Source organism: Empidonax traillii, unplaced genomic scaffold, assembly GCF_003031625.1.
Source record: "Empidonax traillii isolate 1590-97213 ecotype Southwest subspecies unplaced genomic scaffold, ASM303162v1 scaffold41:size1892772, whole genome shotgun sequence".
Taxonomy (NCBI): domain Eukaryota; kingdom Metazoa; phylum Chordata; class Aves; order Passeriformes; family Tyrannidae; genus Empidonax; species Empidonax traillii.
Genome location: NW_020955234.1, coordinates 9,864 through 79,743, shown reverse-complemented (window position 1 = coordinate 79,743; position 69,880 = coordinate 9,864). Strand labels below are relative to the sequence as shown.

Below are 69,880 nucleotides of genomic sequence, written 5' to 3'. Positions count from 1 at the left end.
GATGTGGTCCTGAAAGAGGAATTCAGAGGCACGATTGTCAAACAAGGATGTTTGCTGAAACAGGTCAGTGTTGCCTGTGTTCCATCCTGTCGCTAGGATGATGCTATGTGGGTACAAGATTACTCTTTTACACTTAAAAGCTTTAAGAACTACTCTATGTCATCCCCACACTTGACAAGTTTCATCTCTGTCCCTCCTGCCTTTGCACTAACAACACTTGCTGTAGCATGGCAGCAGCAGCCTTGCCCAGCATTGCAAGGTTTATTGCACGAAATAAAACAGTTGACAGTTTTAATTAGGAAAGAGTGCTAATGCAGGAGAAGTGACAAGTCATTGGTACAATGAGTAAAAAGGGGTACAATGGGTAAAAAGGCTGCCACTTCTCTGTCCCTCTGGATACATGAATGGATTCAGCTGCCAGTTTTCACGGGCTTTTTCATCATACCTTAGCAAAGGAGTCCTTTCCATGACTTACATTTGATGTGTAAGACCGAAGATAACTGTACACCTTCCTTTCCAGCAAAACATTAAGCAATCAGTGAATGTCATGGTAAGTGTCTTACTTTCCGAGGCCATTGCAAGCAGATATTAGTGAACTGAGGGCAAAACCAGGATTCTTCAGTGAATGGAATGGTTCATGTGGAAGTGACTCTACAACAATCATCTGCTCCAAATGCCTGACCACTTCAGGACTGACCTGACTTACTGCACTCTTTGAGGGTGTTGCACCACTCTCTCTCTAAAAAAATATCTCCTGATATTGCATCTGAACCTTCACTGTTAAAATAGTCCTCGAGGGCTTAACAACCTTTTGGTGCTGCTCACATGTATTTCTCTTGCTCAATCAGATTACTCAAAAAGCAATGGAAGAAATTAGACCCACGTCTTGCTGTTCTTTTACCCTGTCACATTCACATCTTCCTAGTTAGCAAGAGCTTCACAGCTAATGGAGAAACGGGTATTTTGAAATGCCAAGAGGAAGTGATTCATGGCAATCTTCCACCAGTGTTAGTCTGCCTTTGGTCACCCTCAGTGGGTTGTGGGTCACTGCTTCTGCTGAGAATGGTTTCAGCAGATCTAGACTTTCCACATCCATCCTTTCAGTCTTAAAAAACAGGTAAGGAGGCACCACATCCACTGTAGAGAGTGGTGTTTTTTCTGCTTGAGCTTCTCAGCCATGAGCCCACCAGGGTGCTTAAGCCAGATAAGCATGTTTTTTGTTGTTATCTATGCAGGGAGAGAAGGACTTTCAGCTCATTCTTGTCAATAGTTCAAGGTACCTTCCTGCAAGGCCCTTTGCAGCTGTGTTTTCTGGCAAGCATTTAAACCCATTTCTCACAGACCTCATGTGAATGTCATAACTACCAGATTGTATCATGTGTTTAGGGGAATCTCCCATGTTGAAGCTCTTCTGCTTTGTCCAAAAAAAAAAAAAAGATAACAGTGTGAGAGTCCAGCTGTTGTGCAAAACATTGGAACGTAGAAAAACCAGGTTCAAGTGTTAGTCCAGTGAGTCTTTCCTGTCCAAAATATTCAGCTTTTTTTCCCTTTTGTATTTGCATGTTCTCTCATGTGTGGGTAAGCTCTGTGTGCAGGCAGTGCAGTTAATGACATTCCTGTTTTGGAATTTTCCTAGGGACATCGGAGGAAGAACTGGAAAGTGAGAAAGTTTGTTTTAAGAGATGATCCTGCATATCTTCACTACTATGATCCTGCTGGAGTAAGAGATATTTGGTTTATCTCCCTATTTGTTTTAAAGCCAGTGCCCTGTAGAAATATCCAAATGGAGTATCTATGTGGGAATGTGTGACAGGGAAGACCAGGCAGGACAGTGGGATTGTCTGTGCTCATATGGGCTAGCCATCTAGAGTGAAGGATGGTTTCTGGGCTTCCAAGTCAGTGCAGCAAGTGCCACCCAGACCTGGGGACAAGTAATATTGAACTGTACTCTCACCTCTTATCTGTGATAAATTAGAATTAATGTGTGCTCTCACTTGATCAAAACGAACTCAGTGCAAATGACCTCAATACAGTAATTTTGCAGTTTATATTTGAGCAAATACGCTGTGTCAGGCAGAGACAGGGCATTCCATTCCTTGAGTAATTCTAATGGGCCAAACCCTGCCCTAAGAAAGGAAGAAGCAGTGCCATGGGCAAAGAGTGCCCCTCAAAAACGCATTTGAGTTGATTCAGCCCACAAGTTTTATCTCATCCTGCATTGCTGCAGCAGCAGTGCTGTTGGGGGTTACAGATACTTTATGCTGTGCTGTCCTCCTTGGTAAAGGCAGCCTAGACACACTGGAGAATCAACAGTGAGGAGTGTCTGACTTTCCTGTTCCCATGCTAAATACTCTGCAGATCCTGAATTCTAAATCCCAGAAGTGATTCCCTATTTATTTGCAAGTCTTCCCCCTACCACACCCCTCACCCTCTGTGTCACACACAGACTGAGAACCTGCTGGTTTCCCGGGCAACATATTAATTAAAATGGTTTTGTTTCTGTTCTGGAACTGTACCCAGATATGAACATATGAACAGTTTCAGAAGTGTTGTATTTCATTTTGATTTCATGTCCTCCCCAGGGAGAAGAACCACTGGGAGCAATTCACTTGAGAGGCTGTGTGGTGACAGCAGTGGAAGATATGCCAGACAGTAAGGAACCACAGCAAATGAGCTTTGTAATAAGTTTTGGGTACATTCTTTCGATCTGCCTGAAAGCACAAGTGTTTTTTACTCAAAAACAATATATGCATAATGATTTGGTAATTCTAATAAGTGGTGTCTCTCTTCTGTCTGAATTACTGGGGTGGGATACTGTGGTAAAGGCAGCAACAGGGAATTTTGTGTTTTGTCAATTCTTTGGGGAAGGCTGGTCAAAAGGCAGAAGCCATCCCTGTGATAAGTGGCCTTTAGACAAAGTAAGCTGAGCTTGATCATGGTAGGGGAATGTGACTTGTCTGCAGGATTGCAGATTCTGCCATGATTTGAAATGAGCTAACCAGAGACTCCTGAAGTTGAAATGTGCAGGATTCATGGGTGGTTTCTCTGAGAGAGATAGAGAACTATCTCTTGGACCCAATCTTTGTGAAGGCCTGATCAGGCTCAGCTGCAGAAAGGAAGGAGATCCCCTCACAGTGTGTAAAGGAGGAAACATTGTAAGTACAAGACTTGATTCTCTCATAGCTGACTTCTTTATTTCTTCCTTGTAGCCAAGAAGTATGATGTTGACAACATCCTCTTCGAAATCATCACAGCAAATGAAATCCACTATTACTTGCAAGCAGCCTCATCCACAGAGCGTTCAGAGTGGATCAAAGCAATCCAGACAGTTGCTAGGACTGGAAAATGAAGATGATCTGCCAGTGAGAACACAGAAAACTGAAAGTAGTTACTCAAAAGAGAACAGGAACTTTAGCATTTCACTGAGAGAAAGCAATGTCATCCAGAGAGGTGTTCTAAGGCTTGTGGGTTGGGGGTGAGGACAGGTAGCAATTTCCAATTCTTTAGAGGGCACTAACAAACTAACATTTTTCCACTTGTGTTATGGTAATATTTTACTAAATCATAAAAAAAGAACATGCCTTATTAGTGTGTGCTGCTTAATCAGTCTACCTTGAGAAGGTTGTACTTTACATCTTTCCCTGCTGCCACAGCTGAGAGTGATAATTTCACCAATGACAGGGGACAGAGTCCTGTCACTGCCTCTCAGGAGCTCAACTAGTCATCCTCCATTCAGCCTGTATTGTGTTTCAGGATTTTCATGTATTTCAAATTCTTCCCCAGACAAGCTTTACACTTTCTTCCTTACCAGATCTTTTTACTGCTTATTTACCTCTACAAGTAATGCCATAGATTTAATAAAAGAAATCAACTCACTTGGACACCTGATCCACTCCTTTAAAATATGTCAGTGTTGAGGGAGGGAAGAATACAGACAACTACGGAATCACCAGGAGGAAAGCAAATACAACCCAATGACAGTACTATGAGGAAAAGTCTCTTCTCACAATATTCCAAACACGAAGCAATTTCACTTCATCACCCAGCTTTGACCTTTGTTAAATTTCTCCACAAGAACCTGCAGTAGCACCATTATTTCCCATTGTTTAGGTCTCCAAAGCAGGTTGCCAAGTTGCTATGTACTGTACTATATTTGAATTAAGAATCTTCCAGGAAAAGGGAAACGATCCATGGACTGGTTACTTGAACTACTGATTGAAGTGGGTTTGACCAGCATTTTATTTTTTTAACCTCCAGCAACATACTCAGTCCTTGATTCTGTGCCTTAAGAGGAACCTTGTGCTTGCTGTAACTGAAATAAATGTTATTATTTAATAGGATCAGTTTACCTGATCTGTCTTGTATTCTTGTCTGACTGTATATCAAAGAGAGTTCTAAATCTTAACCTACAGGCAGTTGAAAGTCAGTGTCAATTTTGCATGTAGACTGTTCCAAGTGCAACTTCAAAACTTCTAAACCTCCGTTTGTAGACCTAATAAGGTACCTTATCCTTAAAAATTCTTATTTGGATCCCTCCAGTCTAATAATAAACCTGGAGCTAAAGTTTCCCTTTAATTCTGCTTTAATCATACCTGTAGCTGAGCTAATGAGCCTGAAGCTCTGTTGCCTTGTGTTATTTATCCCAAAGAAAACACAGCCTTGCAGAGATAGCAGGCTGGGAGACAGTGGATCATCATGTCCATCTGAGACAGCCAGTGGAAATCAGCTTCTGGCAGGGATTTCCTGTTGCTTATGCAAGTTGACAGGGTTGCTGAAGCCTGGTATGTCCTCCTGAGGAAGGAAGACTCATGGTAAAAAGATACACTGTTTGCCCAGCCTGCTTTCTTGATAATTGCTGCTTGTCACTGCCTATTTCTGCTTTCAGAGCCCACTAATCTAAAAATACCCACGGGCACAGGAAAATAGAAAAAAACACACCCCTCACAAGCAAACAACAGAAACTTGTCTAGCTTACCAAAGGGAAGATGTGACTGCCTCTTTTTAATAAAACTAAAATGTTTTAATGGTCTATGTCCTTGTCCTTTTTCCTCGTTCTTTGCCCACCTGTGAACGGTGTTTTCTCAGGCAGAGGATGCTCATGAGTGTATTTATGAGAGAGCTGTGATGCTGGTACCAGACTATGTTGATAGGGTCTCTAATCTCAGGGGCAGCGCTTCTGAACAAGGGCTTGCAAGTGCTTCTGTTTTTTGGCAGCAGGGGGAAGATTCTTGTTCAAAGGAATTCAGTATTAAAAAGCACCTACAAGTCTGTCAGAGGTGATGAGCCCAGGGAAGAGGCACATATCCTGAATACCAGCACAAGAGATGAGAGAGCAGGCCTAGTGCAAGGAACTACTGATCAAAAGGAGAAAAACAGAAGAGCAGACCTGTATGTGTCATGCTTCCTCTAACTTTCACCCCCTAACTATTTAAATCACACTTTTACTACGCCCTCAGCAATTACTACAGCAACATCAGTTTCATTTTTACTTACCCTATGAATTAAGCCTTCTTTTCATAGAGAACAGCAAAATAAACCATTGTGGATGATTTATAATTATACTTATAATTATATTTATAATCTTCACTTACTGAAAGACTTGTATGATATAATCCTCTATAAATATCGTCTTAAATTCATGTTTAACTTGTCACATCCTGCATGGAGCAGCTTTCCCTCTCCTGGAATACCAACTACGTGCTTGCTGCAGTTAGGGTCAGGTTTTTGGGAACCTTTATCAACCACACACCAATAAAAACACCCACGTAGACACAGCATTCCTACTTCCACGGTTTAAAAGAAAACAAGACAAAGCAAACCATGCACACATGCACTGAAAAAATAACAACCGTGGGGACTGCAGCAGCCCATCAAGCTTTCAGCCACAGGTGTTACTGCTTCTTATAATCCAGCAAACACCACATATGGAGGTAGTTCTGCTTTAATATGTCTCTGGCAGAGGTTTTTCAAGAGCTGTGTACTTTCCCTGCCCTGCAGCTTTCTTCTGAAGAGTAAGGCCAGTATTATTTTGCTGCTAAATGTAGTTATTTTGGTGCTGTTCTTTGCAGTTTGAAAGAATAGTTAACAGTGTTAAAGGTCTACTAAAATTATATTTCAATAATAGAACAATTTATTGAGTAATATTTAATCAAAGTTTGTTCATAAAGAGGAAACAACTAGCTAAGGCCTCTGAGGTGACCTAATGTTTATTGTCAAACTTGTCTTTTAGACAAAGTTGTTTTCATTTCTTCTTGCAATATTGCAGATAACTCTTCGGTGCAGTAGTACTGCTTGTCTTTGTCTTAGAGGTTACTTTATTACAAATGTTAAATGCCAATTATTTCTTCCTCCCCTCCCCCTAATTTGTTCTCAAATACTTGACAAGTTGTTTTAAGTTTAAAAAATTTGTTCCACAGGGCTCTTAATAAGTGCTTTTCGTTGTTTATTATGTGCCTCTATTTGTTCTGAATTCAGGCTCGGGTAGCATTAAAATTCCAGAAAGATTTCCTTAAATAACCTTTTTGGTGGTGCCAGAAATATTTTAGTAGGATGGGAGTTTTTTGGGGAGGGCAGTGGGGTGAGGGTGAGTTGGGGTTTTTTGTTGTTCTTTTTCAGCTTGTACCTTTTAAAACTGTAGGAGACCACAGGAGGAACTTTAAAAAGCAAAATGAGTAGATAACAGTCTTCTGCAGGTTGTTGGTATTTATGTGTGTGACTTCTGTTTGGGTTTTGGAAAGTGCACATATTTTTGCTTGTGAATTGTGGTCTTCTCATTGATGTATAGAGATTTTTCTGTGCTCACTGTGTACTCTGACTGAAAACAAGGTTCTTCTTTTGTTATTACTCATGGGACTTCTTGAAATAGCGCTTCTCATTTGTCTTCAAAATAAGGTTGGGTTTTTTTTCTGGATTAGAACACAGACTTCCTGCTTTGCATTTAGAACCAAAACTGTGGCTTTCCCCGCTTTGTTTCTGGCCCTTCTAGATTGGTGAAAGGGAGAGTAAGTCTGTCTGAAAGCCCAGAAAAATGCTGGGTTTTTTATTTCATTGGACTTCCACTGTAACTATAATGGGCTACAGTAAAACTCTTCACTCCCCTGCGTGGACTCTGCCTTTCTTTTAAGATGGCAATACCTTTCCCTCCGTTTCATCCACTTGCTCAAGATGGCTGAGCAGGAAGGAGGAAAAGAATCAAATGGAAATGTTGATGAAACTGATGGAATTTTGCTTCTAGCAGTTGAAAGGGACAGAGATTATGTTAGTTGTTTTAAAATTTGCATTCCCTGTGTCTTTCACTAAAACCTTCAATATTGATAAACCAGAGTGGTGGAGGAGGAACTGGGGATTGACGAGGTTAAGTGAAAAACCTCAACAACTAGACACCTCAATCTTCCTATGTCCTCAGACTCAGCTGTAAAAAGGACATTGAAAACTTTTGTAGTGTTGCCAATTAGCCCCTTTCTAGTATCAAATATACTAGAACAACCTATTGCAGACTGATAGAGTATCAATTATATAAATCAATGTATTATCAGTCTTTTCATGTACCTTCTTCCACATAAGAAGGAAAAGCATGAAAATCCTTCCTTAAGCACCAAAGCATATCAAAAGAAAACCAAGAAACCACTGTTGTCCTTCACTGCTTCTGCTGTACCTGTATGTAGGTGTCCTGCTTTTGAAGGCTTAAGTTGCTGTGTCTCCCAAGTATGTGATGGCTGAAGTACAGTAACAAAATCAACATTGTGAGATATTTTTGAATAACAGGAAGAGTTGTTTATATCAGACTCTCAACACTCTTATGCAGTTTTCTGATTCATAAAGGGAACTATTTCATAATTTTGATACATGAGTTGTAAAATAAGGTTGGTTTGTGGTTCGTTTGGGTTTTTTTAAATTAATATTTTTGCTTAAAGGAAGGCTTTCTTTCCCAAGTTACACCTTCAATTTCCCCTTTCTCCTCTTTCCCCACACTGTATTTTCTTTCTTAAAACTATTTCGACCTAAACATCCTAAAAGAGAGTTTGTGTGTCTGCTTATTAGGCATCATAAAGCAGATCTCAGAAAAGTAAACATAAATGCCTAGTGACATTTTAGAATTGCTACAACATACTGTGTGATCTTTAGTCACTCCCTTAGAATAGCAAAAACCTCTTCTCATGTCCTCATGCTTACATGTGTGGCTCCTTTATGTGTATTGGGTGTCGTTATAATCTCCCTGTTTGGGCAGTCCCCAGTGTTGTTATCTCTAAGTACATATGTTGACTAGCTGCATGTTGAAATGACTTTAAAAAGCAGTATAATTTAGTGGTAAAATTGTCTACAGACCAGGATGTTCAAAAATAAAGGTTCATTAGAAAAGCTGATTTAATTTGGTCAGCCACGCTACAGGAAACTTGAGGTACATTTATATTATTGGCTATGCTGTTAAATAGTACATATTTCACACTTGGTGAAATGTAGGTGTTAGGATCTCCTAGTTAAATTTGTTCAGTGCTCTTGTTCTCTAGCATTTTGATAGAAAAGTAATAGAAGTTATTGAAAATATTCCCTCATTTGAACAGATGAGTACAAGTTCTCATGGAATATTGCTATATCTCACCAGCTGTAAGATACTGCTGCAAAAAATCATTTTGCCTTTTTCAACTTATCTTTTTTCCCCCCATAAGGATTAAAGGCTGCTCTGTTTGCTTGAAGTTTTCTCTCTGTTCCCAACTTGCTCAACCTACACCTTCAATTCTGTCTTCAAGTTGAATCCTCCCATACGTAGCTGGCAGCATTTTAGGGTCTTTTGTTTTTCATTTCTGACACCATTGAGATGTTTAAAAGCAATGCTTAGTGCTATGGCTGATACATTATTTCATGGCCACTGGTGTCCTGTGGCATCTGGAGAAGCCTTTGTGTACAGCTTGAAGTGCCTGGTGTCTCAGCAACAAATCAGCCTGTGCAGCTACACTCTGTATTGGCACACAGCAGGTCCTCTGCCTGGTAAGGTTTTTAAGGAAATCAAAACGAGCATGTGCTGTTGTTCTCAACGTTTTTTAATTGTGGGTCCAAAAAAGCTGATGCTGTACCTAATTTGCATGCTCTAGCAGGCTGGTTTTTATTCCTGTCTGGCTTTGTATAAATCCACAGGTGCTGGACATGGGTGGCAGTGCTGGACAGGGTGATTCTGAGAGTTAGGGGAGGCTGCAGCTCACTGTGGCCATACATAGAATTGTCCTCTTGGGTTTCATCCTGGTAGGTCCTGGGGATCTCTGAGTTTGCTGACCACTGCCTCTCTCCTTCTTCCCTCTCTACTCACAGTTGTAGCTTGGGATTTTTGGTTTACCAATATAGCAGAAGTAGGTCTTGTCCTTAGCACTGAGGCCTGAACCTGCCCCCAACCCCTAATTCTTAGTTTTGTGCTGGTCAGAAGCTGCTGCTGACTTGGGGTATGAAGTGCAGCGGGTGATTTCTCCTGTGGTTTTTGAGACAGACTTTTGTGAACGAGCGATATGGTGGAAAAACAACTGCAAATTGTCAGCGTGCTCTTGGGAATCTGATGTGCCTCAACCAAAGTTCATTTGGAGAGAAAATAAAAAAACCTTCCCCACCACTCAAATCTTCCCAGCTGTATGCTTTTCTTGCCTTTCTGTCAGCCCTGGTGGGCTGAAGCAGCTGATCCCAGTTCTGAGCCCAACTGTTCTGTCTTGGGTTGGGATAACTTTGTCACTCAGAACCTTCCAAAGATGACCAGGATAGAGATGTACCTATCTGCCTATTGGCACGAACACCCGGCAAAATTACCCTTGAAATTTGAGTGGTCTAATGAAGAAAAGCCTGTGTTGATTAAATATCTCATGCTTGCTTTTTCATTTAGTTTTTAATGGCAGTGGCCCAAAGCCACATCCTGCACCATGATGAAATAAAGCCACACTGTCGGCTCCCTGTTTCAGAAAGAGAGCGCTGCAATATTGAGTAGCTGCAAGGAAGGTTATAACACCACAGGTGGTTTTGGAGGTGCAGAAATAAAATACTGACCTCATGTTGAATTTCAGAGCTGGTCTTTTTGATGCCCAGCTGCATGCAGCAGCTCAGGACATTCTGTGCAGCAGGGAAACCTATTTTCCCCACAGAAGCCTGGCTGGTTGTTCAAGCTCATGTTGCACAGTTGGGCTGTGTGGGAAGAGGACATTTGCTATTTGTTCTGCACCACACAAGCCTCGTGTGCTTTCTCCAAAGGGCCTGTCTGTCCTAGGAAAGCTGGGGAAGCAGGAAGGTCGGGGTGGCTGATGGGAAGCCAGGGCAATGGATGCCTTTGGGGAGCCTTCCTGCAGCTGACAGTGTCTGAGTGGGAGTGTAGAAATTGTGTGTCAATGCAGTGGGAAGGTCGGTGGGGGTTTGCTAAAGTAGAAATTTCCACTTCCTCAAAAACATGTGGGTAAGAGGTGGGCACTGGAGCGGAAAAAAGGTTTCACCAGCCACCGAGGTGTGAGGGCAGCTGGTGTGTGCCCTGGTGCGCAGGTGGGGTGAGGACACTCTCTAGGGAAGGACATCCACATGTGAGTGCTAATTTCAGTGCTGGTACCATCTTCCTATTGCTGGCATTTCATTGGCTGGTGTTGGCAGGTAGAAAGGGAAAGAGCTGAGCCCAAACCAGCTGGTGCAGGGAGTGCCGCTGTCTGGAGCAATGGATGCTGCTGGGGTGTCTTTAAAAGGAAGAGGACACATCCATCCTGCAGAGGAGCAGGGAGGCTGAGTAGGTGGTGCAGGGGTAGAGAGGAGTAGAACAGGTAACCAGAATTGATGCAATAACATCTCCAGGGGGAATTAAAACCCTTACAGCAAAGAGTAAGAGCGGGGAGGGGAAGCAACCTTTGTTTTTATGAGAACTTACACTTAAATACTTGCAGGGTTTTTTTTTCAGTAATAGATTTTTTCACGGGAATCTTACTGTTACCGCAGGTTTAAGATCCAGGTCATGTCTAATTCCTTGTGTTTAAAGAGGCACAGCCACCTGATCTGACCAGAGGTAAAGGTACAACAGATACTGGGGATTCCTATGCTTATATGAGAAAAGAAAGCTACTGCTAAGTGCACAGTGAAATAACTGTGTTAGGATTTATGCCAGAATAATTATTCTATTTGAAAACTGCATCCCGAGCGGATATATATGGGAACTGACAGCTGAGGAGCATCAAAGAAGCAGGAATAGGGGATAAATGTCTGGGAGTTAGAGACTGAAGGCAACAGAGGAGGCTGAGTCAGAAGGGTGAGGGACTAAATCTATTATTATGTACTTTCCCTATACTGTGATTAAAAAAATCAGGTACTTTTGAGGTGGTGAAAATGTACCGCTAGTGCTGTTTACTTTATTAATTCATATGCACTTTTTTCGCTTCAAGCTCTCTTAAAGTTGGGGTGATAAATGCTGTGAGCAGGGAGCGAGGCAGCAGCTTTGGTGGAAAAACTGATGTGCCTGGGTGTGAATTTTCGTGTGTTTTTTTCTTTTTTAATTTGAGCTAACTAGATATAACCTTTGAGCAGAACAGCTAATAATAGAGGAAGCAGTGTTTGCATCACACCTACACTTAGCAATGGTTCTTTGAGCTATGCTTCAGTCATGTTTGGTGGCAGGGTGATAACGAAAGCTTCAGTGAATTTTGGGTACCACATCCATTTTGGCTAATGCAGTAACTGTTCCACAAGAACAGCATCAACTCTTTTGAAACTAAAAGGAGATCTTTAAAACCTAGTGCAATGGAGTCCTGCTCTTGGAACACTTATCTACACAGAAAAGATTGTAAAAGATGCATAAAAGTCATTATCCAATAGTAGTATGTTATGCACTGCTGTTGATGAGAAAGCTCTCAGTTAAATATGTTACTCATGATTCAGAAAAGGTACCAGTGTTTATTGACTGAACAGCTGTTCTAATGGGGAACATGCAGGAGGCCGAGGGATGTGGATCAGTTTTGAGGAAATCTGCTGAATGCTCTAAACTAGAAAAAGGATCAAGCAACGTTCTGTTCTTGGAAGCATTTTAGAGCTACCTGTTATGTTTATTCCTTGGTTTGCGGATACAGGCACCTACAACAAACAGCCTGTGAGCCCAGACACCTGCAATAAAGGGGAGTAAACATACCAGATATTTTCACCAGATATTGTGTAAGGGTTAAATAACCAAGTTTCATAATCATGGTAGAAGTCTTATAGAAAATTGGCGCCAGATTGGTGACTGAATTTTGCAGGAATACCATGAGCCACAGAGACCTTCCCAGCATTTACCCCAGTTACTTTAGCGCAAAGAAGGTAGGGAAAGGTGATATTCAATTTATTTGTAATAAATTGCATTTGTGGTCACTTTTACGTTAGATAACGTGACAGGTGCATCCTCTTTTACTAGCAGCAGTTTTTCAAGTTGGTGCCAAAAACTGAGGTGCCAGTTCAGAGATCCTTCTGAGGACTTTGTCCCTTGAGATGGACACTGGAAATGCTCAGCTGATACTGAGGTGGCCACCTTGTCATCTTCTTTTCTTTCCAGTGCCTGTACTTGTCCCTAACCCAGCTTTCCTTTGTGGGCTCTCATGTGCTGCTGGTAGGATGCACTTCAAGTCAAACATATCTTTCTTTTTTTTAAAATAAAAGTCATCTCTTCCAAAAGAAAAAGTGCAAATTGAAAATATAATCAACATATTTTTGACAATACAGCAGAGCATTAAATTTATAAATATAAATTACAACTGAATAGCCTAAATAGTCTTATTTAGAATTTTACATAAAATTAATATGATAAAGTGCAAATAAAAAAAAGACATCTGTAACTTTGAGAAACTTTCATCATCAGTTCAAAATCAGTTAAAAATCACTCGAAATCAGTCTGACAACTGCCAAACAGTTTTTGTGTCATTGGCAAAAGGTTTTTGAGCTGCAAGAATCAGCACTGGTTTCTTATCTTTCAAGTTCTGCTTCCAAAATTTCTCCCCATGTGTCGACGTCCATGGGATACATGCTTTTCTCTGGCAAGCTGTGTTGTGAAGGAATGTTGCTGTATTTCCCACTCAGCCATTCTTGCTTCACTTTGCTTTTCCAGTAGTTTCTCAGTAACGTGATCTGGTGGAAAAACAAATCGCTCAGATCTTGGAAATGAAACAATTTAAGCAGCATCCAATACAACTAAGTTTTGCCTTGGAAGAGTAAGGCTAGAGAAAGGATTTGGAATGTGCCTTTGGATCTCTAGACACTAAGCCCAGGAAGGTGCAGTGCTGCTGAGAAGCAGGCCTTGGTCTGCTTCCAACTTTTCTGCTCAAAGTTGGGTGGAAAACCAATACCTGCCTCAATTCTTTGATGCTCAAGATGAAAAATGTAAACCAGGAACTCATCTTACTCTTTAAAAGAGGCACCTTTCACTTTCTCTTCCTGTTTAGTTTATCTGTGACCTTTAACTCTGGAGGCTGGGTGGATTCTTCTCCTCTGCCAACATTTTATTGCAAGAAAATGCTGACTTGGTGTGTTTGTTGCTTCTATTTTAAATCCCCTCCAGATAAAACAATCAGTGTAGGTAGTCCTAGAAATTTCTGAGTAAGAGCATCAAGATCTGTACACCAAAAGGGCAACACTACCTCACAGTGCAGCAACTCTACTGAAACACCAGAGCCCAGAACTGTGGCTTCCTTGGTTTCTTTTGCTGCTGCTTCTCTCTCTTTTTCACCCTTCCACTGCCCTCCTGCTCTTAAACACACCAGCTCAATTGAGGGTGGGGGAATCACCTGGCCTGGATTAACCTGTGGAACTTCTTACCAGATTCTTTCCTGATCTACCTCAGCTTCCAGGCTGGATTCTGGAGCTGAACCTGCCCCTAACTCCTCAGACCACCTGTAACTGGGACTGTGTTAGGGGAGATTGTTCAAAACAGCCTTTAAAAGCTCCTGCTTGTTTCCTTCTCTATACCCCAATTTATTTTTCTCCTGGGTGCGTGTCACTCAAGGCGCATCGGGGCAGAGCTATCCAAGGATAATTTTCCAGCAAGCCGTTCCCAACCAGCACGCCTATTCCCACGAAATACAGCCAGAGAGCACACACTGCCTAGCCAGGGTTATGTTATCTTCTCCCTCCCAGCCCTGTCTACGTGGGCTTTGTCCCATGTTAGGGCTTCGCTGGGACGAAGGTCAGAGCAGGGTGAGGAATAACCGAGGTGTTACAGGTGTGGTCCTGGGCAAGAGAAAGGACAGCCTGGGCAGCAAAAAGGTTGAGTAGGAGAAAGGAGACAGCCTTGCTTTCCGTTCTCAGCGCATTTCACCAGCTGTCCGGCTACCGAGCCGCGCTGCCCCCATAAACCCCGGGATGGGGCGAGACGCGGCGGTGTCATCTCCTTCCCACGTTCCCACCGCCCCCGTCCTGGAAGCTCCGCCGTGCCCCCGCGGCGGGACTCACCTTCCAGGAGTAGCCGTTCCCGCGGTCGCAGTCGATCTCCCACCGGCAGACGGCCCGCACGGCCAGGCAGTGGTGCCGCCACAGCCGCTCGTTGCCCTCGATGGCGCGGTGCCAGCCCTTGCACGCCGCGGACGCGCTGCACAGGCTCTCCACATCCAGGCCGCCGAAAATCCGGGAGCTCACCTCGGGAGGGAGGGCGGAAACCAAGTCCCCCTGTCCTCCTCCTCCTCCTCCTCCTCCCCCTCCTGCTCCCGCAACGCCGTCACGGCCACCGGCGCTCTCCGCGTCCATCCCCGGGGCGGGGCGGGGCGGGGCGGCGTCACCGCGGTCGCTGCCGCGGTGCTCCGGGGCGCCCGTGGGCGGCAGTGCCCGGGGCTGGATGCCCGCTTGCCATGCCCCTGCTGTCCGCGTTGGGGAGGGTATGGGCTCGCCTCTTTTGGGGCGAATCTCCGCCGCTCCGGGCCCGCCGGGGCGCTGCCCCGCCGCGTCACGGGGAGGCCGCGCGTCATCAGGAAGCGGCGGTGGCGGCTCCTGCCGGGATCGGCATCGGCCCCTTTCCCGTTCCCATTCCCGTCCCGGGCCCGAGGGAGCGACACTCCCTCGCAGGGCGGGGGTGAGTCGTGTCCGCAGGGGTTTAGAGGGGCCTCATCGCAGCCCCGTGTCTGGGCTCGGGGCACCGCCGGGTCCGTGGCGGGGATGGGGAGGAGCTCGGCACCGGCGGAGGGCAGCGAGGATGACCGGGGGAATGGAGCATCTCTCTTAGGAGGAAAGGATGAGGGAGCTGGGGCTGTTCAGCCTCGGGAATTGACGGCTGAGAGGGGACGTCATTAATGTGTATAAATATTTGGGAGGGGCGTGCTAAGAGGATGGGGCCAGGCTCTGCTCGGTGGCGCAGAGCAGTGGTACAGGAGGCAACAGGCAGAAACTGATGCGCAGGAAGTTACACCTGAAAGTGAGGAAAAACTCGCTGTGTGAGTTCTTCTTTACTCTGTAAGTGGAACAGGTTGGCCCAGAGAGATTGTGGAGTATCCCTCACTGGAGATATTCCAGAACTGCCTGGATGCAGTCTTGTGCCATGTGCCCATCATCTGGGATGACACTGCTTGAGCCGGGGGGGGATTGGACGCACTGTGGTCCCTTCCAGATCCGTTCGGTGATTGTGTAAGCCTCTAAAGAGCCAAAACCTCCTGAGCAGCACCTGGAGGGGCCTTTTTGGGCAGAGCCTGGCCTCTCTTCTCTTGGCCTCTCATGCTTCTCTTTGTGAGGCAATGAAGGGGAAGTTCAGCTGGTCATCATGAGCCTTCCCGGGAGTGCACAGAGCTTAGGAACAGGTGGCAGTGATTCCCCAGTGGAGCTATGCAGGGAATACAGCAGCAATTAGACTTGTTTTTCCCTAATGTTTTGTGAATTGAGTAGTGGAAGGGCAAAGTCTTGAAGGAAAAACCACTGCAGTTTGAGTGCATTTTTGCAGCTTAAAAAGCATTTTGGATGTGGTGGCTCTGAACTGGGCTTTTGAAACCAGCACCTGAGTAGGTGGTGGCACCTGAGAGCTGCAGACTTGTAGCCTGTAGTGAGAACTTGCTAGAAAGTGCTGGATTGATTGAGCACCTGACCCTGAAAACCGTATCTTAAAATCATTGCCTGACATTTAACGTAGAACCAGATTTTGGGGAGTTGTGCGGATTTACAGTAGAGCAAATTCTGAGATGTAATTTCAGCTTTCTGGAAGTTTTGTTGTGTCAGTGATCAGTGTAAATTCTGTACTTAAAACCCAAAACACCACAGCAGTGGGGCCAGCAGTGATCAGAGTCTTTTGTTCAAAATACTTTAGGTGTGAGATAAAAGAAAAGCGTGTTTATTTCCTCTATAAGTTGGTGTAATAGAATGTTGATGTTCAGTTTCAAAGTGTATTTATTAGTGACAAACATACAGACCAACTTTTGTATTTGAGTCAAAAGTGCGTGTTTATATTTGTGATGTGTGAGTAGCTAAAATAGATTTTGCTTTGTCAGAAAAAACTTAGGAGGCTAATACAGAAGAAGCACCAACTGTTCATGCTTTTGAGATGTCCTGTACTCCACTGCTAATGGAACCAGCACATTCCAGCTCTGAGGTACAGGGAGCTGCAAAAATGAGAAATAACGATGCTGCCTCTAGACGTCTGGTGGGTACTGAATTTTTTGATGAAATTCATTATTTGCATGTGTTGAAAATTACAAAGGTGTTGTGCTTTCTATACCTTTGTTTTTCCCAGAGAGGTAAATTTTTTGCAGTCAAAATTGAGCACTCAAAATTTGTTGCTTTATTGATTGGGACTGAGTGCTGTGGAAGTACATAAATGTGTTACAGGAGTGGTTTGGACTCACAGTGCAGGAACTGAGTACTAAAGAACAAAGTCCAGTTCTGGTCTCTGGTCCGTATCAGTAACTGCCCCTGAGTACCTGTGAAGGCTTGGGGGAATGAATGACTGTTCCAACCAGCCCAAAAGCCTCTGAAAAAAGAGAGAAGAGAGCCTGGAGTTGGACTGTGGGTGTCTTGGGCTGGCTGTGAGTAATAGATGTTTGTAATGTCCTGGCAGCCTGTTTCATTTGGATCGTCAGGTGGGATAAAGTTGTGTTGTCAAGATCCATACAAACACATGGAAAAACAGCTGCCCAGTTTTTCCCTGGCTGTCCAGTAAAATAGAGTTTTCAAAGTGAGCATCTTTTGCCTTTTTTTTTAACGCTGCTAAGTCCAGTGGCCTTCCAGTCTGAAAAATAGTGTGGGGAGCTGGTGGGATTTTTCTTAAACACCTTCTGTTGTGTATCCAGTACTAAAGTGACACATTGGTCAATATTGGGGTACAGTAGGTAACAACTGCACACAACAAATGAAATGTCAGCCTTTTCTGTAGCTGAGATCCCTAGGGTGGACACTTACCTGTCAGTAAGCGGAGATTCAAAGTGACAATGCTGCTTTCAGTAAATAATGAATGCGATTTTGTGAGTTTTTTGTTTGTATTGTTTGGGTTTTTTGTGGACAAAGAGGCATTTGTTAAACCTGCTTTTTCTGTTATGGCTGTGTATGGAATCTCTAGAGCTAGATCCTGGTGAAGCTCTTCTATGAAACTTTCAGTTTGTAGCCTTTTAGATGTTTATTCCAAAGGTCTAAGGAGAGAGTTTTTTTCCTGCTGCATGAAGGTTTCTATAGACTTTGTTTTTCTGAGTGAGTGGGAACTATAAAACAAAAAAAGTAAGTGGTCACCCAGGCTGCAACTGTGTACAAATTGTGATCTCTTTTCCTCCTATCTTTTGTAATTAGATAAAGGTACTAAACCGTAGCTTTTAAATATTAAAGGTAAATATTGTTTCAGGTTCCTCTTTCTGACGATAATGAAAGCAGGCAGTCAAAATCTGTTCAAAGAAAGAGAATGCTTCCATCTTGGATGCTGGAAGGAGATCTCCTGGTGCAGAGCGTGTCTGAGCCTGTAACGACAGCAGGTAGGCTTGCATTGTGGTACAATTGCATTCCAATATGCACTTGTGTGCTTGGATGTAATTTTTGATGACAGTTGAAAGTGTTAATGTGTTACTTCTCTTTCCATCCTTCGTGCAGGGCAGCTGATGGAGAGTGACTTATCTTGTCTCCTTTGTCATCAGTCCTATGGGTGTGATAGACCTCTTTCTCATCATTTGATTTTCTGTGTTTTTTTGGTTGGTTGGTTGGTTTTGGTGTGGTTGTTTTTTTTGTTGTTGTTGTTGTTTTTTTTTTTTTTTAATGCCAGATAATAAACTCCCTTTGGACATCTGAGCATTGCATATTCTGGAGCCCTTTCCTATAAACTTGTCTATTTCATGTGTAAATTCTGGGTAATTTCTGTAGCTTAAATTCCAGTCCTTCTCCACACTTAAGTCAGTGATGTTTTGCCCTTCTAAATTTAGATTCTAGTTTCGCAGATTTTTTTTAAAGTAGGGGTTTTTTTCGGGTTGCTGCTGGGTGTTAGTTTTTTAACCATGAATGAATCAAACTTGATCATTTAGCCCAAAGTTACTTGCTAGGAGGAGCAGTTGTTCACAGTATAATACCAACATGAGGCTAAAATACTGTTGCATTCCTTCCTGTTTTTCCAGGAAAAGGAAATTACCGAACTGCTGCTGCTGTGTTCAGTCACTGTCAGCAGGACACACAAGGGCGCTGCATTGGCACAACCTCAACAAAATTTTATAGCTTGTCCAGCTTTGGACAGCTTAAGCTGCCATTAGATAGACTTACTGCACAGCAACATTTATTGCCCTGCTGACTTTAATTGGTGGGAGTGGAGGACTGAAGAAGAAGAGGAGGAAAACGACTTAGCAAAGCTCCTCTGGCATTTCTGTCCTTCTCTGTGCTGGAGGCATCATACCCCACCCACCCTACTTGCCCTTCTGTGGGGAGGTGTGAGATGATTTGGGTGTGAACAGCTGAGTTTCCTTTGTTAATCAGTCCAAAGTTATGACCTGTGGCTGATGAGTGTGTTTCCCACTCCTCTGTGTGCAGCAGCTCTCTGCTTTAGTGTCTCTCTCTCCCGCTGCTGTTTCTGCTGAGATTCTGTGATGGATTTGGTTCTTGATGCCCAAGCAGCCCAATGGGAGTGTTTCATGCAGTGTTTGACTAGTGGTTTCTTCTCTCCTGTAGTAAATACAGGTGTCTGTGTGCATTGATCTGGGCAACTGTGGCTTTAAACATATAAAAATTGCATGTACCAGAGGACTTCAGCTGGTTATGTTGAGTCCTGTTCTGGTGCGATTGTTTTCTTATGTTTGTGGTTTTGTTTTGTATTTTTGGGGGAGTGGAGTTTGTTTTTTTTCTCTACAAGCACTAAAACATTTGTTATATGTGTGAATATAATGTTTGTTACAAAGACTGGATGCTGTGATTGTGCTGGTATTGAGATTTGGAGCTGTGTGGGTGAGAGGTATCTGAAGGCCTGACCTAGAGGGAGCTGGGGTTACATGCAAACTCTGTTGGAGCTGTTAAAAAAGTTATAACATCAGCTGTTTCCAGCTTTGAATGGGATGCTTTAACAAAACAGCCAATCTCTTCTGCAAATCAAAAATATTTTCTTAAAACTGTGAAATGGTTTGCATCTTTTTAGGGGGCTGTTGCATGGGAATGTAGAAACGTAGAGAGTAATTCCAAGAAGCTGCCCTCATGTGCCTGTCTTCGAGCTAGAAAGGTAGCACTGATCTATTTGAAATCAGACTTTAAAATTTGGGAAAGTTCCTTGCTTCATATACATCACTCTGGCACAGTTTTCTGAAGGAAGAGAGTTTTTGGAGTATTTTAAAAATGGCATCAGGTATCTCCCAGCTGCTTCAGTGCAGAGATATTGAGGTTTCCTGAGATGTGAACGTTTTTTAGAGAGACAGAACTTAATTTCACCGTCTTTGTCTGTGTTGGTTTTTGGCACATGGAAGGATCAACCACAATGTGGTGGCCCAGGAAAATGGGCTCACTGGTTTTGCTATACCTTAATTAATGTTGTACCATTTGCCCTGTGTCCTGCTTTGATGTAGCTGTAGATTTCTAATGTCGTCAGGATTTCACTGAAAAAGTTGCATTCCAAAAGTACCCCTTTATTTATTTATTTATTTTAGGTCACAGAAAGAAAAAAGGCCACGGAAGGGGAGAAAGTGACATGGAGTCATTGAAATCAGAAGTAAATGTGCAACAGAAAAAAAGATTAGCTTCTGGAGGAAGTGCAGAGGATTTTGAAGGTGAAGAGCAAGATCAAGGGAAAAGGAGCTGCCTTTCCATCCCTATTTCTTCATCTCAGGTAACTTTTTGGCTCAGGGAACAACCATGGTATTGCCAAAAAAAAAAAAAAAAAGGGAGAATGTAGTTGGCAATGTCATGTTGAAGGTTGGGTCTGTAACATCACTGTGTGTTCTGCTTGTGGTTTGTTGTTTTGAAATACCAGTCCATTGGGCAGCTCTGTAGCAAGCATCATGGCAACCTTCAGTGACTTGGTTTTCTGCATGCCCTCCTCAGAATCACACCTGAAATGTTTCACAGAAACACCAGACTGAGCTTTGCAGCAAGAGGCAGGAAGACATGGGCCAAAGCTCAGGTCCTGGGAGTGGCTTGGTGTGTGTGGTTTCTTTTCTAGTAGGTGAAGTTTTATGGTCAGATAATGGTGGTGTGTGGCTCAGCAGCTGCTGTGTTTCAAAGGAAGGTTAGCACGGAGTGTACTTATGCCACTGTCTCAAAATATTGGAGTCAAAAAAAGGAAAGGGAAAAAAAAAAAAAAAAAAAAAAAAAAAAAAAAAAAAAAAAAAAAAAAAAAAAAGAAGTAACCTGAAATCCCAAACAATTTGTGGCAACGAGTGAACAGACCCTGCAGTCCAGCTGGTCACTGTGTGTGTGACCTCACACAGCAGTTTACAGGCAGGCAAATCCTTACTGACAACACCTTTCAAGTGAGAAAAAGAGATGGATCGTTGCCAAAGAAAAACAAAACGTGCTGGTGAGAGCAAACTGAGGCTCTCACTTTTATCCTCTAAGTGAACAACCTGGGAAAGTGTTTTTAAATGTCTGGCATTAGAATTGCCTGGATCTGTTCCAGGATCTGATAAAACAACTTAAAGTGGTATTATTTGGTATGATTTTGACACTGAGAGCTATTGGGGATTCGATTTTGGTTTTTTAATTGAATCTTAAAGTTAATTGAAATGAACTGCTCATGGAGAGCAAACCCTTCGGAGTAGTTTTGGTGTAACAGTGGTTAATGTGGAAAAATGTTCCAAGTGGTGAGCTTTGCTGTTCATTAGGGGCATTAATAACAACTGCTGTTCTGTTTTCTCTTTGTCAGGTTATAAGGTGAGTGACTAAATAATGAATTATTCTATTTTGCGATTTTTGAGTGGGAAGCCTTAGTTATTTTCACCTAGTAATTTCAAAAATCATTTCAGTCCCAAGCGCAGTGTAAGAAGTTGCCTTCGTGACTTTGCAGGAGAACTAATGCGTTAGGGTAAACGAAATTAATAATCACAGAGAGCTCTGAAAGACTGTAGTTTTGATATCAAAGCCCAAATCACGGTCCTGCTGTCGCGTTTAAGGCGATTGAGAAAAGGTTCCGTAGGGAAGGAGGCAAAAATAATCTGAATTGTTGTAAGCGGCAGCGGCCGCCAGAGAGCGCTGAGGGTTTGTCCGTGTTATCCCAGTGCTGGAGCGCGGGTGGCTTTTTTTTCCCTGGATCGCAGCCTGATATGTAGCTGATCCTAATGAGTGAGAGTGTTTAATCTCATTAAGTACAATACAGGCAATGGATGGGTAGAGAGTCACTGGTGCGAGCAGCAAATTGGGGTAATTTGTGCCTCCCTTTGCAAAGGAAGGCAGTTTTCTTACGCTGCAGTTGTTTGCTGAATCTTATTTTGGGAGCTGTCTTTGTCTCTGAGTTGAGTTACGAAATGTGCTGCAGTCAGGATCATCTGATATTAATGCTGACTTTGTCCTCTCTTAGTCACGTTGCTGCTCAAATGTAATTGTCTCTGGTTTTGGATAAAATTTTATGAGGTTTGCATTGAAAGGAACAAAATCAAACAGGAGACCACTGTCTGCTTTTCAAGCTCTGCCAAACACATCTGTGTAAACTAAATATAAATTCACTGGAGGGGAAACTTGGATAATAACCTGTAGAGAGCAGAGACCATGTAATAGTTCTGTGGTGTATCACAATAGTTCAACCTTCAGTGCAGATATGCTTCCAGGTCATGTCTCAGTTGTCAGGACAGTGTTCTTGTCTTGGTTATGTATCTTGTATTTTTTTTTCTAAACAACACATCTCTCATTTTAAATGTACATTTGTTCCAGAATTTAAAATGCAGCATGTGTCAAAGCTGAACTCTTTGTCTGATGGTATCTATGACAGACTGTTTTACGATTTAGTCACTATCCAAAGCATTTAAGGTATATCAGGATGGGTTTAAACTCAAGGTGTGTATCATGCATTCCCATATACCTTTTATATATAGATAAATTTATATATGTTCCATATATCTTCGTACTCAACAGATTAAAATTGATTCTACTGTAGGAGTGTATATTTTTCTAGAGTCTACTATATCTTCATCTATAATGCCCATTATTTTTTTCAAGAGGAGTACTTTTGATTGGAAGTTAATTTATATTAAAGTCCTTGGACTGTTCACAAACTTGAGGTGGTGAGAGAGGAGCTCGTGTTGTGAGGGAACTGAGGCCAAGAATGGGAACTTTAGGATAAGTTTTTTTTAAAGTGTGTTGTGTGTTATTTTCTCAACTCCAGCCTTTCATTCAGCAGTGAAATTGAGCTTGGAAAGTGGATTAGAAGATTTTAAAGGCTGGGCTAGATGATCTTCCAAGGTTCTTTCCAACCTGGGCTGTTCTATGGTTCTCTGATTTTTGAAAGGGGGAATGATGAGGCACAGTGTGACTTTTAAAGCTTTGAATTCTGGAGCGTAAACTTTCAGGTTCTTCAAAATGTAACCTTGTTCCACAGAATACATCTGGATTTCCTCTTGAGAATACCACGAGAGATATGGAAGAAGGAAATGGCAAGACTGGAACAAAAAACCCCCTGGAAAAAAATGATAGGCAGCTGCATAGCAAATGTTCTAAAAGAGCAGGTCAGACCTCGAGTAAAGACAATAGAATTGAGGAAACAGAAAACAAAGAGCAGAGTACTGGTTCTGCAAGCCAACAAGCTCAATGGGGCAGGACCTCCCAATATTGTGGTGCCCAGGAAGGGATTCTTGAGCCTGATGCAAATATGGATTGCGGGACTGAGATTTCTGATTCAACCAGAAGTGCAGATGCTTCAGAAAGCTCCAGAAAGATCCAGCATAAGAGGACACCTTGCATGTATGGAAGTGCCTGTTACAGGTAAAGCAAAATTAAAACTAGCTGGGGCTAGCTTGCTATTTAGAAGTAATGTATTAGCTATGGGAGAGAAGACTGTAAAGTCATTAGAAGTTTTTTCCTTTTTCCCTCTTTTTCTCTCGCACTCTTATCCTCTTAATTCACAGTGGAAGATTTGTCATACAAATGTTCCAGCAAATTCCAGAACCCCAGTGCTGGGTACCTGGCCTCCTACTAGTTATTTCTGCCCAGAAAAGATGTGTGGTGTGTTGTGTTGTTACACTGAAGGGAAGATGTAAATCTAGAGGTACTCTTGAGACTAGAAAATGCCCAGTGACCTGAGAACTACATTTAGGAGAAGATTTTGAGCTCTAGATAAACTCGTGTATTGTAAACACACAAGATGAGGCGAATCCAGGAAACAGGGAGACCTGTGACTTTTTTCCCTTTCCCCGAAGGGACTTCAGCAATAAGAAAAACTGTGAGTTTGAGTAGAAAACAACTAAACACAAGTGACTCTGTGTTTGGTGGGTCTAATGCTGAGATAACTCTGTATATTGAAACCATAAAGCTGTTGTGTTCGTGAGATCATCATGCTTCAGTTTTCATATATCTCGTTTTTCCCCTTAATGATTATGAGGCAAACATGTTTTTTTACACAGTTCAGTTGACCCAGTACTACAAATGCAGCCTCTGTTTTGCTCCAACTACTTGTAATTTTGCTCAGACAAGTTTTCCCCTGTATGGGTATTAAAGTGATTTAATGCTCTGACATGCTGAAATATTCCTAATCTTTAGGAAGGCAAATCTTAAGAACAGGTAATAGGGAGTAGGAGTCTACATGTGCTTGTTTCTTCTTGGTTTCTTCTCTTAATTGCAAAACACTTGGCAGCGATACTTTTGGAAAGTGTTGCTTTATAAGAAAAAAAGAATGTTCTGAAATAACACATATTAATCCTACTTAGTCAAAGTAATTTGTAAATAGAGAGTATCAAAAATATCAGCTTTGATCTGCAGGAAATGTCATGAGACTGAACCTACCTGTTTGCAGCAATAGAAATGTGCTTTGTAGTGTGTCTTTGTATTTGTTTTTAATTCAAGGCCCCCAAGTAGCTGTTTCTGCATTGGGGCAGAGCTGTGTTAGAGCACAGATTACATATTAAACCTATTAATTGGATTAGATATCTCTTACACCTGTCTGAAACAATTAGGAAATGACTTTGTAACCCGTAGTTCGGTTTCTTCATTTATGAATTTGAAATCACTGGTTTTGACAGAACCAAGCTCGATGGAACCTCTCACCCAGGGAATCTTCTTGCCACCTCCCTGCAGTGTCATATTCTCTTTCTGAGGTGGCCTGAAGCTTTACCAAATTGAAAGGAACTGCTGTTACCACTGAGGGAGAAAGTGCTCTGTATGTGTTGTAGCTGCCTGTATTTGTTGTCAAGGAACTCGCCCTCTGAATGCTGTTGTGTGCTCTTTTTCTTGTCTGTTGCTTGCTTTTCTGAAGTTAGAAGAATAGGAAATTAAAAATAAAAGTAAATCCACCACTACTCTCCTTTTCAAAGGCCGCATAGAAGGGGTAGAGGAGACCTGAACTTTGTTCTCACGTTGGAACTCACGAATTTTGTCCACAACTGAATCCTTTTGCCATAGACTGCAATGCAGTTCTCTGCTGAATGGGGGTGTGTAAATCTCTTCTGTTTACCTGTCAAAGCAGGAGATGCTCAACCAACCTTTGGATTTGTCTCTTCTTCTATGTATTTGTTTATAGAAGTATTTTTCCCTTCACCCTAAGCTTGTAAGTCTGGCAGCTGAAGACCTGCATCTGTTTTGGTTGGTTTTTTGTTTGTTTGTTTTGGGGTTTTGTTTGTTTTTTGGGGGGGAGGTTGTGGTTTGTTTGTTGTTTTTTTGTTTTTTTGTTTTTTTTTTCCCTGAGTCCTGTTTTCTAGTAAGACTCAAAATTTAGAAATTAGAAATATCTCATGTGTAGTTGTGGCATAGCAGCAGGCTTGAATCCTACAGCGTTATAGGTAATTAATTACATTTTCACTACCAGTTTTTTCCAGTAGCTGAGAAAATAAGCCCTTGAGATGACCATGATTCTGCATGGGATTGTGAGAAGTCAGGAATTCTGAAGTGGTCAGTTAAAATTGCTTTAGAGAAAACTTTTAAAGTTGCTTTAGGTGGCTGCATAGATGAATAGCTGTCTTAAATATTCCGCTGAGCGATACTTCCCAAATTCTGTTTGAGTTGACTGCACTGATGCTGAAGAACTTTTTATTTGCATAGTTTTTGTTTGCTTAGTTTCCTGCATCATGAAGTGTGAGGATACAAATTCAGAGCTTGGGTGAAAGCAAAGCTGCAGCAACTGTGTCAGTATGTTTATATGAAGGCAATAGTCATAAAACCTTATTCTTAAAATAGATCTTTAATTGGTTGCTTTTTGTGCAACTAAGGCATAATGATTTTGATTTGATTAAATGAATAACAAATCCCTGTGTAGTGAGGCTTTGTTATGAAACTGAATTTTGGAGTGCAGCTTACAGTGTGATGATGTGCTCTTGTAACTCAAATATCTTATGTCTAAAAATAAATGATAAAAAAAACCTCAAACAGAACTTTTAAGGAAGAAGCCTTAGGGTTTTTTTTTGCAAGAAAGGAAAATATTTGCTTAATATTACCTATGCATTTTCTGCTTCCAATTTTTTTTGCTGGGTTTTGTTGTGCTGCGCAGAGAAGTAGAATAAGTACAAATTATCGAGGTAAAGGTAAGATAAAATATGATGCTTCTACTAGTCCTGATCCTCTGCGGTGGGACATGTTCAAGGTGCTTCACAGAAAATGTGTAATTTGAGGAGCACCATCCACTGACCCAAAGTCTCCTGAAGCCTGATGATGAGGTCTTGTGCATCACAACCCTTTTGTTGATCGTCCCTTACTTTTTTTTTTTTTCTTCTCCAATAAGGGCTGTTTGGTGTAGGTCTTGAAGCAAATTTTTGAAAGGAAAATAATATCTTCTAAAATAAAATAAATTGGCTGATGATAGCTACAAGGCCTGCTTTCCTTGGAGACTGTGATGCTACATGTATCTTGTTGTAGGAATACAGATTAAAATTATTCCAAAGAACATTAGTTGCTGCTGTATCCTTTGGAGAAGATGAATTGTGTTTCAAATGACTGAGAATTCTTGCTGTTACTGCTAGTTTGTTAGCTCTGTTCATTGAGAAAACAAAGCAAATGGTTTCTAAAATGACTTGGTTTCATCCCATTTATTTTTAAATGGGAAAATAAGTAGGCAACCACTCCGAATTTGGCATAGGAAGTAATGTTTCATGAGACCTTGTGGAATAAAAGACTGGTAAATGCAACCTAGACTTTTAGTGAAGCATTATTTTATTTACCCTACAGTTTGCAGAAATAACAGAAAAGACTAGGACAAGAAACCTGTCAGCTATGGAAGTAGATCTAAGGGAAACTGGATCTTTGATAAGTGCACAAACACACTATGGATTATGTACTCTGGGAATAATTTTGGTAATCGCTGAAGTGTTTTGTGGATTTCTTTTGGAAAACAAATTATTAAAATGTCTCACATTTCTTGCTTTTAAATCTTTTGCTTGGGAAAAAAAGCATCTCTAAAAGAAATCATGGGGAAAAGGTAGATTTGCTTTTGGTACCAGTATGTTCATTTTGATGTAATTTTTTGTGGTGTGTTTTGATCTGTCACACGAATTTCTCCTGAAGTTATAACATGTTTTTCTTTGTTCTTTTTAACGTCGCTTACAGCACTTCTATGAAAGAAACTCTTCTATAAGTGATGCTGTTTATGGCTGCCTTGTCTTGTGTGGTGTGTGGAAATTTACTGCATAGAAACAGCAGAAATGTTCTGTCAGTGATGCATATATTTGTGTCCCCTACTTGCTCACCTGGGATTCAGGTGCTGCAGAGCAGGAAATCGTGGATGCTGATCATGTGCTCTCATCACTAACATTGGTGTGGCTCAACTACATGTGCGGTTGTTACATCTTATGGTGATTTGTTCAAATAAAACCTACTCTGTATATGCTGGAGGTTTGAAACTTAAAGCTGATGGCAAACAAAAACGTTCTTATTTTGACCTCTGTTGCAACTGAGGCAAAACTTTTCCTCTGTTATCCTGAAAGTAGGTCTGATGTCCTGCATCAGGTTAAACATTAAGAGCTCCTCCTCACATAGCCACAGAAAAAGGAGCTGTCGCTGATTCAGTAACACCTTTCTTGTCCGGGCTTCTTGTGTTGAAACAGAACAGTGAGGTTTTGGTGTGTATTTGTCTTTTGCAGGAAGAATCCCATTCACTTCCAGCAGTTCAGTCACCCTAATGATGACGACTATCACGACATGGAGATGATATCTCAGGATAATGACGACAACCGGCCCGAGTGCCCGTATGGAACAGCTTGTTATAGGTGAGAAACACTGTACAAAGTGGCTCTTCTTGTTTACAGGTTAACGTGTTCTCCCCTGCAGTTGCAAAATGACAGTAGAATAACGAGAATAATTCTTGATGTTAAACCTTGACTGTAGCCTTCTGAAATGTACTGGAATATCAGACTGCTACCTTTAAAGCACCTGAGTCTGTGCATATTTTGCACAGTGACACAGTAAAAATCACTACTTTGTCGGTAATTTCAGCTGGCAAATGAAAACTTGGCTTTTGGAACCTGTTCAGTGACTTGAAGATCAACACTTCTCTCTTCATCATTCAGTAAACTGTTCTTTTATATAAATGTATTGTTCATACATCATTTACTGTTACGTGTTGTTCCTGATATGTAACTTTTAGTTTAAATTTTGACAAAGTGTTTTTTTGAGATTCTGTACAAAAGCTATTTTAGTCGGTATTTGAGTTGTTAGAAAGCATAGTTGAGGTAACAATAAAAAGCAGTTTATGGCTGACTGCTGTTTTCTTTTAGGCACTGTTGATTCCTCTCAAAATATTGTTTTATTCCATTTGTCCTTCAGTGTCTGGGTTTTACACTTTTATTTAGGAGAGCTTAACTGCTGTGGAATTGCCACAATGGATAAAAAAATTTATTTTGAGGCAACAAGACTTCTGTGGGGCCGTGTTGAAACTAAGGACTGCTTTTAGTAAAGGTTGTTCCTGCGCAGAAACCTTTTCTCCTGGAAAGCGTGGTGGTCCTAAAGAGCACGTTCTCCATGAAATGTAAAAAAATGAGGGCAGCTTTAAAGAGAAAGCCATGGTTGTATTCAGCTAATGCAGAAAAGGTGTTTCTCTTATAAACTTCTATGAGATGAACTTTTCATCTCAGGCTGAGCAATGTAGATGTACATCAGTAATGAAATTGCCAATTTCAGGAGTACAAGGGATGCTTTATCTGAACCCCAAACTATCTCTCCTTCCAGACAGGACTGTGCTGTATTAGTTGGTAATTTCTTAATATTTGCTTCATTCTTTGGATGTAGATGAAAAGAGGCATCCATGAAACAGTGATAATTCTTTTGATAAAGCAACAGATATAATTTGATGGTTTTTCATGTTATTTTTGTTGTCCTCCTCTGTTGGCCACTACTTGAAGGGAGCGTAATCAACTGATCTAAATGCTATGCCTTGAAAATTATCCATAAAATACCAGGGAATTCTGGACTTGTTAAGTGTGGAACAAGGTGATGAATCAAGCTTTTACTATTTTCTTTGCAGGAAGAACCCACAGCATAAGCTGGAATACAAGCACACTGCACCTCCAGGTAAGCCAACTTGTTCAGTACTGCTCAGTGTGGGGAAAAAACCCCCAAACTCAGTGATGGATACCCAAAACTTGTGATAAAATGCTTTAACCTACTTTGAGAATAAAACTTACATCTTACTCTGTTATTTGGGTTATTTTTTTTTTTTCTGGGATCTGTTTTCTTGTGGTAAGTTACAATTTTAAAATTTTTTGATGCTCTAAAAATGAAACATTGCAACCATATCTGTTATCTTTCTGTGTTTTTTTGGGGGGAAGGGGACCAGGGATTTTCTTACTGTGAAAACTAATTTTTTCATGTCTGTTCTTCCGAGGCCTAAAACTGAATTTGAGTTCCTGTTCTAAGGCTTTGTAGTCTTTTTATATCCCAGCAACTTGACTTGTTGAAAAAAACGGGGGAATGTACTTTTTGTCTGTTCTTAAAGAATTGAAAGAGATACTTCACATTTTTTTTGGCTGCTTTTTCTGGATTATTGAATCTGGGTGGTTTTTTTCCACATCAAATCCCAACGCAATAAATAGTAATTTAGAGCAGAACACTTATGGAATTGTAACAATAATGTATTTTACTGTAAAGACTCGGGATTGTGACGTTACTAAGGAAGGAACTGCAGTTATGGAAACAATAGCATGAAATATATAAATACTTTCAAATACTCCAGTCGTCTTCTTAAAACCCCCCAACCTTTGTTGATGACATTTGTCTACAGATGGCAGGGGTCATAACATTGAGAACAGGTCGTCTGGATAATCTCTTCGGAATGAATCAAGACAAAAAAAGGTGGTTTTGGGTAGCAGGGTAGCTTTTATACTTGTAAGTGCAGCACAACCGTTGCAGGATTTGTTTAATGGCATAACCCTTATATCAGGGTTCACTCTGTCCTGACTAACAACTTCCCTTTCTTAGGAACTGAAAGAAGAACCCGACAAAGAGCTTCAAGAAATGGTGAGTGTGTCCTAAAAGTTCTGAATGGGCATATCAGCACAGGGCACAGCTGATCTGCTGTGGGGTTTTTGGCATTTAATATTACTATGGCTGCTTGCTAATACTCACCTAAGGAGAAAGTAGTTGTTATTTTAGTAAAACCCTTCTTGTTTTTTCACAAGTAATACTGCTTCAATTGAATTAGTGCCAGGCTTTCTGGATAATCCTGTCTGTACTTCCCTGGAAGCAGGCAAGAAAACAAACAAGTTTTTTTGAGGAGAGAGACACGTGGCTAAATCAATTCTTCCTTCCTTACACAGGGACCACAGTAGGATGAAAAGAATCCAATATTTCATACAAAACTAGTTAAGGTTGCCCCGTGAAGATTGATTGCGCCTGAAATATGTAGATATTCCTCCTGCTTTCCATTGACCTTGAAATAACTTTCAGGCAATAATCTGTGCATGCAAACATGAACTTTTCTTACATTTTCAATTAGGTAATGATATTTCAGGGTAAATACTGGCGTGTTAGGACTAAAGTGCAAGAAGTTTATATGTTGTGGCTGCATAGACACTAGTTTTAAATGTGCTTTCCAGGATTCTTTTGTATCTCAGCTTCTAAATGTGAAGCGTCTTATTCTTTCTAAAATAAATTAAAAGTGAGCTTTAAAGAGCAGTCTGAAAGTGTGATGCTATGCAGTCTTTGCTTTCACTGGCCTGAACAAGACAGGAAGGTGTGGAACTGCTGCGTGTTGAGTGGGAGTGGGAATTGGCTTGTCTTACCTTGAGATCACCAAGGTGTGGCTGGGCATTTCCTAAAGAATTCCTCAAATGAGATCTGCCTTCTAGAGAAAATAAATAAAAGTGCAAATAGTTGTGGTTAGTTTGCTAGGCAAGGTGGTTTGGCCTTCATTTCTGTTGTGGGTGGGTGCAGGAGGTTATTTTAAACTTCCTGCTGAAAAATTTCTTTCCCATACCAATTCCTTATCAAACATGTGTGCACTTTGGCTCTCACCAAATGCTTGCTGTGGTTGTATCTGTGCACCAGAGTACTCTGAGGTGTATTTGTTACCTGTGTGCTTTGGTGCCTCCTGTGGTACAAGTACCAGCCCCATCTTGATCAGAAGTCCCTTGTAAAGATGTGTTACAGAGGAGTCGGAGCTGCTGGCAGCAGTGTAAGAGCAGTAAGTGGTGAAGATTTTGGAATGAAACAGGCTGGGCTGTGTTCATATCTAAAAGTGTAAATCTATCTAATTCAAATCTCGTTACTAAGTAAGAACTGGGGAACTATCAATATTCCATGCACAGGGGAAAGAAGGGAATTAATTCATTAAAGTGCTGTTCATATTTACTGGGTTTTTAAATTATTTTTCTTTTTAATACCTTGTTGTCTGGCTTACTTAGCTCTCTTGAGGGCAAAGCTTGTAAAAGGTAGTGCTCAGCAGGTTCACACCTGAGGCAGTTGTACCAAGCAGGGTCACACAAGCAGTCAGGGCTTCATTAAGCTTTATTTTGTGCTGTTTGGCACAATTGCACCATTAAGCACAGCAGGATTAATTTCCCTATGTGTGTATTTAAACTCCACCAGCCTAGAGAAGAGGCTCTACGTGACATTTGACATGTTTGTTTTTTTAACATTTTTATTCTAATTACTACCAGAGGGTTTATGAATTGCCTACAGAGAATGTTCTAAAAAATAGTCTGAGGCAAATTACTGGGGGAGCAGTTGCGAGGGAGGAAGAAAAAAAAAAAAGTCAAGAGTTATGTTGTCATTAAATTGTCACAACTGAATGACCTCACTGTGTTGTTGCTACTGAGATGAATGACCTGCTGTGACCATGGAATATGAAGGATTCTCCTACACACTTTTTTTGTAGGTTTTCTAGCAAGCTGATCAACTCACTTCCAAATAGAACTCTTTGGGAGGAGTGGTCAGCAAGCTTTTTCTCCTCCACATGATGGAGATACTTTCAGAGAAAGTTTAAAGGTCATCTTTATAAATACAGTACTGGGAAAGGGGCAGAATTGAGCGTAATGAGCAGTGTTGGGGTCTGTGGTGCTGAATTAAACTACAATGGAAAGAGGTGGATGGGGAAGACGTGGAAGGGAGTGCATCATTCCCTGCTGAAGTCTAAAAGCATAGGTGTACAGGGAGGGAGAATGTACTATGCTAGTCCTGCATTTGTAGGAAAAATACAGAAGTCGTAAGTATTGTGCCAGAATTCCTGCTTCTCTTGTAAAATGCCATCCACAGTGGTGTGAAAGTGAAGAACTTTTCCTTGCTAAGCAGCTCTTGGTTTTATTATTCTCGTAAGCTTAGTCTGAGTAGTGTGATTTTGTTCTTACTGTATTCAGCAGCTTTATTTTGGCCCCTCCTCTCCAAACCATAACTCATTCTGCAGAACCATAGTCTGTGATGAATCTTACAAGAAGCTCTTCTGGTATGGGCTAACCTGACCATGATTAATTTCCACTGAAGTCTCTTAAACAATAAGCTAGCAAGCATATAAAGGAAGATAATTCTGGAACAGTAACATTCCCAGTAACTGATAGAGGCTGTGGTCTGACTACACAAGGTACCAGTGGTGGTGGTTGTTCACCACACGCAGCTTGAGTACCTGGAACTCTGACCTAAAGCTTTAAGAGTTTGCTGGAAAGTGCTTATGGTTAATATAAAGGTGAGGATTTGGACTGGGGTCTGTTGCTTAGAAAAAAATACATGTTTATAGTTTCATATGAAAGCTGATGAAAACTGCTCAACTGATAAGTTATCTGTCCCTATATCATTGAGAGATTATCTCTAGATAAGAGTGCAAAAATTGGAGGCTTGAACTCAGAGGTGTGACTTAATGGCAGAATAAGACTTGATTGGAATATTAACAGGCCATGGCTGGTTGGGAATTGTGGACATGCAAGAAAAAGGGAGATGTCATAGGCTTACAGAGAAAAGGTTACTCATATCCACCAAAATGCAGTGAAAGTTACCTTGTTGAAGGTGCTCACTACTGATAAATAAAAGAAGGCAACACTGCCATGGCAGCAGCTGTGTACAAATACCTACCTATGGATACCTATGAAGTCAGATGTGTAAAGCTTCTTCAAACAGCAGGATTACCCCACCTCTGGGAATCAATTTAAATGTGCCAACACGTTCAAGCAGTGCAAAGACCGCTGCAAGACAAACTATAAAAAAAGTTTTGGAGCGTGCTGTGAATGGCATCCATTTCTTCTAAGGAGAGGTTTCCAAGTATGATTCCTGCCAATAAAGGCTGTTGTGAAATGCTGTGAAGGCAGAAGGCAATTTGACAACAAAATGTAAGTTGTGAAGCAGGAGGATGGGAAGCAGATTGGAAAGCAGTGCGGTATAGCAGACTGAACTGGGACACAGGTAGGCTGCCCCCAGCTCAGGAAAGTGTTCAGCACTTGCTGTTTCCTTTCTCCATGTTCAGAAAGGAAGCACAGACTATCCAGCGTGGATCCAAATGGAGAACGTAGGAAGCAAGTGATATAGACTCCCTTCTCTCACCTGAAGCTTGGGAAAGAAGTGAGTAGGAATTAAAAACCATGTCAGACTCCAAAGACTGAAAGTATGAAATAGCCCTAAGTGTATGTGGATGGATGAAGAGGTCGTCTTTGATTTAGGATCAAAGTAACCATGGAAGTAAATCAGGAAATAGATGTGTTTAGCTGATTCCTTCTCCTCTCAAGGAGAGAGACTTAACTTGGTGGGCTCTGGGAGGGCTTTTGAGTTCTGCATTTATGATTCAGGAACAGATGCCATTTTTGTCCCTACAGGAAAAAGGGCTGTGGAGAAAGACAATGCCAATGATGGTGAAGCCAATGAGTATGACCTCAATGACAGCTTTATAGACGATGAGGAAGAGGAGTGTGAACCTACTGATGAGGACTCGGACTGGGAACCAAGTTCAGAAGAAAAGGACAACGAGGATGTTGAAACACTTGTGCAAGAGGCAGGTAGATTTGTTAAGACCAAAAAATAGCTGCTTGGAACAGCGCTATGAGCGTCCAATGTGGTTCTGTTAAAACACGGTTGCACAGAGGAGAGGAATTGTTTGAAAACTCTTTCTCAGTGATGTAGGAGCTACAGGAAGATTTTAATGGGGCCAGGGGATTCAGCAATGCCTTTCTTGTCCATATGTATTATTTTGGGAGTAGTATGGAGCTTTTTTTATTAAGTGGTGGACCCACAGGATGGAGCTCTGAAAGTTTTGGTTGGTTTTTCTTTTTTCTTTTCTCATCTATTTGTTTTACAACGCCGTTGGTGTCTATTATTTTGAAGTACAATTTTAAAGGTTGTTAAAACTTCATCTCCCTGTGCTTGAAAGAAATACCGGCATTAGGAAAGCCTAAACCATTTTTTAATGTTCCTTTGAGTTAGTGCAGTTGTAAACTTCGTTATTCTGCTCTCAGCTTTCCTTTTAGGTATCATTTTGTTGGTTCTCTTGAGGTACAGTAATTAAATGCAGGTTGTCTAAATCACTTGAGAACGGTATCTTGAGTGTATTGAACCACTTGGTTGGCTCAAAAACAGTTATGTTGTATTTGCTCCAATTACAGCAATACCTCTTTCCATGCCTGTATATCACTGGGATTGTGTTCAGTTCTTAGCAAAGCTGGTCTTGATGGCTGACTGTATTTTTGCACAAATAAACTTGTAACATACAGTAGGAAAGATGTGTTAACTGTCTCTGTGATTCCTAAAGACATCGTTGGAATATCTTGCCTTCAGTGTGTTCACTCCTGAACCTCCTAGAAAGTAAGTTTAAAAGTTTTAGTGTGTTTTGGGACAGCTGTGACTGGAGTCATGTGAATTTAGCACTTTTTTGGACACAGTCCTAAAGTTCAGCAGGGGAATCATTCTCGTGTGGCTGCGAATAGGTATCCAAGTACACTCCAGCTGTTTTTATGGACTTTCCAGGAGGACTTTGTGGATGTGGTGTACTCTACAATACCCATGCTGGGTTTTTTGACTCAGGCTCACACACCCCTCTTGTTGTGAAGAGGCTCCTCTTGGAGAAAAAAACTGCCAAGGGAAACCAAATCCAGTGGTGCCAGGACCTTGCCATTCCTGCACTGAGCTGTGTGTGGCCTCAGCCCCTCCCTACAACCCTGAGCCCTCCTGCTCCCACCATGCTGGGGCTGTGTTGGGTGGGGATGATATTGCCCTCAGGGCCAGGAGGCAGGTGAGCCAGTGTGGAAGCCATGGGCCAGACCTGCTGGACCACTTTGTTGTTGCTCCTGACCACCTTAGGAGGCAGCTCCTTACCTCTTGGACCCTCTGGAGCCCTTCACATCGCCCACCCTGAGCAGCTGCCCCACAAAAGTCTTTCACTGTGCCACCCCTGAAGAGTTTTACACTGTGCTATGCTGCGCCTTCTGGAGCCCTTTGCCACAAGGTCCAGCTCTTTTTGGAATCTCGTATTATGTTGGTTTCCTTCACCTTACTGCCCAACTTTTATTGGAGTCGTTCCTCACAGAGGAGTTCTTCACTGCCTTTCTTTTAGCACATTGCTCACTGGTTCTGTTGTTTTATTCCTCATCTGATATTTTTTGAAGTGAAGCACCATGTGGTCCTGGAGGAGTCCTTCAGACCTGTTTGTTTTATTTCTTTGGCTTTGCAGAGGCTTCCACCTCTTTTTGAGGTGTTTCACCCTGTGGCTTTTCACTACTTCTGCAGTGACTGGTGTGTGTAGGAGCACTTTATAGAGCTATTCTGGAGCAATGCTTCACCCCTGGCTTTTTCGGAGCGCTGCATGACCAGATTTTATTGCTGTGCTTTCCTGCTTCCTGTGACGTTTTCCATGTGTTAACTTCCACATTTTTTTCTTCTGGAACCAGCAGATGAGCAGGTACAGAGGTTTACGTGGGGTCTTGATGATCCTTTTTATCTTGGGCATGTCTTTCTCCAGGGAATGTTGCTATCTTAGCATGTCTTCTGTCACTTACCAAGTCTTGGTTTTGAGGAAGGTGACTTTGTGCTTTGAGGAACTATGTGTTTGGTGTTGTTTCTTACTATTCGTGATTATTGGTGGGTTTACATTGGGGTTTGTTCCATGTTTTTGTTCTGCATGGTATAACGAAGGTCACTTTGGGACCTGCAGAGATCCCTGCTTCATCAGTGATTTTGGGGTGCAGCTGAGGGAACCAGGGATGTTTAGCCTGGAGAAAAGGAGGCTCAGGGGTGATTTTATCATTCTCTAGAGCTACCTGAAAGGAGGTCGTAGCTGGGTGAGTTTCTGCTCAATGTATGTGTTTTTGCACCCATATGGCATGGAATGTTTGGAAGAGAGCAGCCCAAGCACAAGTCACAGCCCTGCTGACACAGGGAGCGAAGGAGAATGCAGACACCACAAGCACCAGGTAAGTACCTGGGCACCCAAATGACGAAAGCTGAAACATGTTTTGCCACTTGTTGGAATCTTGGGAATATCTGCAGGGAGGGATTCCCAAGGGGTTTGGTGTGAGCTGATGCAGTTTTCAGTGACCCTGTGCTGCAGAGGCAGCAGCTGGAGGGTGCTGTTGCCACAGGAAAGGCTGGCAGGCTCCAAGAAGAAGGAGCACTGCCAAGTCTGAGGTTCTGAGTGAGTCAGTCTAGGGAAAATTTACCATGCTGGCTATTTTGACCTGCCCTGGAGGTCTGGAGGTCGTCCCCCTTTAGTAAAGGGACAATTGCTTTAATAACATGCAGCCTTTGTTTTCTTAGTGCTTGTTTCTGAGAATGAAAGTTTTTCCTTCTCTTAATCCTCTCTTAGTTTTTCGGGGTCCCCATTTTAGCTTTCAGTTGCACCTGGGTTTTTGTTTTTCCTTGTGAAGGAGCAGAGACTGGATTTTACCCTCAGTTATCCCTGGAGAAGGTGCTGTAGTAGGAAGTGAGCCTATGGTTTTAGAGCTGTGCCACAGAAGGACAGCTGAGCAGGAATCTGGTGTGGTAGCACCACAGTTTTGCTTTTGGCAATAAAAATTGGGGCTAGCTACTGATACCTTGGAGTTTTGATGTTTTGATTTTTTTAATACCCGTACGGGCCACCAAAACTGTTGCCTAAATGGCTGTGAGGAAAAAAAGACTCCAAGCCAAATTAGGTAGGAGATAAGATAAGGATACAAAGGTTTTAATGAGCCCCCAGGCTTTCTGGAATATCCCAACGCGCTCCCAAAATCGAGATGTTCACAATTTTTATAAAGATTTTTGCCCAATCTCCATCCTACCACCACCCAGGTTCTGCCCCCACCATGCCTCTTGGAAATTGGGTCTGGGGGCGTTTTGGGACCCGCTCATCTTCATCTTCCTCAGAGCACGTAATGTCCTTGGAGGCCTTCCAGAACTCTAGGCCTGAAGGTTGTTGGGTCTATGTCTATATCTTCTTGCACAGGGTTAGGATGTTCTGCCTTGAAAAAAAGACTAAACATGCTAAGGAATTTAGGGAATTGATATGGGAATGGGTAACAGGGGTTTGAGCTCGTGTGTTAAGGGTAAAGGGATAATAGTGCTGCTACTCTAAAATCTACATAACTACTTCTAAAATCTACAAAAATTAAAAAAAATCAAAACATCAAAACTCCAAGGTATCCCTACAACCAACACAGGGTGGTATCTGGTTGATTCGCTGCATGGTTATCTGAACCCTGTTAAGGACTCTCAGGAGGATACCTCATCCATGACACATCCCACACTTCCTGCATGATGAAGCCATTATTGCATCTGTGTTCCTAGAGCTAATAATGGGCAGCTGGCGGCCACAGGGGTCTCGCTGCAGTTTTTCCTGCCTTCCAGGAGGCAGGAGTTCTGCAGGAAAGGCCTACTTCTCCTCTGGAACAGGTGCTGCCTTCCTCAAAGCTTGTGCTGCTTGTCATTCTCTGTTTAAGCACGGCTCTTGCAAGCAGAGCTCCATGTAGGTGCAGTCCATATTCAGTTCCCTCTCTAACTACCCTTCAGTGTAGATGAGAAAGTGTTTCTGCAGGGAGTGGCCAGGCAGGAGGCAGCAGGGTGTCCCCTACCTGACAGGGAGCTGTGGTGCTGGCACCCACCTTCCCTTAGCCTGAGTTGTAAGAGTAAAAAAACCCTCCCTTCTGTTCTTTTTTTTCCCTGCATGGCTCATCTAAGCTCAAGGAGTGTGGGGTTTGGCCCCCTACCTTGGACCGTGGCCTACCTGCTCCCCCCTGCCTGAGGGAGCTACTCAGGTCGTGGCCTGCCCCTGCGGCCTTCACATTTATGGAGTTTTCTCAGGAGTTTTTAAGCGACTTTCTGTCTGCATGCAAGGCCCTGAGCCCCTGCTTGCTGGAGCTCAGTTTAGGAGCAAATGTCTCTGAAAGTAGGACCTGTTTTGAGCTGTTTGGAATTGGTGCAGACACAGGCTAAGAAGGGCGACGTGAGTGCTTGGTGCTCTGACAAGGGGACAGGGGACCATCTCCCTTCCTCATGGGAAACCCCCTCTCTCGGGTTGTTGCTTGCAGTTGAGGGCAAAGCAAAGCTTATTGTCCTGCCCTGTCCAGAGGTCCAGGCTGAAATGCCACTTTGCTGCTGGGAAGACCTCAAAGTGTCAAAAACGTGGCAATGTTACAAAGACTCCAAAACCTGGGCCTGCAGTGGCAGCTGCTGCTTTGCTACCCTGGGCAGGGGCAGGGATGAGAACCACAGGCAGGCTGAACCCAAAGAGCTCTCTTGGAGCTCTCAGAGTGATTTCCATAATTTTAAAGCAATTCTTCCCCCCAGTTTTTGCTTAGTTCTATACTGCTTGGTGGGGGTTGAGGGATTTTCTAATAACTCAGCCAGAGATGGGTTTCCAGGTGTGGAAAATTGCCAGTTGTTTGACTTTTGCACCAAAAATGTGTAGGGAAAACAGGTGGAAGGAGTATCAGGACACTCTAATAACGGGTAGTATTCCTTGCTAATCCCCAACAACCAGTGCAGGTTTTAGGAGATACATATGGGAGCATAGTTTCAGAAGGAACCATGAGATTTCAGGAGAGATTAAAAGCCTTTTGATGGTGAAATACAGCAGCTCTCTGGTCCCTTAAGTTTCTTTGGCAAGCTGGGAATTGAATGGATTTAGTACTTAGCCCTGTTTAAAACTGTCATTTTGAAGGATGATTTCAGTAATTGTTTTTGCCTAACAGCACATGATGACGTCCTCTCCAATGTATATTTAAGAGCAGCTAATGATGAGAGGATTTGAGCACTTTAATGGATTTGAATATCCTTTTGCCCTTAAATTTAATTGGTCAATTTTTCTTTAACAGAAACGGGGTTGTTCACATTAGTCAGTTGGGTAGGAAAGTGACAGCTAAGGGAAAAAGATAAAAAATAATTCAGAATGGTGATATTGAGGCCATATTTACTGTTTTATTGGCAGGATTTGCTGCTCACTTAAATTCACAAATAGACAAGAGTTATTTACAAAAGCCATTTACTCCAAAAGTAGGCACAGCCACATACTTTAAAACAGGAAGCATTTGTCATCGTGACAGAAAATATTTGATTTCAGTACACAAAAGTCTACGATGTCTTGTGTGCAGTTGAAATGAGTAGGTATTACTGCTGCTGTCACCTGCTTTGTCACGATTATCAGTTAAAAACACCCAAACTGGATTCACACAAAATCAGAACAGTAAAAGGAGCACTGGGGGAGGCAATGCAGAATTCATCTGGAGCTGGTGCCTCACGTTTGAGCTGACCATGAGCTATTCAGCTCAACCAGAGACTGGCTTGCTGAAGCCTGTCTTGCTCCTGGGAGTACAGGTCATCTTGGGATCTCCTTGGTGTTTTGGCCCCCCTTGTACTTCCCAGTGATGGTGCACACAGACTTGGTAAGGTGTCTGGGCCTGGTTCAGCAAGCTGGATTTTTCCCACTAACGTGTTTTCTATGGGTCCCACTGACAGACAGGCTGAAACACGTGAAATTCCATCTGAACGTTAGAAAGCACTTCACTGTTGAACACTGGGGGCTGTTGAACACTGACACTGGTGGTCCAGGGAGGCTGTGGAGTCCCCTTCCCTCGAGTCAGTCAAAACCCAGCTGGACACAATCCTGGGCAACCTGTTCTAGCTGAACCTGCTTGAGCAGAGGGGTGGGCTAGACAATGTGGAGATGTTATTCCCCACCTGTACAGTTTTGTGATGGATTCTGTGGTGACCTCAGTATCTCAATGCAGCAAAAGCTGGTCATAGGGTGCCTGGAGGTGAGGGAAGGGAACAGTTCCCTTCTATATGTATCTTTGCCATTACCAAATGCATGACAGAGTTACATTCTCCATAACACTACAGAGTGGAATGGTGATAAAACATTCTTAAACAAGGTGTCACAGGAAGAGATTTGAGGTTTTCACTAGACTGTGAAGCAGATTTCAGCTTTGTAGAGCATGTGCCTTTCATAAGAGCATGCTGCACGTTGGAGAATAGGAAGCTGGTGGTCTGTAGACTTCAAGGAGCTTTGTGATGAGGGGTAAATTGAGAGGTTAAAGAATGACAAATGGGCTTTTTTTACCATCCTTCCTCTCCTGAGCAGAAGGAAAAGGACACCTAATAGCTTAAAGGTACAAGTGATAAGATCAAAGGGTTTAAGAGGTTTCTCTTAAGAAAGAGGCAGGCATCACTGCTGGGATCAGCACTCAACTCTTCCATTGTTGTAATATGGTCTGATGCATTCATAGACTTTTTTGTTCTTCTTAAACAACTCTAAAATGAGTGTCTACATTGCAAATTTACAGATGGGTGACCTGAAGCACAGCATCAGTCTGAGTTAGGAGTATTATCCAGCAGTCCACTAAGAAGAGTTCTGGTGGAAATGCAGGCTGCTTTTTGAGGGATCTCACCAATAGTGAGTGTTCCCACAGACAAGGGAGAAGCTTCTGAGGAGACATTATTTCTTCTTTACCCCCTCTCCAAAACAGATGAGATTAGAACCGCAGAAAATTTATTTCAGTTTTATGCAGTCTACCTCCTCTGTGACTGGCATTGCACTTGTTCTCAGGTCCAAATCAGTGCTGGATTTGCTTCCACTATACGTTGATCTCCATCTGAGCAACATGATCTTCTTGAAGTACTTCATGGTGTTGTTTTTCACAGTTACAAAACACATGGTGTTTATCATGCTGTTACTCATGGCAATGCACTCAACTATGTAAAAGGCAGTGAGATAATGCTTCTCTTTCACGAAGATGGTGGGGAAGAAGTCCCGGACAATTGTGAAGCCATAGTAAGGTGCCCAGCAGAGAACATAGGCAGTCAGGATGCACATCAGGACCATAACAGTTTTCCTTCTGCATCGAAGCCTTTTTCGGATCTGTTCTGTCTGGAATCCTGGGACGGCTTTGAACCAAAGCTCCTGAGAGATCCTGGCATAACACAAGGTCATCGTGATCACAGGTGCCACGAATTCAATGCCAAAGATGAAGAGGAAGTACGATTTGTAATATATCTGCTTATCAACCGGCCAAATTTGGCCACAGAAAATCTTCTCCTGGTTTTTCACTATAAACAACACCGTTTCGGTAGCAAAGTATGCGGATGGGATAGCTACAAGTATGGAAACAATCCAGACCAAGGCGATGAGGAGGGTTGCTGTTTGGTAATTCATGCGTGGTTTCAGTGGGTGAACAATGGCCAGATACCTAGAATAGACAAATACATTCAAAAATGAAACCTGAAAACACTGTTAGTCAGAACGCACTTCAAAATACGAAGGGACAGAACTGGACAAGAGGAAATTGCTGTCATTCCTAAGGGGAGAGGCTGAACATACTCGTCTGCAAGAACAGCTTACAAGTCTGAAGTAACAGCCTGGAGCTGAGCTACAGTTTTGCATCACATCTTTTCCTTTTTAATAGGAGTGAGAGTTTGAAATGTGAAGTAATATACACCTAGTCAGGTGCAGTGAAGAAAAGCATGTAGAAGCAGGAAAATGTTTTCCTTAGGCACAGAGCTACTTAAATATGCCTTTTTTTACAAAGAAGTCATATATACATTATGGTGTTTTTCTTATTTCCTTGGTTATTCCATGGGGTGCAAAGACCTGAAGGTGATGTTAATGAGTGGCTACAGGTGAGCATGATTTCAAGCCAGCAACAAAGGCTAGTGTATCTGTTTTCTGCCCATGCAAATCTTTTTTGCGTGTGTGCTTTTTGGAGGTTAATAATCTTAAATGTACTGTGTTAAGTAATATGGCAAAGCAGAAAACTTGAGTTAGATGTTTTCACTCCTTATGTCTGTACAGCTGCAAGTTTGGGGTATTCCTACTAGAAGGAGATGTTTGAGGCACACCAGAGCACCCAATACAACTGTATTTAACCCAAAGGATTGCTCCAAAAACCAGAATTTCTCATTCCTGCGGAGTCTTTTCCATCTGTATATATTCTATACAAAGATAGCATCCACGGGATAAAATTAATTCTGAAGTAAAATTGAAAGTCAGCAATGCTTTTCACCAGCCCCAGATCCTGGAAGCAGATGAATTGTTCATGGCTCTTAATAGTGCAGGGTAGGTGTCAGGGGCCAGCAGATTTAGTCAGCCTCATTGTGGAGCTGATAAATGAATATTTTTAGCTCGATTCCTGAGGAAGCAGGTTGTGGGATGATGCATGTGTGTATGTGTTCATGAATATGCATATCTGCTCAGCAGAACATTTGGCTCGGTGGGGTCAGTCTGTCCGAGAGTCAGGACGGAGCTCTTGTGGTGGATTTCGTGATTGTCATTGCTTACCACACTTGGGCTGTTACTGTGGAGTGGTCCTGCAGCACGTGAACTGAATTCAGATGAAACTGCCCTGGAAGATGCGCTCCAAAAGTGTAAGTAAAACACACCAAGTGCCCATGGGCGCTCAGCCCAGGGGACACAGCTAAAGCTACCTGTCCCCTTCACCCCCAGATATTTACAGTGGACTCTTATCACATGCTCTTGCTCTTCAGATCCTCTCCTTTTACACTATATTATTTTTTAGTGCAGGTGTGGCCTTAAATATGTGAAATTCCTGCGTGTCATATGAACAGAAATCAGTGAAGATGGAGAGCCCTACCCGAGGGAAATCCTGTGGGACAAACTCACCCTCTTTACACAGGTGATTCCTTCTGAATGATCTAAACATGAGAAGATTTTTATGGGAGCCTGTTCTTTTTTAGAGACTGAAGTCAACAACCCACTTGACATAACCAACATGGAATGGGTGATGTTAAACAAACGAGGTTTCTCTCTGTTTACTAAGTCAAAAAAGAAAAAAAAGGCAGTGAAACAAAAAACAATGTGTTCTTAGAACAGGCCTCAGTGATTAATCTTTTCCAGAGTTGTTTTTAAAGATGTGTAGGGAGATATGCTAGAAATCTGATTTCTTAGCAGACATAAGGGCTCCATGACCCACGTTACTTCATCAACCTGGGATGTACTAGCAGAGGGTTCCAAGAAAATTTTATAGAGGTTGAAAAAGTGATAGCGAATGGTAATACATACATGATACTTTTTAGGAGCTTTACCCTGAGTCCTCAGGTGCTGTTGAGAGGTTATTTTGTTAGATGGTTGTTAAGGATTTGTTTCATGGGAGTTGATTGTCCCCTCACCCACATCAGGCAAAACATCTCTAAACTTCCCCAGAGTCTTTCCACAGAGTTCTGTTGACATCAGGAACAGCTGAATCAGCCACAAACGAGCTCTATCTGTGCAGCCATCATCAGGGCTAACTGCTCCTGAGCTGTCTTTTGGATCAGGTACCAAAAATCATGCAGAATTTGATTAGAGCATGAAATGGCACACATGAGAAACTGGGGACAAAAGAGAAGGAAGGGTGGGAATCATGCAGTGTGTCTATGTATATTGTGTTTGTACACAAGAGAGGACTTGTGGTGATGGCCTTTCTATAAAGAGTTTACTGAGTGGGTCGCTATCTTTCTGTGAGTCAGTTGTGCCAGACTTATGTCAGCATGAGGCTGATCCTCAGAGCCTGGATCTGTCAGAGTCCACAGTGCACAAGGCTGAGAGAAGAGGAATCATAAGAAAGAATTATATTATGACTATATTATATTATGACTTTATTATATTGTTAAAATTCCTGGAGTAAGAGGCGGGCAGTCTCTCAGCACTGCAACGTAGTTGGGGAAAAATTTCTTCGCTGAAAGGGTGGTTAGGCACTGTGAATTCCCTGCCCAGGGAATAGTTAAAAAACCCACATGGATGTGGCACTCGAGGATGTGGTTTAGTGGTGAATGTGTCTCAGAAGCTCTGGCCACCTCCTTGTGCAGTCAGAGCACCCCACTTACCTGTCAACAGCTATAGCCAGGAGGGCATTGGTGGAAACATAAAGGGAGACAGTCCGCAGGTAGTTGACGGAGGCACAGAGGACGTGGCCGTGCTCCCAGGACAGCTGCCGCACCACGTAATAGTCCATCTCGAAGGGGCAGCACACGATGGCCACGATGAAGTCCGAGATGGCCAGGTTGGCGATCAGCAGGTTGGTGAGGTTCCGCAGCTTCTTGTAGCGGGCGAGGGCGGCGATGAAGACGAAGTTGCCGATGCCGCAGACCAGCATGATGCCGACCAGGGCCACCCCGACCACGATCTTGGCCGCAAAGAAGGTGCGGGTTTTGGTCACGTCGTCTTCGCTGTCCAAGGGCAGGTCGTAGTCGATGTAAGTGTAGTTGAAAGGGAGGGAGAAATTCCGCAAGGAGGGGAGATCCCCATCATGGAGATTGTAGATTGCAGCAAAGCTGAGGTGGGTGGTGGCGTTTGGGTTACGTTCGGCTCGCTCTGTGGCCATGTCTGTTTTCTTGTGACACGCGTGGCCTGGCTGGCCCTTCGTGTCGTGTTGGAGTTACCCACTGTGGCAGGGCATGAGACCTCACCCAAGGTTTCCTTCTGAGCAGTGAGTCACCTTGTCTTTGTCCCTGGAAGACTATTGAGCGACAGCCTCATTCATCTCCTCCTGTGGGAACAAAAGGAGGAAAATGTTTCCTGAAAGGAAGTGACAGCAAAAATGCTGAGCTTGAAGGAAAGCAACAGCCTCCTTGCTGCCCCACAGCTCTATTGGTGCCTGTGCATGGTGGGAAGAAATACCCTGTGAAGGGATGCTTTTGTTCTCATAAAACAAATGCCTCGAGTTGCATCATACACTGGTTGTTACAGCAGCAGTTTTATTTACCAACAATGAAATTTTCAGCACAAAGTGAAATGACAACATAGGGGGAGTGTAAAATCCAGTTTAAACCTCCGCCAGCCTTCAAGCTTATGGTGCTGTCATCCCTGTGCAACATAAAAGAAACTAAAATGAAATCTCAGTATACTGAAAAGCATATGATGTGCCTTTTGGACAAAGTTTGTGTGCTATTCTAGATGCCTCAAAGAGATGTGGTAGGTGAGAACAAAAAAAAAGAACTGATGTCCTGGCTTCTAAATACATTCCTTAATTAAGAAGGAGTTGCAAAGACCCAGGAAAATAGTGAAGCCAGCACTTTCCTTTTGGCAGCCGTTAACTGAGTATGGGGACCAGATTTTCAGCCAGCATCATCCATTATTGCTTCTGTCAAACAGGTGAAGCTCTGCCAATTTGCAGAGGCAAGATTTTGTTCAGTGAATCAGCTTGTAGGGCTTCACTGTGAAGGCAAATCTGCCTTTCACAGGGGGAGTGCTCCCACAAACTGGCTCTTGAGGTGAAAGGGAAAATCTTCCTTAAGCGAGACAGTGTCTTGAATTTTTGATGCTGGGGAGGAGCAGGCTCCCCTCCTTGTACTGCTGGTTGTACCAAATATTAAAAAATTATTTATTTTTCCACACAGAGGGGAAAAAAAATCCCTTCATTTACCCCCCAATTTTGCCTTTCTGTATCAAAATGCTTAGAGGGCTATCTTCTTGCATCTTCTCATGTCCCATCTAGGAATCCTCACACCAGACTCTCAGCTGTCAGGACAGTCCTACCCCATCCCAGCAGAGGACTGGGGGGAATTGCTGCTTTTTCTGCACTCAGGCAGGTCTCGAGGGTGTTAAATGGTATTGAACAATAGCGATTGTGGCTACAAAGGACAGTCGCTGTAGTGGAGCTCTTTCTCCCTTTCCCTGGAACCACCCTCAGCCCCTGATGTACCAGCACTTAAAAAAATTTCCGAGAGAAACTCTCTTGTACAACTTTGGTCTCCACATTGCTCTTCTAACTGATGGTTGCAGAAGAAGAGAATAACAGAAAGCCAAAGCCTGAAACTAAAGAACAGTTCTGACCCGGGACTGCTTTAGGTAATGTGAATATTCACTTAAGAGAAATACTAAACAAACACTGGGACGCAAAATCTGTCAAAGCAAGGAGCATTATCTGTTTCAGACAGGTTTTGCCGCAAAATACCAAGAGAGCTATACAATAAGTACAGGCAACACAACCGTCTGTCATAACACAACAACTGACATAACACCACCAGGAAAGTGTACCTGCAGTTGCTCTCATCTTCTTGGAGGTCTCAGGCGCCCTGGGGAGAGCCTCCAGGTTTCTCCCCTGCACGTGTGCCGCTGTCACTGGAGCAGAGAAAGGATCGCTGGAAGCAGCCCGAGGACTCTGCTGAGTGCTCATTTCTCTCCCAGGCAGGTTTGCCCTGTGCTCAGGGGAGGGTGACTCCTCTGCCTCTGAGCCTGCATCCAAAGCCTTTGCTCAGTGGGAGGCACCTTGAAGCTGTCCGTGCATTTCTGATTTTAAAGAGGCAGCGCGATCCGCAGACAATAGAGCTCAGCCTTAAACCCCTTGAATGCGTGGAATTGGCGTGGAATTGCTTTGTTAGCCCTCCTGAGAAGGGAAGGTGTAAATCCCAATCTGCACTTGCTCTTTGGGTTTTGCCAGTGCCGGGCAGCAGCTGCCTGCACCTGATGTGGCACAGAGGCAAAACACAAACCTTCCAGTGGAGAGGAGGGGGAGGAAGGAGAGTAATCTGCTTTCCCAGGGACCTTTCTCTGTGGATCTCTCTCCAGGCTATTGTCTTTAGGACTGCAGCTGCAGCAGCTCCTGCAGAAGGAGGGTCAAACGGTGAATAGCTGTAAATCAGAGGACCCCTGACAGCTTTCCTTGCCCTCTCAGGGAATTACTCAGAGCAGGAAAGTGGCAGTGAATCCTTAAGGACTTGGTGTCCTTTGCTAATGCTGCCTCCTCACATCTATGAAGCACTCACCCCCCAGGGAGCAGTTCTTTTGCTTCCTAGTTTTCCAGAAGGAAAGGAAATGCGCAGCAGGTGCCCAGTCCTCTTCTTCACCTCCAGTCTTATTCACATCAGCTGATATTTTCCAAGATGCACGGCTGGGACACACACCCTACTGGATAAGACTGTCAGAGGCTGTGGAGGGTCATGAAAAGTGTAGAAGGTTTGCAGAAAGCTTAGAATATGTGACCCTCAATGCACACTAACCAGACCAGGCTCTTGTGTGTGAGCTAGCGGGCACCTGGCTCTGGAAGAAAGAAGTGAGGAAAAAAATCTTCTAATATAAAATGTGTCTGGCATAAAAGGGCTGCTACTGTGGCATTTCTTACAGAAACTTGAGCCAAGGCCAGAGGGTCCCCACTGTCTGGAGCAAGCAGACAGCATTAAGACTTTCCCAGCAAATACTTTGCTTGGCTTTGTTTTGAACAGTCAGTGTAATAGGTGAAAAGCCATGAAGGGATTTTTAATGACCTGAAAGGGTGCAAGCAGATGTACAGTGAGGAAATCAGATCCACTTTCCAAATTCTCTCACAAGAAGCATAAATAGAGTAAGTATAGGGAGAGACAAAGTGAACTTAGGGTGTACATCACGGCCACATCAAAAAGATCCCTAAAATGGGCCACATAAACCTGAAGTGTCCCTGAGGAAAAGCCAGGACTCTAAAGGGAGCTTTACGTTCAGAACAGCCGTGATCTCTTTAAGACTTTGTTCAGCTGTCTCACATGAAGTTATCTAGTGAGTTAATCGAGCGACATGATGTCCAAATATTTATACTCCTTTAGGCCAAAACCTCATCTGCTGCAGAACTGTCTCGCTCCGCTGACTCAGGGTAAGTTTGCATCAGAGCCCTGATAACTACAGCCCTTCCAGATGAGCTCAGGATGGAGCTCCTGTTGCTCCAAGGAGTTGTGCTGTATGTGTCAAGCTGTTTCTCAGGAAACATCAGTAGTGTTGTGAGATGATGTGCTTTGTATGTGCTGTGCAAGGCAGTGCTTCGTTGTTGTTGACTGGAATCGAATAGAGAATGAAACTAACGGTGCTGGGAGCTGCCCTTGCAGCCACATGGGCAGAGTGAAGGTTCAGAGGTGGTTCTAGAACCTCAGTAAATGTCCCAGTATCCTTATTCAGGGCTGGGGCAGTAGTGGAAGGGCTTTAAAGCCATGGAGTATATGCAGGAGGTGTATGCACATTATTCTGTTGTAGAATTTCTGCCTAGGACAAGGTTTCTCCTTGATAACATTTATTGGCGGTTCCCTGATGGTATCACAACATTTAACACGGTGTCACAAGGTGTTTCTGGATACCAGTGTTAACCAGTGTGACAAAGTCAAGCTTAAAAGGAAAAGTTGATACTGAAAACTATCCTGTTTATTTATTACATTCCTGTTTATTTGTTTTTGTCATTAGCACGCTCATAGTTTGAACAGGGAAGTTATTTGGAGGCTAAATGATGCAAAAAGAATTGAAATGTGAAGTACTTGTTTTGAGACTTCCCAATCATGAATGTCTAACCCAAGCATTTATCCTGTGAACAGACCTAAGGTCTGTGGCCTTTTGTTTCAAAACAGCCAATTCACCAGCTACTGTCTAATTTTTCCTAATTGCTAAATAAATTAGACTCTGAGGTAATTAATCTGAGGGAGCTGACCTAAGCTTTGCTTAAAGTGTAGCTGGAGTTTTAAGAAGGTTGCTAATAGAAATCTATTGGTGAAATGGGACAAAGCATCAGACCTCCTGTGAATTTCTGGGAAAACAAACAAAAGGTGCCAGCACACATGGGTTACAACCATGTGTATTCCTGCTCAGAATTCCCAGCAGACATTCGACACAGAGCTTTGCTCAACCTGAGAGTGTGTAGCTGACGTCAGTGTTTGACAGAGCATTTCTGCAGTTGCCTGCAGAAGGAGTTAGGTGCAAATTTTTTAATACGTGGAAATATGTGGTACAAGAGTAAAGTGACTTTTAGATAGAGTTTGGCAAAAATGTGCACACGGGAGTAATCCCACCCTACTCGGCTGTTCCAGTGGTGACTTGGGATGTGGAAAGGTCCTGGGAAGGAGTGAGCAAAAAAGTGTTTGAGTTTGTTACTAGATTATGCCACCATAATGTAGTAACAACATGTTACTTTCCTCTTACTGTCTTTTTCTGGTTCCTTACTGAGTGCATCACTTTGTGGCTTGGGAAAAGGGACAAAGCATCTGAAGGAGGAGCAGACAGGCTGTCAACAACCACAGTGACACTGTGCCAGGATGGTTGTCAGCACTGTTAGAACAGCAGATGTGACGCTCTCCTCCAAAGAGGTCTTTTCCTTTCAGAACTGCACAAGTTTCTGTAGACACAAGGTTTAGCTGAGGTGCCCAGAGCTTACTTCAAGTGCAGGGTGACCCCGAGACAATCAACAACTCTTTTCCAAGTAGGAACTTCTCTGTTTTCACTTGTCTGGATTTTCCACTTTTTAATTCTCTGACAGGGTCTACTTCCTGTTTTCTTCATCTTTGTTCATCCTATCGTGATTGTGTAAGAAAATGGTGTTTATTTTGCTCAGTTCAGCTTGGCATGGCAATCCCTTGTGAGAAGCATCCCCCTGGCCTCAGCAACGGTCTATGAAATATGTAGAAATAGCTCTAAGAAGCTGATGTTCCTAACTGGCACTTGTCACCCTCACTAGGGAAGCAAAAGTGACAGTATTTGGGGCATGGTGGAAAGCAAGGACCAGCCCAGGGACTGTGCAGGAGTTTTGATGCCACAGTAGATGACACGAATGACCACAAGAAAAACATTTCAGTCATTAAACATTCAGCATTTTTTTAATTATTAACTATTCCTTTGATTTTCTTATTCTTTTGGATGTATTTGTTGAGCTTTGTGTGTGTTTTGTTTTGTTTTGTTTTAAATTTGCCTTCCTTAGAGCACATGTCTGTGAGCACAAACCCTTCTCTTGAGCAGAAGGCCTCTGAAGGGCAGATGTTAAGAGATCTTACGATTATCACCTAATCTTGTAGTACTGTTCCTGGGCTGTGTTACATATATCCAGATAATTTGACTATTGCTTTCCTGACCTGTTAGTGAAGAAATTTTGTAATCTAGGGCTCATGTCTTCTGTATGAGACTATCAAATGTTTTTTAGCTGCGCCAGATAGAATTTTAATGAACCTACGTTAAATTCCTTGTTTTACTATCTCTGATTGAGATCTGAAGTCTGCATCTGGCCTCTTCCTCAAGAACAGGCTTATTCATACCCATATTCATAAGCCTTTGAATTTAGAAACAACAAGGAGCTTAATATGTCCTATGTCTCAGTCAGGCTTGTCAGTCATTTGGATTTTCAGAGACAGCCTTGTTGATTTTGGATCTTACTCAGAGATACACTTAGTGGATCTTCTCTTTCAGTGAGTGCTATGAGCTGAAGAATGCTTTTGGAAACAAAGCAGCTCTTTTTAATTGAAGTGTCTTGGTAGGAGATAATATCCTTCCAAAAACCTGCTGACTTCTTTGGAGGTCTAAATAGGCAAAGTTGGATGCTGCATGTTTAAAAAAATTAAATTGTCCTCCATTTCAGCTCGCCTCAAATTTATGCACAATTGTGAGCACTTTGCTATTGCTATTCTCTTTTGACAAAGCCCTGTAATTTGTATTATCATCACTTCAGGATGTTCTTTTTTCTTCTCTTCGTATTGAGTGATCATTGCTTCCTGTTCACTTGCCACGAATCCTGCTCCTTTATGTCTCCCTGTTGGAATATTATGGTGGCTTTGCCATTGCCATTTGCCAGGGGTGATTTGGTATTTCACCATGGCAGGCAGAATGGTTCCAAGAATTTCCCTCTGCAGTTCCCATAATCCCATTTCCCCCTAGAAGACACCCTCCTTTTCTTTATTTCTACCCTCTCAGCATAAACAGACAGGGCAGATCACATCACTATGAGCACTTTTACATCCAGCAGTAATTTGTGGAGGTCTGGCTGGCTCAGGCACATGGAGGGAGGAGTCCTCTCTGTTCCAGGTCCGTGGGCTTCTCCCTGTAGCAAGACATGAAGTATTTAAAGCTCATGCCCCATTCTACAGCCTGAGATGGTTTTTGGAGCTTCATTAAAAGTTAATAGTTCTTCATTTCTCACAAGTTATTTGAGATTTAAAGGGCTGTTGGAGTTCACTATCAATCTGAGAAAGAGATTAATATTCTGTGAAACCCTTATTGCAGATATTGCTGGTTATTTCTGCACACGCTTGAATTCTAACTCAACAGAATAATGCCTAATGGTAGTTTCATTTGAAGCTCCTCAGAGCATGAAACCACAATATTGGTGTCAGGATGAGTCATGAAAAGCTGCTGTCACACCTCATTTCTCAGTTTATAAAGGCTTTGTGGTTTTTCTGATGTGGTGTCAAAAGTGCAGGGCCTGATCAGCCACCTCCTTCTCATTTCTGAAGTCTGAGAGTACCACTGTGGAAGGGACAGGAGATGACAGGCATATCCACACTCCCTAAACTAGGCATAAAGAAAGCAAATCCATGCCAGAAGGTGCACATCCATGATTTGGGATGATGGCTCTGCCCCACCCTGGGCACCCCAGGGAGCCTGTGGGCAGTTTCCCCTCAGTACAGGCAATTACACCTGTCCTGCATGTCCTTGTCATTAACTAAAAGTGCAGCAACAAGTTCTCATGTAAACATCCTTTTTGTTTGGTTGTAGGAATGATGAGCAGAATTGTTTTCTTTTCAGAAAATCCTGTGGAAGCTCGAAAGCCCAGAGTGGGTAACCTTTCTGGAGATGTGCTTGATGTGCTTGGACACCCAATGGACACAGCACAGCTCAAGGGTTCCACCTGAGGCAGGTAAGATTATCTATACTCTCCCTTTTGTCATATTAACTGTAACAAATGGCATTTCAGGTTATAATTCACAATGTCTGGGTGCCTTGCTTACTGGGCATCTCCTGGTTCAAAACAGGGCTGGTCTGCTTTTCCCAGAATGTATAGAAATGATGTGAATAAATTAGATGCAATAGGAGAATGTGGCATGGCTACAGCTGTATGGGAAGGGGCAGCCCACAGTTCCAGAGTTGCAAATCCCTAAGGAATAAAATGTAAGCTAAGTCCCAGCATTTTTTAAGGCACTTGTTTTTAAATTCCTGTTATTTGGTAGAGACCATTATGTGCAGGGAATTACCCTTTTGAAATCAAACCCCATTAATTGTGAGCATCTTAGAAGGCCCACTGTGCAGGAGCTATGACATAGTCACAAAACTGGCTGTGGAAGAATGAGCTGTTCAGCCCAAACCAGCATCTCTCAGTGTCATGGATGTCATGGTTTAACTCCAGCTGGCTATAAAGCACCATCCGGGCACTTGCTCCCAGCCTGCTCCCTCCCAACAGGATGGGGAGTAGAATCACAAAAAAAGTTAGAAAACCCTCGTGGTTTTTTGAGATAACAACAGTTTAATAATTTAAACTAAGAAAATTATCATAATAACAATAATAACAACAACAAGAAGAATAATAGATAAATAAACTGAGAAATACAGTTGCTGACCACCCACTGACTGAAGCTCAGCCAGTCCCTAGGTAGGGATGAGCCCCTCCCAGCCAACTCTCCCCGGTTTCTATACTGGGCATGATGGAATATCCCTTTGGGCAGTTCTGGTCAGGTGTCCTGGCCATGCTCCCTCACAGCTTGTGCAGCTCCTCTCTGGCAGAGCATGGGACACTGAGAAGTCCTTGGCTTAGGGGAAGCACTGCTCAGCAACAACAAAACATCAGGATGTTATCAACATTATTCCCAGTCCAGTCCAAAACACAGCCTGTACCAGCTACTGAGATGAAAATGAGCTCTATCCCAGCCAAAACCAGGACAATGGATTAATCAGCTAGAATGCAGTCTCTGGAATTTTTTAAAAAGAAATTTAACCGTTCAAAGGTCATTTGTGTCTCTTGACTACTGATGCCAAAGTAAATTGGTTGGAGTTCGCTGTGGAAAATGTCATCCCCTGATATATAATGCTCAAAGGCCAGGATAGTGGGTCCAATGTTGTTTGTGAACCACAGCCTAACTGAGCTGCTGTGAGAGATCCTTTGGAAGAATTGCTGCCCGTGTGACTGCAGAGGGAGGCAGGGGAGATCACCCCTTCCAGGCTGGGAGTTAGCTCCTGGGCTGGGGGATGCAGGAGGATGGCCTGCTGGTGGACAGCCTGCTCTTTTCCACAGTATTCTTCTGAGCAAACTTTTATTTAAATGAGCTTGAAATTTTAAGCCCAAACTTCTCCCAGAAGAAATATTTAATGTAAGCCCAGCTGGCCTTTTCAAATTAAATTCTTTATTAACCAATTTATTGTCATTAGCCACCAGGAAACTCACTTGTAAAGACAGTAGATAAAAAATTTACAGTTTCCTGGTACCCCAATTGAGGTAATTTTGCTGCAAGGAGTTCATTTGGAAGAGAAAAGGATGACAGATTAGATATTTGAATACCATTCAGAAGGGTTTTTTTAAGGCTCATTTCTCTTTTAGACTTGCTAACATTCTCTCAAATCATGTCAGGTTCTTTTCCATCCAGTACCTGATTCATTCCCTTATCACTGGAGGTTTCTGTCTTACTATTTTTTACCTTTTGCTGGCTTTGGAGCCAGCTGCATCTTCCAGATCTGTTGAACCTGACACAGCCTTTAACCAAAAACAAAGATGATGAAAAGTCACCCCCTCCCTACTACACAGGGACATGAGAGAATATCCTTTCTGCCAGGGCAAATGGATTTTCCTGAGCTTTCTGCATTGGTTTCCTGGGCAAAGGAACATTTTTTGCTTTTGTTTTTGTTCTGTTTGGCTGATTGAGTTAAGAAGTCATTTGCTAAAGCCCACAGAAAACTAGCCCATTTATATATTTATTTCAGCCCACTTAGTGAGAAAGGCACTGACGTGACGGTGTGAAACTGTGTGTGAAGGGGACCTTTGGGATGCAAGGAGCCTGCTTCTGTCCCCTGCTCAGGAAGAGCAATTCCAAAGCATGTTCTGAAAGTTCTGCTGCCCAGAAGACTTCACCTGTCTGTTATCTTCAGGGTGTGCATTTTTTTGCAATGAGACTTGTCATCCTCCAGTCCCTGTCCATCTGACTAAAGAGATTAAGTCAGGAAGTCTAACATCAGGCAGATGGAAGTGTGCCAATCTGCTCCCTGGAATGGAAGCTTCTCCTCAGCTGTATTTGTACCAGCCATAGGAAAGTCTGCAGATGTGGCTGAGATGGACAAGGAAATATTGAGAACCCTCATCTTTACCAATAACAGGTCCTGAAGCCAGTACTACTTCTTATAATCGGGGTCTGCTCAGAGCAAAGCCACCCTAAGATAATTTTGACCATTTTAAGCGTAGTTGCAGCAGTGCTTCAGAGTTCAGTCCTCTACTTGCATTGCTCTGCATTGCTCCAGCAGTGGGGTTTTTTTCCTGAAAGATTACTAATGTAAAGAGAAATACCAAACTGCTGCTGAGCTCTGGTACACAGGTCCTCCTGCCTGAGGTTTTAAAAGAAAGTCTCCTGGTTTTGGTGGAGTGGTCTAAAGCTTGAGTGAGATAGAGGGAGGTGGGAAGGGGCTCTTCTGTTCAAAGAGCTCTGTGGATGCTCCAGCACCACAAAGTCTGCTGTAGTTAACTTTATATTGTGGAGTGACATATTTGAAACCACACTGAAGCTCTTGCTGTCTGTCAATGCCAGCTTCACACGGTGCCTGTCAAAGAAGTGACAAGATCTGTCTTTAAAACATTGACGTGTTTCAGAATTTAAAGGAAATTTTTTTCTACTCTCGTCCAGCAAATATCAGTCAATGGATTTCACGAGTGACTCAGATGTTCTGCATGAGATTATGTGACCAAATGCATAAAGGGAAAAAAACTCCAAAGCCTTGAATATTCTGTGAGTTTCTACAAGTTGTCAGTACTGGATCAAAGAGTTCAGTTTATCTCCTGAAGGTCAAATTTTACTTTTGATGTGATGAAACATCTTAGTTCCTTACAGATAATTTCTGTGAATCAGATGGAACTGGGGTTAATAGAGCCTATGGAACGGTATAAAATGGCTGAAAAATTCCACCCCTCCTATATACATCAAGTATGAATTTCCTGCATTGCTTCAGGATCTCTTCCTCCTCTGGATGGACCTGAGTTTTTGTCTGGAAAAGCAGCCTTGCTGAACATTTGCTTTGAGAACTGTGCTTTGGAAAGGAATATTTGGATTCCATTGTCTGCAGGCTCAAGAAAATTTCAGGTACTTCTTGGTTTCAGAGTAGTTTCTTATCTTCTCTAGTCTGATGTCTACAATGTCTAAGCAAGTGTGAAGTCACATACGTGTTCTGGATTTAGGAATGGTAATAGAATAGGCAGATAAAAAAACACTCTGATAGAAGAATTGTGATGCTTGGAAGTTAATAGTTACTTTTAGATAAATAGATATGAGAAAAAACCAAGACTAAATCTGAAAGGAAACTCAGTAAAGCACAGTTATTTGATGTTATTGTAATCTGGCATGTAATTTTGCTGTGAGGCAAGAGTTTCTCCCAAATCAATTCCAAAGTCTGCACAACAAGGAGAGAAAGTTTACAAAAGTCAGCTACTATATGTCTTGATGTATGAATCCAATATCTGGCCAAGGGCAGGGAACAAAAAGGCTCAGATGGCCATGCTGTTAGTTCTGCTGTTAGTATTAGAATTTAGGTCACAGAAATTGTATGTCCAATAATCATTGGGTTCTCATATGTAAAGGTTGGGACTGGAAGTCCCAAAAGACGTAAGTCTTTTTTGGTTTTTTTGACTTGGCTATTGACTAAGTGGGTAGTTGTGGTTATTTGGCACAGTTCCTTGCTTTCTCCCTGTGAAATGCAAGGATCATTCCAGCGTCTTCCAAATAATGTTTGGATACCTGAAGATGGCAAACACTACAGAAGGCAGGCCTATTATCACTGGGATGATGAAGAATTACTGATTACAGCTTCACAGTTAACAGGTTCAAACACCTGGAAAATCTCAAACATTCATCTAACTGCACACTTCCCTCCTACTTATGCTGCAGGAGTCGGTTGGTTTGTGCTCACTCTTGTTTCACAGCTCTGTTGAAGGGAGCTCTCCGGGTGTCTGAGGGTGCACAGCTGTTTGCAGCTGTGGAAGCTGCCAGGGTAGATGTGGAGTTAAAGGAATATACCCCACTAGTGTCTCTGGCAATACAAATATCCCTCTGGGATTTTCAGAAATGAGCAGGAGTAGCCTCTCACTAAAGGTCCCGTGCAGGCCAGGAGTTGGACTTGGTGATCCTTGTGGGTCCCTTCCAACTTGGCATACTCTGTGATTCTAAACATCTCAGAACTTTTCCTTCTGAAATTATGTTACCTGGGATAATAACACACATTATTCTGTCCTTGACATCAAGTTCAGTTCCCACAGTATGCAGAAGCAACTGCTTTTTTTCTTTCAAAAAACTGGGGAAGGAAATTTGCAGGAGCCATTTTCTGTAATTTCTTCATGGTCCTTCAAAGCTTCAACTTATATTTTTCTATTGAAGTAGCCCTTGAAAGAGATTTCTTTATGAACATGATGACTGGCCTCTGCAGTCAGTGTAAATACATTATGAAGCAATGACAAGATGCTTGGAGATGCAACATTGTTCAACCCCTGGCAGCACGGCCAGTTGCAGAGATGCTCTGATGTAAATGCCAAGGATTTGACAACATATTTCCTAAACAGTCATTGAAGAAGACAACAAATACGTGAGTTAAAAGGCAGGAATGAAGATGTGACAGAGGCATGTACCGATCTAGCAGAATATTGTTCAATTGTGTTGTCCTTACAAAAGACCATCTTCCCCCACATAACCCCCCATTAGACCTTGTGCAAATAGTATTCACCTATTGTTTTAAAATGTTATGGAATTAAATTACTTAATTGTCTGCAAAAGATCTGTAGGAATTTGACTGATAGAACAGGAGAACTACAATCAGCCTCAGGACAAAACTGAACAAATAGGAGCTAGTGATGAGGGACAGATTCTGTTCTGAATTTTACACTCGTATTAATTTGCTCAACAGCAGAAACTGCCTTTCCAAAATGTGTTGCTCTGCTTTCATGTTTCAGACCTTAATTCATTGTTGGGCGGTCTTTTCCTTTGGGGAAAGAGCATTCACTGGAAATGACTTATGTTTAGGGGGAAGAAAAAAAGCAAACTGCGCACCTTAGTTATTCATCTTAAGCTCACAGAGCCCCATTTTCCCCAGGAGAAGAACATAAGCTAAAATCAAACATTTTTTAGACAGCCATTCAGTCAGTTAAAAAAAATCCTAAAGTCAGAATGGCATCGACTCTCAGTTTGTGCCTTCAGCACTGCAGAACAAGCAAAATTATGAGTGACTGTGAAAGGCTTCATTGGAGCCAAACAGCCAAAGCCCCTGAACATATGGAAGAAATATGGTTGTTTGACCATCAGTAGTATCAAAGGGTGATTTGTCAGCAGATGAATTGCACAGAACATCAGTGTGGACAATTGAAACTTCTGTGTTTAAGGGAAATGGGACAGGCTACAGGTCACACTGAAGACCCCTTGAACCCCACAAAGGCAGATGACCTGCAACGGAAGTTTTTTTCAATTGGAACTTCTGGTGGCTTTGAAAATTGCACCAGAAAAGACATTTTGCTCCTATGGTGCAGACAGCTCTGTTGCAGGGATAGTGTCTAATGGGACCAAATGTAATGGCTGGATGGCCCAATGCCAAGCTGCTGATTGTAGCTTTTAGTCATGTGGGTTTTTACCAAGCTCCAAAATGTCAGGAGAACTGCTTGGGGGCACCTAACAGCACTTGCCTCTCCTCCACGAGTTATTCCAAGACTTGGAAATATCTAGAGAGCAAAAGCATTCAAGTATCTGGACCTGCTGTTCCACTTGCAGTGCCCTCTCCAGCAGGTTTGTGGCGGTGTGTTAAAACAGCTGGATCCCATTTGTCCTGGCACCTGCAGTGCATTTACTCCTGCTCCTAGGGATGCTGAGCACTTCCCTGGCAGGGAACAGCAGCATTCTGTCCTCAGCTGCTGCTGCTTTTCCTTGAGCATAATTAAACAGAGTGCAGGCACAGGGAGAATCAGCCTCTAGAGCTGTATTTGCAGAATTAATTTGCAAGATAAGTCAGGAAATTTATAGGACCGTTCCAATGTACTAAGGAAAGATTAGGAAAATCCCTGTAATGTTAAAGCAAGTTATAGTCTTTTCCAAGGGCAAAGGGATTCTTACATTGCCTATGTGTGCACCCTGTAAAATTAAGATAATGTTGACAGATAATGGTATTTAAAACCTCATCAGTATTTTAGTCTTTTGAATTAATTTACTTCTCTCCAACCTATATTATCTTCAGTTCTGCAGATTCTGGGATTAACACTCTGTCACTCTGAACATGCGGCAGGGATTAGGAATGCTGTGGTTGGGCCTGGTTGATTGAAAGAGTTGGCGTAGAGCTATGGGAATAAGGGGGATATTCAGGATGCTGAAGACCTGATCTCCCTTTGCCTGTTTCAGAAAGGAAGGTTAAAATTCTCTTTGTTCCTCAAAGAGATTAAGGTGTTGTCACATGAAAAGTGGCAGAAAAGGAGAATTTTCTATCCAACCTGTATTTTTTTTGTTGTTGTTGTTGTCTATCAGTGTCCTTCCCAGAATATCACAGCCTTTAATGTCCAAAACAGTCTGTGTCTCACCTAATGAGACCCTTCACTTAACGAACAGGACATTTGATATCTTTTTATATAAGGACTGCATTTAACGGTGGTAGGAAAACCCCTCAGCATGTTTCTTCTGTGAGTTATTTCGCCGTCAACGAAACTGTCAGCACCTAAAAACAAACTCACTCTAACAGCTCACAAAATAACACCTTTGTGACAACTTGTAGGGTTGGTGTCATCAGTGATACCATTGAACTGCCAAAGTTGTACTAAAACCAGGTAACAACAACAACAAGGCCGGGAATGAGCACACGCTCTAAGGCAAAGCAATTCCCAAGAATATTAAATACTTGAAGCAAAAACTTAAGCATGCACCCTAAAGCAAAAGCAACTTACAAATAAGTAAGACAGATGGCAGATAATAAGGAAAGCAAAGACTTAAGCACCCACCCTAAAGCAAAAGAACTAATAAAGAATAAGTAAAAATTTTAAAGTACTGTGGAGGAAAAGTAAAATTAGCATATAAGTGTAAAGCAGTCGCTCAGCCCACGGCATCCTGAGAAGGTGGAAGGAGAAAAGGTAGTCCCTCGATTACCTCCACAGTATTGATGGAACTTCTCCCTGATTTTTGCTTATGTCCCATCTCTTTTTAAACCTTTTTCTTTAGGCAGTTTGAGAGGCTGTAGTCAGTAAACTAATTTCTGGGGTGATAGACAGATGAAATAGGCCCAAGGATCCACTTTCTGAGTTCCCAGCAACCAAGATGTTCACGGAAAAAGGCCATGTTATCTCCATATCACTCCTTTCTTCATTTTAATGCTTTTATCAGTTTCTGGGAATGTCTCCCCAGGTGCTTGGTTTTTCCAGGAAACCATCAGGAGCCTTTTTCTCCTTTCGTGTGGCCTTAGCTATCACCTTACAGGTGTGCATAAATCCCAGCTCAGAAGCTTCATGCAGAAATGGGGATAAACAACAAATATGTTTTGGGCTCTTTTGATAGCAAGGTTTTTTTTTTTTTTATGTAGTGCTTCTCATACTGTTTAGACATCTGGTTGGCCTCCGATGTCATGATTGCCGCTGTGGTCTTCTTACTGGCATCTGGCTGTGCAGCTGTGTCCTTTCCTTCTGGCTGAGAAGCTTGCTGCTCTCCTCCCTGCCTGAGCTTCATCACCGCTGTACAGTTATGCTGTAGTTCACTTCAGGCTACACTCAGATCCATTTAAAGGTAAATCTTGGCAGAGAATATGGCCATTCTTTACACTTTGTTAGACAGGCAGAAGCCTGTCATGTTGAGTGACTTGATGCTGAGTAGTTCCAGACAGCTGCCTCTTGTTCCAGGTGTCTTTATCTGTATTTACATTTAGACGCTGTTCCCTTCCCGTCTTGGGAGCCCAGTTTGAGTAGATACTGCCTTCATTTATAAGAGAAATGCCGTTGGAAGGGAAAACTCTATGAACCTCTTTTCAGTTTGGCATTTCTTCCTGTAGCCCAGCAGTACTCTTAGCCTAATTAGTCACTCAGCAAAGCTGCGGGTGGAAAGACCACCAATTTTTGAGATTAAGGCTGTACAAGAGCAGACATTGCCACAGTACCTGTATAGATCTGATGGTCTTAGTCACCTCTGTGTTGTTGCATTAAATGATGGATATTTTTTGTTGCAGTTGTCCTTCCACCAAAGTATGAGCTGGTTAAGACTGTGCCTTGAGCACACAGCTGGCAGAGAAAGTGTGCCAGTGAAATTTTGGATTGAGAAATTGTGGAAAAAGTGCCCGAAGGAGTCTTTTGAAACCAATGCCAATCTTCTCTAGTTTGAAAACAGCAGGACTTCTTAGCAAGGATGTGTCTGTTACAGGTTCAGGAAAGCTACCACAAAAAAGGAATCCAGGTATGTGGGTTATATGTTTCCATAGAGTTTCAGTTATTTCACATTATTTTAGTGTCTTCTGACAGAGGTGAAAGAAGTAGAGGCACAACCTCCTTGGGAGCAGAGTGTTTCTGGAGCTCCTGGCTGTGCCGAGGCCGTGCGTGCTCCTGTGTGGTCCATCCCAGGGTCCCCCTCCCTCAGCTCTCCTGGTGGTCCTTGCGTTCACCAGACCTCTCTGAGGAAACTCTGGGTCCTTTGGCTGCGTGAGGGGAGGCATTATGTGGGATGTTTGAATGTGCTGTTGTTCTTCCATGTGAATTTAAGGAGCTTAATCTTCATCCCGTTTAAAGTGTATGGTGCCTACACAGGTCTTCAGAAAAAAACCTCAGTCATCTTCCTTAGCAAAAATGTGTGATTTGCTGCCAAGTAATTACACCTTTGTAATATGCTGAGGGTGGTGCTGCTTTAATCTGTGAAAATGCTGCTTTGGAAGGTTTGTATCAATAGATGAACTCATTGAACTTCCAATTCACTGAAATCTCTTTTGCAGCCTGTGTTAAACCTGATTTAGTGGATTGTTTGTGAACGGCGCATTTCAATTTCTGAGTGCCTGGTGCAGTGAATCCAGACCCTGTCTGTTCACTCTGCAACCACATGAGTGCTCCTAGGGAGTGTTCACGTAATCAGTACAGCCATTCATGCAGGATGGATCTTGGAGGATCTTGTGAGTTTTGTTAAATGTAAGGTAAACAGCTTGGCCTCCAGTTTGACTTTCCATTTAGTAATGCACTGCACATGCTAAATATGCCACTACTTTGAGTTTAATCTTGGGCACCAACAATACCTCTGGTAACATTAAAGTAGGACAATTAGTCGAAAATTTACATTGTTTACATTTTCCTCAGTGCTGTTTACATTTTTCCTATATTTTCCTCAAAAAAAAAAAAAAGATACAGTGCCTCATCTCTCTGTGAGTCTGATCTGTGTATTTGCTACCTCTCCACCTGTTTTCAGAAGTGTATGTCAAGGGTCTTTTTTTAAAAAAACTTCATCGGAGGAAACATTTTGCTTTCTTTTTCCTTTTAAAGATAAATCCGTTCGGTCTTAGAGCAGCTGCCCTCATAGATTACTGCATAGTTAATCAAAGTTGAGGCTTAACATTTCAAATGCAGCTGCTTTTTGGCAGCAAATGCTAGCAGGTCACTAAATGCACTTAGCCCGGATGCCTTAAAGCAATCCTCTTTGATTGTGGAGTTTTTAAGTTTGCATTTATCTTGTGTTTACCACTGCTTTTCCTTAGACTTTTGAGATTGACAGATATTTGTGATGCTCTCACAAACTGCCCAGCTGTTTGCAGCCTGCGAGGCAGAGGAAGAAAGGGCAGATCTTCAAGTGGTGTAAAACTGCTATTGATTTGCTCAGTTTACAAAGCTACATAGTAGTTTGTCTACTCTTCCCAAAACATATAGCTTTTAATACTGCTAGGATTTTGTAGGTGATTCCTGGAAATACGAGGAGTGGAGTAGGATTCTGATTTTCCTCTATGGTTCAGGGTTTTTCACAGGAAAACTTGGCATCTTTTAGTTAGAGATGGGTCAGTTGGTGCAGCGAAATCTACAAAATGGAATAAAATTTCAACTTGTTAGCAAGGAGGGTGCAGACTGGGCTTCAGCATTTGCTAATTTCCCAGTCGTTGGAAATGGTGATGCTTAACTTGGTCACCTTTTACCTGTGCTTTTTGAGGAGCTAGGTTAACACCTCTGTTGCTGTGCAGAAATATTTTCCATCATCTGCTGAGGAAAAAAAGCCGATAGTGTGCTAGAATGTCTTGTTTGTCCATGTTTTTACAGCTTTGCCTTGCTATGTATTGCTAATCAATTCATACTGATCTGTTCCTGTACAGTAAAAGCCTGAAAGCCAAAGATAACAGTACAAATCCTTTCTGGCTTTTCCACATCTGTGATATGAAATGTCATGCTGCTCCTACTTCAACTGGTAATGCTTCAAATTATTGGAGTGAGAAGCTGTAAAATAGATCCTTGATAATGCATGTGTGTGAATTTAATGGCGGTGAGTAGATTAACCTTGATTCAAGAGGGGTGACAACCTTGTCTTGATTTATAACAAGCAGTTATGTTACCAAAGAGATTTAATTTGCTTTGAACGTTCTCCTTTATAGATGTATTGTATTGCATTAGCTGCTGTACTCCTCATAGAAAAATTGTCAGGATTTCTCTGGGTAAACATCAAGTGACCTCCAAAATAGGTAGTTGGCTCTATTTAAGTCTCAGCATTTATCTCACATGGGAGCATCTGATATCTGTTTGATAACTGCTCACTGTTTATTTCCTTCAATAAAGGGAAGTTGTACAGATTCAGAAGGCAGTTATTTATATTCAGAGCAATTAAGTTTTGTTAGCACTGTTCTGACCTTGCTCTGAAGAAATCTCACTTGTTGGAAATTCTGATTCCTTGATTACCTAAAATACTGTAGCTACACAAGCAGTATAGAGGGATTATATTCTTTAATAATAAATATTGGTGAAAGAGACCATCGAAACCAGATATCAGCACTTGTCAGAGGACCTGCTAACGCTGAGCTTTGCAAGCATTGGAAGGCACCTGACTGTATTATTGCTGCTTGGCAGCTTGGATGCTCAGTGACCTCTAGTTTTAAGTGGATTTACAATTTTAAAGGCCAAAATAATTTCACTGGACTAAACAGGCTACGCTTTGAAACCAAACATTATTGCCTGTCTTGCCATATCTTTACAATTGGAAACTGCTTACAGCTCCCATGTTCTCGTGCCCTTTTCTTTAATTCTGCATGGAGAGAGGAATAGCAATAATGGGAGCATGTCTTGGGCTCCTGGGATAAGAGATGTGAAGCTGTTATTAATCTCTTTTAATGGCTGTATTTCCAATGCTCTCATTTGTTGAAGTTCAGTGAAGGGCCAATTGCTTTAAAATCGTAGGAAACAATTAGGAGTGCAATCTTTATTTAAATAGATAACTGGTGATGGATTGTTTTAGTGTTCTGTTCTTCCACCCTAAAGTTATGATACAGATTTTACAGCCTTATTCAAATTGAAAGGACAAAGTAGCATGTTTAGAGTTTAGCTTTACCTACTGTTCCACGTTACCTGAAAAAAAAAATCATAGATCAAACCCATAATGGGTATATTTAATTTCATTTCAGTTACTGGCTGTGCTTCAGACAAGCTCTCATTTCAATTTCCATCCCTTCTGAACAGCATTCTCCTTGGCAAGGGGAGTTTAAAGTTGCTGGTTAGGTTTTACCTTGTCTTTCCACCACCAAACACAGTAGAGCTAAAAATCTGTGCCTGCTGTCTTCTATGAGATGTAGGGGAGGAGCAGGAAAGGAATAGCTGGGGAGTTAGTGGAGGATTGTGACTTTGCCCCCAAATTTCCTAAATTCTTGTAAGGATCAGCATGTCAGAGGCTTGTATTTGTAAGTCTGTTGAGGGAAGGTCATTAAGGTCAAGTGCATCCCTCAGTTTCTTGCGTGACCACAGACCAGTCCCAGTAATATTAATTTCTGACTCCTAAATTCTGTAAGCCAGAGTGCATCTGGCAGGAAGGCAAAGGGTTTCTGGTATACCGTAGTCATCTCAAACACTGTATTTGAAACATAACTGAGCTACTATTTAACTAGCTGGCTCTGAAATCATGTCTTTGTGACGAGGTTCTTATCCACTCTCCAACACAGCTTCCTAAGGATGGCTGGCCAGTATTTGTATTTCAGTAGTTTAATGCTCAACATTCCAGCTTTCTCTTACTTGTTTGCTCACTTTCTCTGTTAAGCAGCTGACATGTACTTTTCTTTTTCTTTACTGCCATCACATTGGGGTTATCTCTTTCTTCCTGATCTTACTGGCTATTAATTATAGATCTATAGATCTTCAACTTTTTTGCTTTTTCCTATCTGCCTCGCAGCTGACACCATCTGTAGAGAAGAAGAAGTCTTGTAGAGAGATGTGTGGTGCAGAGATGCAGTGCAGACAACTGAATTAGCTTTATCTCTTCTTCCTCTTCAGCCTGGTGGCCAGGGACCTGCCTGGCAGGGGTTGGATTCAACTCAGGGACATCAAGTGACAACACTGGGTATTGTGGTTGTTGGGCACCAGCACTCAGGTCAGGCCTGAACCTTCTTGTTTTCTTTGGAAAACAGGTGTCTCTGCAATATAAAAGAGAATATCAGAGCTTGACTGGATCTTTAGACATGAAGAGCACGTCTTCCTTATTCTGCAGTTGTTTTAGAAGTTTCAGGGTTTACCGGTAATGCAGGTGATTTACAGAACACGACTTTTCAATAGCACTTGTGTTGCCAGTCGATGTCATACACCAGAACAGCAGGAAAGCAATTCTGTGACTATGGTAATGCTTCAGCTCCAAGCTAGAGGTGAAATAAAACTGCAGGCAGGCTGCCTGTTAGAAGAGTTATTTATATGAACAGCTTTGATAGTACTTTAAAATCTGCTTTTCTTCTGATGTGGAAAATTGTGAAGGATGCGCAGATGGGACCCTTTTCACAGCTGGATGTAGGCACAGCACACTCTGTTAGTATTTCTGGCCCCGGTGCAGAATGCAGAACAGCTCCCGTGTCCTGGGACAGGGCGCAGCTGCAGCCATGGTGCCTCCTGCGGGCTGTGACTGTGCCTGGCTGATATGCCCTGCAGAAGGAACCCGGGAGGTCCCAGCATCCTGACCAAATAATGACATGGGTGCTTGTGAGGTGATGCTTCTGCACAGCCTCCTAGACGGGGCTCTGTGAGCCTCTCCTAAGCCTTTTCCACTCGGCTCAGCAGAGCATGCAAACATCTCATGCTCCAAAGAACCAGTTTTGTAACAAAAGTAGCGAAAATAGGAAAAACTTTCTTTGTTCTCTTGCCTGCTATGTGTTTGTCTGGTTACAATCATATATTTTCACCATTCACTTGTTCTGCTGCTTTATAATGAAGATGTTGTTTGAAGCTGACTGGTCTGGATTGCTTGTGCCTTATTCTTGGCAAGCCCAGCAAATTATTACCTGGCTTTGAAAGTGAAGAGGTGATACCTTTATGAAACACAGCTCTTGTGGTCTAAGATAGTTAATTTTGGAGCACCTGTGACTCACCAGTATTCCCTGTTTTCTGCTAGGCTCTGTGAATTTAACTGGATTGATGGAATATGGCTGTAAGAGACAATAATTCAATCTGTAAATAACATTCTTCAATAACACCTTTTCCGTGCTTGGCTTCTGTGATTGTATATTCACCAGTGGAGTTACTGCTGAAGGGAGTACGAGGTGTTAGTAGGAACAGTCCTGCAATTTGAGGGGGCAGCAGTGGTGTGAGGGGGAAGAGGAGGCAGTAACCACATCAGCATTGTAATTTGGGATGTGTGAATGCCATTGGAGCAGTAGACCACCTACCTCAGGGGCATTATGTCTCTGATTTCTTTTGTCTTTCCCTTCCTGTCAAAGCTCCCAGGCTTCTGTTTTGTCATTTTTAACCTGACGCGATTTCCAACTGCTGCCAAGTGCACGCTCTACAAAACTAGTGAAAAAATGAATTCTTGGCATTAGTTTCCTAGTAAATAAATGATCCTATGGCTTTAAGGTTTTAGTCAGTGAGGAAAATATGTATAACAGTGAAAACCGTGATAGTTTAGTACTCATAAGTTTCAGAAATCATTTTGCCCTGATCAGACATTTATTTCTCCAGTCATAAGTGTAAAATAAACAAAATAAAATCCATGCTGCCTGCGATGTCCAAATTGGAATTCTCAGATAATTATTCTGAAAATTGTCTAAAAAGTCTAAAAGCTGAAGTCTTCTGACTGAGATATACTTAGTTGTATGAAGATGCATTATTTAGGAGATAGTCTTGAGAGTTTATTTGCCACCCTTCTTGCCTCCAAAGAATTGTACAGAAGAGACAAGCTACTTATCCAATGTTCACTCCTCTTTAATCCGCATAGATGTTGTATATTGGTGGTGAATAATTTGTTTTCATACATCCAGAAAACATCCAGAATGAATGGATCATCACGCTGATTCATGTACACAGTGAAGCAGTGTCTGAGACACGTTTTTTCATGGTCATCGTCTAAGTGCTCCTCTGCTTTCACTTACCTACTCCTGCAGCTCTAAGATAACTTTCTAAGCACTTGAGCTAATTTAGAGTGTGCATGGACCAAGGGATGATATACAGTGCTTTTGCTGTCTGCCAGGCCCGAATAGTTCACACTTTGGCACACTTTTTTCAGGCTGACAAGTCCCCTCTAATGTGCTCAGAAGGCTGATTTCCAGATAGTGGATGGTCCTGGATGAAGAAGTGCCCTCCACATCAATACTGGGCCTGAGGCTTGAGCCCACTGTGTGGTATGAGAACTGGATCCAGGGAGAGAGGCTGAAGAAGCAGAGGCTACACAACTGAGAAAAGAGTTCCTAGAATAATCATCAACTATCAGACAATCAAAATTTAACATTTCTTATGCACATGCTAACGTGACTCTGTTTTTCCCAGGGAGGCTGGACTTCAACACTTCCTATCCCCCTCAGCTCTCTCTCCTGTAATGATTTGATTGCTGTTATTACTTGTGATTGTCACAGAGGGCATGGATATGAATAACTATAACCTGTGCATTTGGAAAAGATAATCTGTTTATCTCTGAGGTCAAAAGAGCAGCTTAAATTTTCACATGATCTGATATTCAGAAGCAGAGAGTATCGAAATTATGTCTGTACCGGACTAATTGGGATTTGTGCTTTGGGATTTGTGTATACTGTGCATGCTGACATTGGGAGGAAGATCTGTTTCATGGGGGAGACTGGGAGGAATTGCTGAGCTTTCTGTGGGTTCTCCTTATTTAGGGGAAGGGAAAGAAAAATCAACTTTTCAAAATATACCTTTAAATATTTGAAATTTTGAGCTTTCATACTTGTGTTTAGGATTCTTCCGTGGGTATTTCAGAAGTCATATTCAGAGTAGTCTTAGAAATACACCTGCTGAAATGTTCCAAGATGTCCTAAGATGTTCCAAATGTACTAAGACGTCACTGTGCCCCACAGATTTTTGCCAGTCAGATCCAGAGAGCCTCTTCTGCAAAGCACAGGACGCTCTCTATCAACTCCTAATTTGTCTGACAAGACTTTTCATGTCTTGCCCTTCGAAAGTTCAGACATGAGGATTTTCCAAACAGCACAGGCTGCTGTGCTGCACATTAGGTCTTAAAAACAGTTTTCTTTTTCTTAGGTAGGATGACAGTAAAGAAAGGATTTCTTAGCCCTGAGGAAAGTCTTCTTCCTAGGAATGCCTCTCCTGTGCTAGAAAAGCTCAGTGGCACAACATAATTGTTGGTGGCTTTCTAATCATTAGCAGAATTCTGATTTTAAAACAGTATTTTCTGCGCTACAGGCGACTTCTAATTAAGTTTTTTTTTTTTTTTATTCCCACCATTCTTTTTTGATTCAGTTCCTGCTTTGTATTGTCACTGATGAGGATAGATTGGAAGGAGCGTATCCCAAGCTTTTGTCTGGATTTATAGGGTGCTTTCATGCAGCACACTGAAGCACCCTGGTCTGAAACTCTTACAATTTGGAATGATTAAGGTTGGAATGATGCATGTGCTCTATTGTAGCTGTCATGCTACTTCCAAGAATTTCAATCTTCATGTCCTTTTATTGTGAATGATATAATGCAGTTACTTTGACTGTGTAATTAATGCCCTTTTATCATCATGACAACGAGTTACCCCAGAATGATGCTGAGAAGATTTAAGGTTGTTTTATTGAATTTTTTGTCTTCCCTGCAATTCATGACTGTGAAACACACGGGAACTGCAGGAGGAGTTGGCTTTTGCATTCAGATGAAGACAGCTTATGCCCTCTTCTCAGCTCATGACATTTTTGAACTCAAGCTGGGGGGATAAATGCAGGGGGAGGGTGGGAAGTCAGAGAGAAGGTTGGAACCCAGGAAACAAAATATAGGTACTTTCATACAGTAGTTTAATTTCTCAGCAGACATTTTTATTTACAACACTGCAGGGGTTTTGACAGCCTGGAGTTCTTTGCACAGGAGAAGTCTTACTCTTTTGCTAAAGTCCTTCTGTGCCATCCACATGTGGTAAAAATCCACCTGGATAAATTCTGTACATAAAAGGCATGGGCAAGGCCTGCTTTTGAAGCCTTCAGCAGCCATTACAGCTACTTTGTGAGTGAGAGATCATTCTTGAACATTTAAAGGGTTGTGCTGAAGAAATCTTGGTGGGGTTTTAGGCTTTTTTGTTTGTTTTGTTTTGGGCTTTTGTTTGTTTGTTTGTGTGTGTGTCAGAGGCAGGCCACACTTCATAAAACATGAATTTTTATTTGTTTGGGGTTTTTCATTGAATTGCTGCCACAATGTGAAAAAGTCCCTCAGGGCAGGAGTTTTTCAAGTGCAAAGGCAGGAAGGCTGGTGGTTTCTGGGGGGCACCCTCAGAATGAATGAATCTGGCAAACTTCAGTGCAGACCATGTGTACTGCACGGTGTAAATTACCCAGCCTAGTATTTTTTCTCCCATAAATTATCTATTTTTGCATTATCACTCAAGTATGCTGCAGGATCATCTAATTACTTAGTAAGATGCCAATTGCTGTAATGCTACAGCAGACCTTTACAAGTCAATTTTATGTGCCTTTTTCCACTGCAAACATTAATTATTGGCATTGTGTTTCTCACAGGCACCTCCACTGTCTCAGTGCCACCAGTTCAATATTTCTATTGTGTCTATACAGAAAAAAAACACTGGAAAAGACAACCTGTTATTTTAAAATCAGCCTTGAGGAGCTCCTCCTGTGTGCATGTGAAGTCAGAGCAGAAACACTTCAAAGAGCAACCTGGCTGAAGGCAGGTCCATCCAACACCAAGAAGTTACTCAAGAAACAGTTGTGGGAAGCATTGAAACAACAGACTTAGCATGCAGGAATGTTGGCATATCCTTTGAAAAGAAGGTAAGACTGTCTGGGTTTTGGTTTTTTTCCCCTTTGGTTTTAGGTGAATAATTTGTTGTTTCCTGAAGTGTCTTCATTCCCAGTGAAAAATGCAAGCGTGTTGTCTAATGAGTAATGATGGAATTCAATGGTTCATGCTGGTCTATAAAAAATTGCTCAAGTATCAACAAAAAAAATTATAATTTCCAGTTTTTTAATCCAAAACACTTCTTACTTCTCATTTTCTGGAGGTTTCTTAGA

At 42.4% G+C, this 69,880-nt stretch overlaps 4 protein-coding genes across 6 annotated transcripts in view; 2 read left to right on the top strand and 2 right to left on the bottom strand.

Moving 5' to 3' along the window:
• The window catches only part of PLEK (pleckstrin), a 14,842-nt gene extending 9,717 nt beyond the window's left edge, over positions 1–5,125 (top strand). The window contains exons 6-9 of the mRNA XM_027878401.1: positions 1–63; positions 1,637–1,720; positions 2,583–2,652; positions 3,210–5,125. The exon at positions 1–63 is cut by the window's left edge and continues 42 nt beyond it. Coding sequence (XP_027734202.1) covers positions 1–63; positions 1,637–1,720; positions 2,583–2,652; positions 3,210–3,349 — 357 coding nt within the window. The 3' untranslated portion in view covers positions 3,350–5,125. The remainder of the gene's footprint in view (positions 64–1,636; positions 1,721–2,582; positions 2,653–3,209) is intronic.
• Positions 5,126–12,316: 7,191 nt separating this feature from the next.
• On the bottom strand, positions 12,317–15,662 carry FBXO48 (F-box protein 48). The gene is made up of 3 exons (XM_027878438.1): positions 15,611–15,662; positions 14,413–15,011; positions 12,317–13,092 (listed from the first exon to the last, which is right to left on the bottom strand). Exons 1-3 carry the CDS (start codon positions 15,660–15,662, stop codon positions 12,931–12,933), a joined length of 813 nt encoding a protein of 270 aa, XP_027734239.1. The 3' UTR covers positions 12,317–12,930.
• A 277-nt stretch (positions 15,663–15,939) lies between these two features.
• Positions 15,940–51,941, top strand: APLF (aprataxin and PNKP like factor). 3 transcript variants are annotated; one of them, XM_027878397.1, is made up of 9 exons: positions 15,940–16,525; positions 17,765–17,891; positions 20,028–20,206; positions 22,907–23,289; positions 27,588–27,713; positions 28,967–29,013; positions 29,920–29,958; positions 33,735–33,914; positions 51,830–51,941. In XM_027878397.1, the coding sequence occupies exons 1-9, from the start codon at positions 16,478–16,480 to the stop codon at positions 51,934–51,936; spliced, it is 1,236 nt and encodes a 411-aa protein (XP_027734198.1). In that variant the 5' UTR covers positions 15,940–16,477; the 3' UTR covers positions 51,937–51,941. The 3 variants fall into 3 exon arrangements, with proteins under 3 accessions (XP_027734198.1, XP_027734197.1, XP_027734199.1); XM_027878396.1 differs by having other exon boundaries at positions 15,941–16,576; XM_027878398.1 differs by lacking the exon at positions 51,830–51,941 and having other exon boundaries at positions 15,945–16,576; positions 33,735–34,632.
• On the bottom strand, positions 40,694–46,687 carry PROKR1 (prokineticin receptor 1). The gene is made up of 3 exons (XM_027878400.1): positions 46,352–46,687; positions 44,200–44,861; positions 40,694–41,567 (listed from the first exon to the last, which is right to left on the bottom strand). The coding sequence occupies exons 2-3, from the start codon at positions 44,694–44,696 to the stop codon at positions 40,871–40,873; spliced, it is 1,194 nt and encodes a 397-aa protein (XP_027734201.1). The 5' UTR covers positions 44,697–44,861; positions 46,352–46,687; the 3' UTR covers positions 40,694–40,870.
• Positions 51,942–69,880: the final 17,939 nt, after the last annotated feature.

Coding starts and splice junctions, on each gene's coding strand:
- FBXO48 (XM_027878438.1), bottom strand. CDS start 15,662: ATGAGAGGCCAAGAGAAGAGAGGCCAGGCTCTGCCCAAAAAGGCCCCT. Junction 15,012..15,610: donor GCCCAAAAAGGCCCCTCCAG/GTGCTGCTCAGG, acceptor CCGCCCTGCGAG/GGAGTGTCGCTCCCTCGGGC. Junction 13,093..14,412: donor GGAACGGCTACTCCTGGAAG/GTGAGTCCCGCC, acceptor TTTTTCCACCAG/ATCACGTTACTGAGAAACTA.
- APLF (XM_027878396.1), top strand. CDS start 16,478: ATGTCCTGTACTCCACTGCTAATGGAACCAGCACATTCCAGCTCTGAG. Junction 29,014..29,919: donor CAAGCACACTGCACCTCCAG/GTAAGCCAACTT, acceptor TCCCTTTCTTAG/GAACTGAAAGAAGAACCCGA. Junction 33,915..51,829: donor AACACTTGTGCAAGAGGCAG/GTAGATTTGTTA, acceptor TTTTCTTTTCAG/AAAATCCTGTGGAAGCTCGA.
- PROKR1 (XM_027878400.1), bottom strand. CDS start 44,696: ATGGCCACAGAGCGAGCCGAACGTAACCCAAACGCCACCACCCACCTC. Junction 41,568..44,199: donor CTGGCTATAGCTGTTGACAG/GTAAGTGGGGTG, acceptor TGTCTATTCTAG/GTATCTGGCCATTGTTCACC.